We start from the raw sequence: 72,089 nt of genomic DNA on the forward strand, positions 1-72,089 counted from the left end.
TCAATGTTTGTTTGCAATGTTATCGTAAAACTTTTGATAGCCATAAAGTCCTGTATTGGTAACATGATTTGTGTACTAAATATTTTGTTTGACAAATCACTTAATGTCGCTTGTGTTCATTAAAATGTACCAGAAAAAGTCTTCAAAATGAACATTTTTATGTCTCCAACAGTTTTAAAGTACCAGAAAATACCTTACTTATCACTATACAGTATTAGTTCAATAAACATCTCTATGACAATGTGTAACAGTATTAAAGTTTTGAATACATTTTTATAGCTTAAAAACTGTACTTATTATGAGGTGGTTTTAGATCTGCGGATAATTCGTGACTGATATAGGAAACAGTGCTGCATAAATACGTACTTAAAATGGATAAATACCTAACAAAACGAAAACGTAGCTGTTACGTATGAACCATAGATACTCGAAGTTCTGTGACCAGTCCCCTGTCAGTCAATGCATCCCAACTTTTCTCCCCAACCAGCTAGTTAGTAACTAATCATAGATCTAAACCCATTTAAACAGTATAAAAATATTCCATTAGCACCTCCATAAAATATCTTACGCTATAAAATATACAAGATTTGAAGCAAACGCAATTCTTCTTAAACGGTGAGAGACAGACAGACTGAAAGACAGACAGACGACACATAGAGAGAGGGAGAGAAAGACGGAGAGAGAGAGAGAGAGGTCGCGGGTGGAGGGCCTTTGAACATCTGTGGTATGAAAAAATTCTTTAATCGTTATTTAATTATGTGCTTTGATATAAATTATTCTGAATAATATATTGAAATATTTTCGAGGGCTTTTCCAGATTTTTGCAAACAATGCTATCTGCATAATATTAATATAAAAAATTTGAAAAATATTTAACTGTAATGTAAATATAACCTTTGATAAATTAATGACAAAGTCTGAAGACGATTTCTAAATGAACTAAAAGCTAAAACATGCACGCTGTCACTGTCACAGATGAACAAGCAATGCAAATGGAATGAAAATAGACACATACATGTATATACTAGCAGAAGTGGTCGTTTATAATACATCATGTACATGTGAACTCATTCATTTCTGTAGAATATTAATGCTTAAAGAACAAAATACATAATGTGGTAGGGGCAACAAAAGCATATAAAGTACTTTTTAATATATTTTTTAAAATAATTTTCATTGTGAATATTTTGCCTTGTTCGTCAGTATTCTACCTGAAAACACAAGGGTAAATAGATTTAACATTATACATTTTGAAATAAATATACACTTGATCAATGGAGGCAGATAAAAAAAACTGAAACATACCTTTATAAACCGAAATTATACAGAAAACAAAGTTGTATCGGCTTTATATCCGCCATGTTGGCACTGAGTCAGGGTCGCTGAATAGAGTCAATACTATTCGGGTACACAGTATCCAAGATACTACTGAGAGAATGATTAAGGTCGTCATTGAGATGAAATAATTCCCATTTCAGCTCTAGGAAGTTTTAATTGAAAATGAGTAATTAATTAAAGATGAGCTGGTTTCTAAATGGCTTTTTAAACAGCTTTCTAAACAACTTAATTGCACGAAATAAAAGTAACCCTCTACATTGTTTTATAGTTAAAGACATTAGCCTAACGTGACATAAAGCATGCCCGTATCTGGATCATTACTCATCAAATCTGGATGAAGCGTCAAACATGCCTTCCCTACGATCATACCAGCTGAATGACATAAATACCTGAACTTTTACTATCACTTTTTCACTTTTTCAACAAATTGTAAGTTAGTACTTCAGTAACTGCACTTTGAAACTGGAACTTCGCATGTTTTCAGATGACTTCTGCTCTGAAACTACTGATCAGAATTGCACCAAACTTGGTCAGTAGAATCCTGTTGGCTAGGTGCCACAGTAACTAAATAGAAATACCTTCAAACAGGCTTGATTGATCTTCAACAAACTATGTCTGGAATATAACTCATAAACTATTTAAGGAATCTCGAATTTAGCCATTCAGAAAAAGTGTAATATACAATGAAAAATATCTGCTTTCCTTGCTTTTAATAAACTTACTTGAACGTTTTGATAGGAATTTATATAATCTTTTCCGGCTTGGTAAAGAACAGTTTGTTTTGATTTTTTAAAACGTACTGCAATGTGTATAAACCGTAATTGTTGCATACATATTGAATAAAGGTGTTCTTAATTCCTGATAACACTGTTTATACTTAAAAATATTAACTTATCGGGCCCGGATCCAGAAATATTTGAATGGAAGTTGAGTGGGGAGACCAAATTAGAACGAAAGTGTCACCAGCAAGGCGCATGCCTTGCTTATTTTGTAGCTCACAAAATGGAGTGTTCGGTCCGTGAGCTGTTGTGATCGCTCAATGTCCGTCCGTCCGTCCACATTTTTTAGATGACATCTACTCTGAAACTACTGATCAGAATTTTACCAAACTTGATCAGTAGGATGTCATGATCTTCTATCATGTTAATTCAAATCTTCATCAAACTTAATCTGTAGCGCCATTATCCTATTTTTATTCAAATATGGCCGCTTGGTCCTGTTGTATGGCCCAGAATAGCTAAAAACTAAAGCATTCTTCTCATGAATCGCTTGATGGATCCTCATCAAACATGGTCTTTAGTATCACTGTTAGGGCCTCTGCCAAGTTGATTGAAATGAAGGTGTTGGTCCCTTTTAGGGGCCACTAAAGCTTAAAATAGAAATACCTTTAATTAATGAAATAACTTCTCATGAACTGCATGATGGTTCTTTATTAATTTTGGTCTGTAGGATCATAGTAAAGCCGCTTTCAAATTTGTTCTAATGGTGGCACTTGGTCCCCTTTAAGAGTATCTAGAGCTAATAATACAAACAATTTTAAACAACTTTTTCTGTTAAACTATTTGATGGATCTTCACCATCATTATAAGGTCCTCTCCCAGTTTTGCTCAAAGGTGTACGCTTGGCTAGGTGCCACTACAGCTAAAACAGAAATACTTTTAAACAGGGTTGATGGATCTTCAACAAACAATGTCTGGAGCATAACTCGTAAACTACTGAAGGGATCTTGAAGTGCAATGTACAAGGAAAAAATATCTGCTTTCCTTGCTTTTAGTAAATTTACTTGAATGTTTTGACAGAAATTTATATAATCCTATCCGGCTTGGTAAAGAACAGTTTGTTTTGGGTGTTGTAAATGTACTGCAATGTGTATAAACCGTTACTGTTGCATACATATTAAATTAAGTCATTCTTAGTTCCTGATAACACTGTTTATACTTAACAACTAATCGGGCCCGGATCCAGAAATAATTCAATGGGAGGTGATTGTAGAGGTCAATTTAGAACAAAGGTGTCAGAAGCAAGGCGCATAGCGTCGAGTAGGATTAGGTACATTTTTGTGGGTAGGAGGGGGCCCTCCGCTCGTTTTAGGGGGTCAGGCGGTTTCCCCTGGAAATTTATTTCAAATAAAGGTATGAAATGGTTGCCTCTGGTGCATTTTTGGTATAAAATTCGGGGTACAGGAAGGTTACCTCTTCATTTTAACGGGCTCATGTGGCAGATTATTATGTCCAAAATGGCTATTGTCAATTTGGGCACTTTTTTCCATTTTTCATGAATATCGAAATATTTTAATACAAGTTGCAAAAATGAAATAATTGCCATATATGGATGGGGGGCTATCAAAGCCTATGAGTGTATATCAGCAACAAATAGTGTTTTGGTAATGGCTTTTATTCGTGTGCGACATCAATAATTGTTGGGGTTGTTTTTAATTCTGTAATCGTTTGTCCTACAGCCCGACATTGTATTTCATTTTCATCTTTCACAAAGTCGTGAACTTGTACATGGTTAATTATCTTTTATCTAGTTATTGGTAGATATCTTAATAAGCATATCACGCATTATTTTGTATTTAAATCCGTAAATTTTTGTATTTGGTTAAGAAACTGTATGGACAAACATCAATCTTGTTCATGAATATCATTAACTATCATCTACTTTTATTTGATTCTAGGAAATTATCCTTAAATAACAACAAGTAAGACAACCAGACATAGAACAAACTCCGTATACCGTCAATATTTTTCTTTTATTTGGTTGAGGCGATGTGGGGGTGGGGGTGTGTGTAACATTATTTGCTATATATACCTTAATACGCAACATACACAAACAAAATGAAATTGTTAGACACATAAATACATTTGCTATAAACTCATGAAAATACATGTGTTCCTGATCTTGCATTCACTTATCAACAATATAATCCTATGCTTTTTTCTAAATGTAGTTAAATTAAATTTTATGACAGTGGCTAGGTAACATTATTATTGATGCCTGCAGAGTACCAAAACAAACTTTAACGGAAAATAACCCAATATATAAGACCCAAGTTCAAGTTCGATCCTGGCTCAGCAAATCACATCAAAATCTCCATCGAGACCATGTGACTTTTTACGTCCAAAATTAAACATTTCATTAGTGGTAACTTACTAACTCTTATAACTGGTCATGTGAGCTACCCTTAATGTAACAAGACAAGGTTAAAACATTTAACATTTATTAGCATTTACAAAACAATTTGTGCAGCAAATAAAAAACACCAAATTAAATAGATCTATGATTTATAAACTTATTTTTTCAAAATAAAGTTAGTTAAGTTCTGGCATGTGACTGGCCACGGCTCCGTTCTCGTCGGGATACCGAGCCAAGACAAATAGCTGTATAATGGCAAAAGTTCAATTGTTCTAATGACGCTGGTAGTCAGTCATCATTATGAATTTGGTATTGGAGACTCGAATTCCGCCACAAGTTCGATGCGGTAAGCAGGAACTGCAAAACCGAAATCGAACACCGCCAAAAATACAAACAAAAATTTTGGCAAAAATTCGAGTTTCCAATATGAACGGAGCCTTTACACCAGTTTGTTTTCAACTAAAGCTATTTAATAGCAAGCAAAGCACGAAAAACAACTCCTTATGTAGAATCATTTTATTTTTAACTTTCTTTGTTATAAACGACGACATATATCTACCAAAATTTACATATTAACTTTCTTATTACTTAACTTAAGGCATAGCCCCCCGTATCCTTGCCACCATATAATTGCACTGTCATCCAAGCCTAGCCTCGCTCCGCCGGGTTGTTTCCGTGCGAACACAAAGGCATTTATCACAATAGACGACCCCACTATCCACACAACTGTCTTTCCTAATAAATGTAATAAAAACCCGAATGATTGTTTTCACGATTTATCAATAAGGGGAAACATATATAACTTGATTACCATTATGCCTTAAACTTGTTGACATAACTGGCCAGAATTTATCATAATTGGTCCGCTCAAATACGATTCGATCGCATCCGACTTCCAGCGACCAATCATTTTAATTGTGTCTACCGGAATTCCATTGCAAGCTGCTGAGCTTGCCGCCCCTATCCTGAATGAATGGGCTTTGAATTGTGCCTAATTTGGACCCATTAATGCCAAAGACTTTTTTAATACAGCTGAAAATTGATATCTAGTCAGAACTTTTCCATCAAAGTGACAAAAAAGTGGCCCCGAAATTCTAGGCCGAACCTCTATATTCTAACAGCGATTTAACTGGACATATATTCGAGCCAGTACTGCTTATTTTCAATGTTACACCTTTCTGCAATTGATCAGTCTTTGATTTCCGTATGCGAAGTATTAAAAAATTCTGAGATTCACAAATTTGAACATCTTCAAACGCCAAAATATCGCCTATCGAGTTACCACTGGATTTTGCCAGTTCACCCACGCGCAAAAAAGCAAAGAAAGCTAGACTATAAGCACTGGCGAACAGTTTACTCTCAAATTTGTTTGAACACACCACCTCTAAGCAAGATAATATTGCTTTAAGCACGTCCGGAGTAATAGGTAATCGTACGTCAGCTTTAGCGTTTTTGCGCTTTAACCCATTAAGCAATTTCCCGATTACAAAGTTATTTGAAACGTCCGGGATATTTTTAATCTTACACATGTAACTTATTCCCGTTACATAAAGTCTGACTGATGCATAAGCCAATTGTTGTAAAGATAAATAAGCAATAAAATGAACTAATTCGTGTAACAATGGTGGCCATGTGTTACTCAGACCATACTGCTGACGGAACTCTTCAAAACGCTTCAGACCAGTAGAATAGGCCGAATGAGTATTGTCAGCTAAAGCGTCATTTAATAACCTAGCAGCTTCGGACTCAATATCGTCGACAGAAATCGGTCGGGCAGTTTTTCTGGATTTAGACTGGCATTTGGTGCTACCTTTCGGAATCTGTCCCACTGTTTACGAGAAATAGCATCAACAATTACATTGTGTTCTGACCTTATATAACGAGCTCTAAAAACAATTTCATGTTTCAGTGATATTAATACCAGGTCCCTAACTAAAATCATCACTCTCCTTGATTTTGAACTTTGCTTGTTCAAAATTTCAACAAGGGCCTCATTGTCAATCCATAAAATTATATTCTTCCTAGCAAGATTTTCTGACCATAATATGAAAGCTAGGTAGACTGGAACTAATTCTAAAAATGTCATATCCCTCAAAATATCGCTATTAGTCCAGAATTCCGGCCATTGAAAAAATGACCATTTACCTTGAAAATAACAAGCGAACCCAAGGTTACAACTTCCCGCACTATCTGTGTAAAGTGCCAAAGTTTCATTATTGTACCATACTGGCTCAGGAATGTGGACTACTCCATTGAATTCATTGAGGAATTGAAGCCAAATTTGCATATCTTCGCGCATGTCCGTAGTTACGCGCTTTAAGAAGTGCGGCTTGTTCAACCCATGCATGGCCTGATAGAAACGCCATAAAAATGCTCTACTACCCCTAATAGCACGGCTGAAGAAATTGAGCTTCCCAACCAGAGATTGCAGTTGTAATAATGAAATTTTCTTCTTACATAACAGTTGACGCAACAAATTGGTTAGCTCCTGAACTTTTACGGCCGGGACCCTTATCGTCATAGCTACCGTATCAATATCAAGTCCTAAAAATGTTAACACTGTAGTAGGACCCACGTACTTCTCATGTGCAATGGGTACACCTAGCTCAGTGCAAACACGTTCAAAACAGTCTATAAGTACCATGCAACTGCCTGATGACTTTTCCGACCCAAAAATGAAATCATCAAGATAATGATCAAGTGAGTTGATACCTGTTAAATACTCTATTAGCCAGTGCAAGAAAGAAGAAAATGTTTCAAATAAACTACAAGACCGAGCACAACCCATGGGTAGCATCCTATCAAAATAATAGCTTTTCCCAACCTTCATACCGAGTAAATGGAAATCGTCGGGATGAATGGGCAAGAGGCGAAAAGCCGACTTGATATCACGTTTTGCTATCTGTGCCCCTCTACCTAATGTAAATATCATATTTGCAACTTTGTCAAAAGAGGTATATTTTACTGAACAATATTTATCATCAATACCATCATTTATACTATGGTCTTTCGGGTAAGATAAATGTTGTATTAAACGCCAACCTCCGTCAGATTTAGGGACTAGACCTATAGGTGAAACTTTGGGATTTGGAAAAGGTGGTGAACTGAAAGGACCAGCTATTCTTCCTAAATCTACTTCCTTGTCCAATTTTGTTTGTAATTCTTCTGGTAAAAGATAAGCCGATTTTAAGTTTTTTTGCACGGGAAGGTAATCTAGATCCCGTGTAATTGAGCCGAAAACCTTTAGAAAATCCATTTAATAATAAATTCGCGTCTGCCTTGTCAGGATATATCGAAACGTATTTGGCTGGAAGTTTAGTGTTTATAGGTGATGGCCCGAGGGCCGTTAAATCTCGGTTGTGCAGTCGGGTTTCTGATTGAAGGCCTTGACTGATGACGGTATGGACTTCTCTGTCCGCGGACTGTAACGCATGGCCTTGACCTATTGGTAAAACAGAAACGGCTTGGGTGATTCCCGCTACAATTTAAGCATGCATGAGTATACATACAAAAAGGTCTTACACATGTTTTCAAAATGAAATCGAAGCATTTTCTAAGTACACCTTGATTCTCGTTTGACACTACTGATGCTGAATGACCTACATACATCAATCACAATTCATAATCAATATTCGCCCAGGATTTATTAGGATCGAGAGCTATTCTAAACCTAAACTGTTCGTCATAACTTTTCCAACCCAAAGCTGTATTTCGTTTTGCAGCAATTCGTATTGTCTGCAAATATTTCAAAAGCTCCTGTGTTTTTTTCAGGATGCACAGCCAAGCAAATACTCATGAAAACAACAAAAGCATCTCTATTGACATTATCTTTTGATTGTTATTTGATTCCCTTTTGAAAATTAATTCCCCTGAATTATTTATAATAAATTTTCCATCCCTTTCAGATTCAAATTTATTGCTCAATAACGATCCTAAATCAACATAGGCTCCAGCAATAATCTTTTCCTTAATATTAGATGGTATAATTGCCCCTAGTTCGGTTTGAATACTAATAACTGGGTTAATTATACCTGTCTCGGGAATGCCACTCCACTGCGAATCTTCAGCAGGCACTGTACCAAACGCTGACCCCGACGACCCCGAAACCGCATATTCAGCAGACGCTGACGTTAATGACCCCGAAACCGCAGCTTCAGCAGACACTGTCCCTAATGCTGACCTTGATGACCCCGAAACCGCATCTACAGCAGGCACTGTCCCCAACACTGACCTTGATGACCCCGAAAGCGCATCCGGCGCCGTTATCGCTGGCACTTGTACAACTTCGGACCTCACTGGCGCGTCCGACGAAACTGAAACTGCTGGCACGTCCGACACCGACACCAGTGGCACTGATGAAGCTTCAGACTCATGATCCGCCTTCCTTTTCCGTCCTCTTGACCTACGAGACTCTATCATTTTGCTTAGTCTTAATTGCGAAGCCATCAGGACAAAACAACAATTTGTGCTGATGAAACAAAACCAAAGAATTTAGTTTCCTGACAACTGGTTGTCCCAACACACTCACACGGAAAAAGAATATCCCAACTTTGTGGTGATAAAACGAAAAAATTCACTTTTGTAACTTTTTTTTTTCTGACGGCTGTTTGAACCAAACTCCCTGACGAAAATGTGAAAAAGATGCTTGGCTCACCGAGTGAGTCGATTATACGTTATAGTCGCTGACATCATCAATTACAACTGAAGAAATTCATGACCAAATACGGAGATAAAATTGCCGCAGCCCCAAACATAACTGGAGCTATTATTTAAAAATAGCTCTGATTATTTAGATAATGTAGTATACTCACAGCGTATGCGTGTATTTCATACACCCAGTTTGGTAGTTAAACATATAGTTGGTCATTCTTTAAAATAAGACTTGTTGTCAGAAAGTAAACGATTTTAATACATTCACATATGTACCAACGCCAACATGTCCAAATTTATTGGAAACGAGGCCATTGATATTCCAGGGTCCGTTAAAGGGGAAAGAAGAACCAGTACAAATTACATATATGCTCATATGGATGGGACAAAAGGGAAGGGTTTATAAAACTTTAGAGATGACAGCTGATCAGAAAAAAACATCTGTTAAAGCTACCGCAGACGCATTTGAAAAACGCGTTCAACCGGAGCCAAACCCAGTATATGCGCAGTTCAAGTTTAAAAAAGGAGTACAAGGTGAAAAAACAATGGAACAATTCATCGCATGACTAAGATACTTGCTAATGACTGTTCTTATGGAGAAGCATACAGAGAAGATTTGATAAGAGATATAAAGTCGTCCAAATTAGAGAGAAGCTTTCGACAGTAGATGAGAGACTAACATTGGCGAAAGCTGTTGACGTACGTCAAACTGACAAATACGCAAAGGAGTAAATAGATAACATGACAGATTCGTCTTCCATACATAAACTTTATACATAAAACTCACAAGAAGGAGGAATCGAGAGAAACGTGATATGGAGTACAAAGGCGAGTCGCGGAAATTGAGGGAAACCAAGCACAAGTCGTGCCAAAACTGTGATCAATCTCATGGGGATAAACGATGTCTGGCGAAGGGAATGCAGTACAGAAACTGTAAAAATAATGGAACCACTACGCGATGATGCATAGGAGTAAATGTGTCAATGAAGTGAGGACTGATAATTCACCTGAGGATATTTACATTGATATTGTAATTACCACTATAGACAAGATGTACAATCAAGCATTTGTGGATATTAAAACTGGACCGCCTGGGAAAAACATTATTTCAAGAGAAATGCAGGCACACAAGTGATTATTGATATGTGAATGAATATTTACAGGTTTTTCAAGGGCATTGGCTCCATTCCAGGGCAATGATCTATATATCTGAAACTGTGGTTCACCCTCCACGTAGGATTCCTTAAACGGAAGAAGGAGCTAGGTACGATGGAGAAACTGGGGGTCATTACAAAAGTAAGTGAGCCTACAGAATGGGTCAGTTCAGAAAAAAGTCAGGTGACTTGGGAATAGTACTTGATTCGGGTGACTTGAATAAAAACATTCAACGTCCTTATCATTCCACGAAAACACTGGATGACATACTTCCCAAGCTAAACGATGCTAAATATTTCGCAAAAATTAGACGCTAGGTCAGGTTACTGGGCAATAAATTGGCAATAAATTGGCAATAAACACTTCCATGTTGACTACATTCAACACAATATCTGGGAAGTGCAGATATTTGAGGTTACCAATGGGTATTTCGTCTGCCATGGATATGTTCCAAAACAAATAGACGAGATACTAGTACTTCATAAAAATACCCATTGATTTCTTATCTTCTACAAGAGATCAGTGGGAATTTCTATGATTTGAAAAATGTGAATTGATTCTGATTTTTTTTTGTTATTTTGGGAGCTGTTATGATGTTGTTCAATGGACTTTGTTGCATCTGGCCAAATTGTAAACCAACGCAGTGTCGTAGCTGGTCCAAACCCCAAGTATCTGTGTTAGAAATAGGGGATTCGGCACGAATTCAGGAAGCAAATTAAGGTTGTAGTCTTGCAATGGTAATGCAAGAACATCATGATAGGCCATACTCTGTTAAAACATCTGACGGTTACACATATCGTCGTAATAGGCGGCATTTGCTACAGACCCAAGAAAAAAGGGCACCACTGAGGTTGACATGCACAATGTGGAAAACAGCAAACTTTCGGCGCCTCAATAAAATTCTGACTTGATTCCGCAATCTCCAGATAGTGGAAGACGTGAGTAAATCTGGCATGATAATTAAACCTCCGGCAATATTAAATGAAACAATATATAATGATATCATCAGAGAACGGAAGACGCGTGCTATGTAAACAGTGGTAATTAAGTATTGATAACAAAATATGCCATTCATGGAGAAACATGCTTTCTGACGTTATAGTAATTTTGGAGTATTTTGATATATATTTTTCTTTTAAACTTTCTGAAATACTGTTCCTTGTTCTTTGTCAAACGGGGAGATGTATCGTTATAATAATGTGGTATACTCACAGCGCATGCGTATTTTTCATACACCCAGTTTGTGATGTCTGTTACTATATTGTTAACGCACACTCGTACAATAAACATATAGTTAGAATACTGCGTTGGTCATTTTTTACAATGAGACAGGCTATATGTATTTCTATATAAGCATCACCGATGTCACACAAGCTGAGTACTTTTGACTGAGAAGCAAATGATCACGGCTAAAGGTTAGATATTATGAAAATGTATCATGAAATAATACAAAATGTTTGTCTTGACTATGTTAATAACTGCAATGGTGTGACTAAATGTTCTTTGCCATAAACGCGAGTCACATCATCAATAACATGAAATTCCATTATATCTACTTTTTGATAGACACGAGGATTAAAGCACAAAAGGAACACAGGGGAGGATTTAGAATATAAAACGGGCTCATCTGCAAACACACATATGGAAAAGCGTTCTATAACCAAACTCTCCTAATTCCGACCCAACATTATTTGGATCGGAAAAAGTTGAAGGGACAAAATCGCTTTATCCCGTTATGATAGAAGACACTGTAGCGCTCGCGCAACCCAAAATACTTCATATGATCAAATGCGATTGTGAAAATTATATGGTTCTTAAAACCTTATAAATGTTACTGTTTAACTGAATTGAGGTTTATTATATATATGTGCAAATGAAACTATACTGATTACAATTCACAAATTCTAGTTCAAATACATGTCTTACACTAATCATTAGTTAATATGTTGTATTGTATATGTTTTATTGCAAATGCTATTCACGTTTCTCATAGTAACATAGTGTAATGTAAATTATGATCGAGTTATTCTCAAAAAATGTCTATAACTATAAAAACGCTGTATTTGTTAACTTGTAAATAGTATTTTCAAATAAACAATATTGGCAAATAATTCTATGAATACTAAGTCTTTGCTTTTGTATCTATCAATACATAATGGTAACGTAACTTTCTGTTATAAATGGCGAACTCTCCTGATATACATTTTCTTTCAAAGTTGCTGTTCAGTATAATATAATTGTCGCAAACATTGACAATGCACATAATATCTGACTGAAGACTTACTGTAAGACTTTATTAAGTTTATTGGTAGCATATTGGTAACGTATTGTAACGTAGACTTCATTTTTATGAAAACATGTTTTGCATGTTGTCCACATCATTCTAGAGATATCTACTTATAAATGGAACTATCTGACGGCGATATTGTTTGATTAAATATATGTAATCTGTGGTATAAACTTATCATTTGCTTAAGACGCCATTTTGGTCGCCATATTTAATCCTCCATATTGCCTAATGATGACAGGGTGTCATCAAACGGATTCAACATCTTCACCATCAGGGCAACTGAAAGTAGTAAAAGCATTTTCTATCTACCCAAAAACAAGGTCCCAGTTGGTCTCGTCAGTACTATGATATCAAAATATCGTGATACTGAGTAAGAATATCTTATCTGTTACTTGGTAAATATCCAAAAAGTGTATCTAAGTGTAGGCATATAAACAGGATGTATCACACAAAAACTACCGCCGATACAACGCTATCACATATTATCTTACTCTGATTTTGTATACCTTTCTAAAAATCACTATGAGAATGTATTCCCCCAGATGGTACAAACTTATGAACCCTATGGCTCATCAACTATATGGTAGATAAAGAAAATATTTTATCAATAACTGAAAAGGAAATTTACATCCTTTTCACAAAGTTTTATTAATCATTTATAAAATATGTAATGTGGACTACGAATTATTATCATTTAATATATTTTGTAAGACATAATGCTTTTAAAGTCGTTTTACAAACGTCTTATATACATATCCTGACAACTTTCTGGTTCTTATATTTTCAAAAATGCAATGAACTTGATATCAAATTGGATTTACTAGAATTATAACTGAAACTTTCATTAATAATATGATTTAATTAACTTATTATACATCGCAAATTTCACATTTTCAACTAATAAAGTCATCGTAAGGTTATTAAGGTAACACTTAAGGTTTTCTCCACCACTAACACATGAGATTCAATGTCCATAAAATGTATTAAAAGAACGTTTTCCACACCAAGACAAATCAAGTCACTTCGAACCGTGACGGTTTCGGAAACAGTCTGCGAAAAAAATTATCTAATACTGGTTGAGCGCGAGCTTCTTCTTCCTTGTTGTCTAACGTCATGTGATCATTTATACAACCAAACTTTCTAAAAGTAATATAACAAATAACAAGTTGTAAGACTTTGTTGTTGTAAAGTTTATAAATTGTAAGCTGATTTCTGTAACTACAACATGTCATCACAATGTTTTTTGTTTACAAATGGAAAAGTTTGTGAAAGTAACTTAAACATAACGCTAAATTTGAATAATAATTACGAGAAATGCAAGAAGCCTTTTCAACAAGAAGACCACTTCCAATCGCAAATAATTTCAATTTATGTAAAATTGTTCGCAGAGTATATAACTTAAGGTAGAGAACCGTAATGAGACTCGCAAATTTCCGTGTTATAACGTATTTGGTGTTCCTTTGGCGTTAATGTAGGTCAACGCGCAAGTGACTTTTCGTAACATTTGTAGAATACTGAGAGAGTGGCATTAACCGTTAGCTTGCTAAATTTCTAAAATAAACTGGTTCATTATTCAATTTGGGCAGTACCATTTATTATTCGGGGGGGGGGGGGTTCAATGAAAATTTACTAACTGTACAGCAAACAGTAACACTGGTCTGCATTGGTCGCAAAGGCAGAATCATTTGCCGCAAGCAGACTAAAGGTTAAAGGCCCACTACTATATAGAAATCATTGCCAAAATGTATATTCGTTTGCCTTAACCTTAACTTCAGTTCTGTGGATCAATAACAAGACATATTCTATGAACAAATTAAAGCAAAAAGCGTCACTCTTAAATATAATCTTCAAAAATGAGCGAAATGTTAGTGTTTACATACCGGTCATATTGTATAGAGTAAGCAAAATAAGTCTTTGATAAAAGCATTAAAGCCTATGCTATTTGTAAACAAGGTCGGACCGTACTTGGACTGAAGAGTTATTATTAGTATCGTGACAAATATTCAATGTTTTAGCGGGCGTTAGTGATGTCGCACGTTCCTTTACCTTTTTTTAATTAACATAAATTTAGTCAATCAGAGTCTTCTACTGCTTTGTTAATGTTATGCTCTATGCATCCAATTGGTCTAATTATAAGTTTGACTGATTATGACAGGGATTCAATGATAATTATCAATTTAATCCCTTAAGGTATCGGATCCTTGTCGATGACAATCGACAAATTACCTAACCTCCTTAATATGCGATTTCAGTAGTTCACGAATTTTAAATTAGGCGAACGTTGAGCTTCATTTACGTCCAACGAATGCCGAATTTACCAAGAATTCCTAAACACACAGAGATTGCAGAGTGCTGATTCGGGTCCACTACCTTAAAATACTTACTTCTTTTTGTTACGTAAAAGGATGCGTAAAGCATTGTCCAGTCCTGTTGCATTACCTGTAGCGGAGTACGAGTAATCATCGTGATTCTCAATTGTCGTCGCGCTGTGATAAGAAAAATAGCAAAATAAATATTTGTCTGTAATAATTATAGATATGAATATCAGTTAAAAGCTTAATAACGTTGCTATGTTACTACAAGATATAAATATCAGAAACGTATAGTTTATGATTTTCCTTTACTGTATCACTTACATGTGCGTTCATACGTATTTGCTGCACAAGTCGTTGCCACCACTCTGGTGTATTTAAATAAGAATATCAGTTAAATAGATGAAAATGATTAAACAAGAGGGTCATGATGACCCTGGATTGATCGCCTGAGTAATGTGAGACACACTGACAAGTGTAAGATATCAGGTGAAAAAGTCAAAAGTAAGTAAGCATTGGAATCTTTCCCCGGTTGTATAAACATGTTTCAAATTTCAGACTGATGCTAAAATATAAAAAGTAGGTCAGTAGGTCACATTTAGTGTCACTGAAAGTCAGTTTTAAGATTGGTGTGCAAAATTGTACCCGTCATCCAAATTTCAGGGCTGTATCTTAAAAACAAGAAAGTAGGTCAACAGGTAATTATAATTAAACAGTCTAGGAAATATGATCTGATAATTTTTTAAGTATTGTATACATATAATAATCATAAAACATGTGACCGCCGGGGCGGGACCTCTTTTCACCCAAGAGGTATAATTTGAACAAGTTCTTTCCTATATAAGTCTATGCAAACCTTGGGACCCCCGGGTGGGACTTCTTTTCACCCCAAGGTAATAATTTGAACAATCTTGGTAGAGGACCACAAAGGCAATGCTACATACTAAATATGAAAGATCTATGTCTTGTGATTTCAGACAAGAAGATTTTCAAAGTTTTTTCATATTTAAGTCTATGTTAAACTTGGGACCCCCATGGCGGGGTCTCACTTCACTTCAGGGGCATAGTTTGAATAATTTTCATACAGGACCATTAGATGATGTCACAGGCCAAATATTAAGGCTCTACGCCTTGTCGTTCAGGAAAGGAAGATTTTTCCTTTCGTTTACCATGGCAACCAGAATTCTGTGTGGAACTCAATTCGTTGAACACTTTTGAAATAGGCCCACCCAAGGATCATTCCTGTGATGTTTGGTGTAAATCTGCCCGGTGGTTTAAAAGAAGAAGATTTTTTAGAAAATGTTGACGAACGGCCTACGCACGACGCACGACGGGCATTGAGCGGTCACAAAAACTCACCATGAGCCTTTGGCTCAGGTGAACTAAATGGTGTATTAGAATAACATTTACACATAAGTTAATGATTTGACATAACATTCAAATGGTCATTTCTAACAAAGGTTCCAAACAACACCATGACACTTCAATTGTCAGGTAATAAAAACCAAACCAAAGCGATCGATAAAAAATTTCTTTTGTGTTAATTTAATTCATGATGACTGTCAAGTGAACTGTAAAACAGAAACCAAAACAAATACTCAGCTTTCTGAATGATTTCGTATTAAAATGTGATATTTGTAAAATTTTATAAAACGTAAGTTGAGTTGAATGTCATTTCTTACTTGATTTTATAAAATACAAACTAAACAATAAAAGACGTTCCAAATATCTAGTTAGAACTTTCATGTAAAATTACGATAAGATCAACAAATTACGATAAAATGAACAAATAACGACAAGATGAACAAATTACGATAATAAATTACGATAAGATAAACAAATCACAAATTACGATAAGATAAACAAATTACAAATCACGATAAGATGAAAAAATTACAAATCACAATAAGATGAAAAAATTACAAAACATGATGAACAAATTACGACAAGATGAACAATCACGATAAGATGAACAAATTACGATAAGATGAACAACTCACGGTAAGATGAACTAATTACGATAATATTAACAAATTACGGTAAGATGAACAAGTAACAAATTACGGTAAGATTAACAAATTACGATAAGATTAACAAATTACGATTACATATACTGGATAAGGCAATTTAGAAAGCACATTACTTTGCAGTACCTATAACAACTTTATTCAAATTAACTAAAATGTGTACTTACATTGTTATGTCTCCTGGCTTTCGCCTTTGATGTCTCATCAAATAATGATAATACGCAAATGCATAAAGGAAGCAGTGTTGGGTACGAATTTTAGAGGCCGAAGTTCTGTCCCATTCCTCAGGAAGTCTATATGTTATAAATGAAATATTGAATCTTCTGACACAAATTTATTCCATACATATGTATTTCAAATATCTTGTAAACATAAAATGTAATGGAAAGAAATAACAAGGAACTCGATGTCTATATGATACTGTTGCCCCCACTCCTGTCACTGTATAAGTCAAGAGCCATAACTCTGGCATGACTGTGTGAAATTCGACTTGAAATACCAGGTACAATACTTCAGCTGATAGTCATGTGAGGTTTGGTGCTCTAAGTCAAATATTTATGTCTCCCCCTTCCACCCCCACTTGGGGAGACATATTGTTTTTGCCCTGTCCGTGGGTGCGTCCGTCCGTACTTCCTTCCGTCCGTCCGTCACACTTCATTTCTGATCAATACCTGGAGAACCGTTTAACCTAGAACCTTCAAACTTTATAGGATTGCAGGGCTTATAGAATAAACGACCCCTGTTGTTTTTGGGGTCATTCCATCAAAGGTCAAGGTCACGATTTCCGACCTGTAACTTGAGAAACATTTTACCCAGAATGTTAAAACTTCATAGGATGATTGGACATGCAGAGCAGATGAACCCTATTGATTTTGGTGTCACTTTGTTAAAGGTCAAGGTCACACGGCCAGAACATGGAAAACCATTTCCGATCAATAACTTAAGAACCACTTGACCCAGAATGTTCAAACTTCATAGGATGGTTGGACATGCATAGTAGACGACTCATGTTGATTTCGGGATCACTCTTTTACAGGTCAAGGTCACAGGGGCCTGAACATGGAAAACCATTTCGGGTCAGTAACTTGAGAACTACTTGACCCAGAATGTTTAAACTTCGTAAAATGATTGGACATGCAGATTAGATGACCCTTATTGATTTTGGGGTCACTCCATGAAAGGTCAAGGTAGCAGCGGACAGAACATGGAAATCCATTTCCGATCAATAACTTGAGAACCATTTGATCCAGAATGTTGAAACTTAATAGGATGATTAGACATGCAGAGTATATGATCCCCTACTGGGGTAACTCAATCAAAGGTCAAGGTCACAGGGACCTGAACATGGAAACCCGTTTCAAATTCATAACTTGAGAACCACTAGGCCCAGAATGTTCAAACTTAATGGATTGATTGGACATGCCAAGTAGATTATTCCTATTGCAACCAACTATCAGTGTCTCTTTGACTTTCGCTTCTGCCCCCTATTGACTTCTTGGCTATACGACTATGCATTTGGTGAGACATGCGCTTTTCTACAAAAGCATCTTTTAGTTTTTGGTGTGTTTTTTTTTTTTTGGGGGGGGGGGGAGTGAGTATTTGGCACAACACATATGAACAGAAGTATGGATAAGGGCAAATCCGAGTGCCACTAAATAAATGCTGGAGTGGGTGGGAGAGTGGGGCAGGAGAGGGGCACCTACAATGTAACTTAGATTTTTGTACGATATGCACTTCGGTTGACCTCAGCAGTATTCAAATGCATTTTACTGCAAGTTTTAACTTGCCGGAAGAATGCATTTTTATGATTCTAACTTTTATGAAAAATACTAGCAATTGTTGATACAAAATAAGGAAACACAAAATTGCATCATATGAATATGAACATCACGGAATGGCTGGCTGGCTTGCTGATTGACTTCCCTGAAACAGACTTAATATCCTTCTAAAGCAGTATCTTGATCCAGTTGTTCGAACTTTTAACAGGTGATTAAGCTAACAGTCGATTTATTTCTAGGATTATATTCAACATTTGATAAGAATTAGTTAAACAGATGACTGTATGATTACGAACACTAAAACACTAAAGCAATCATTATAGTTAAAACAGAACATCATACTAATTTTCCCACCAAGACGGACATTTTGAATCAAAATTTAACCAATGGAAAATTTAACAACCAGTTAAAGTCACACCCACCTGTTCTGTAGTTCATTCATTAGAGTTTTATCTATTATGTAGGGTACATGTGCTGGAATCTTTCCATACACAGAACCAAATTCCTTGTTATATATAAGCATCGTATATACAACAGCTCCAGAGAAAGGCGGCAATCGGTTTAGAATATTGTCAAAGGATTGCCTGGTGTTGCTGCCAGATATGTTACAATCGCCGCCGTCCCAGTCACACTTGCTTTTATTACATTCTGTGTCACATATGCCGTTGTTAAGGCTGGGGTATGTGCATTTCTTTGAACACTCGGATATTTTCATTTCATTAAACCTTAGCTGTTAAATGTAGAACAGAAATTTGCTTTTTTACTTTCTTTTAATTTTGTAGGCTACAGAGTTGAAAGAGGCTGAAGTGTAAAGGTTATTTAGAAAGATTTTTAAAATAAATAAAGTGTTATCAATTCAAAACATTATATATGCGTTTTCTACTATAAATGAAGAAATATAGAAATTACTAAATTCTTCTGCTTTGATTTGTTAAACATTGTGAAACATAATCTTACTGGTTTGTTTGACATATATGATAATAATGATAAAATACAAATACTGATAATATAATAATAATAACAATAATAATTTTATTTAAGGAGAATAACAAATTTGGATATAGTCAGTCTAACATATGGTCTTCTAACATAATAATTCCTAAAAAATATCCTACGTATGTATACTCAGTGAAATGAAATATCATGAATTAAAATTACATATTTTGAGTTATCTAATCACAACAAACAAGACGTTGTGACTAATTCTAAAATATCATGGTTAATTTACTGCCGAGTTGATTCGAAAACTGAAGCTAAAAGTACCTACTTTGAAGCCGGTTTCATTGGTGTAAAAGTCATCTAGTTCCACTTTGTTCAAAAAGAAAAAGTCATCATTCATGTACACAAAATGTTTTGATAAACCAGGAATGCGGTGAATGTGGGCTTCTATAGCCAAGGAATTAAACGTTGGAAGGTGGCTTTTGTTTTTGAAAATGTCCTGAAATAAAAAAAAAAAGTAGACACACATTGTTAGAACCATATTTTAAGTATTTTGTCAACCATTACATAAATAAAGAAATATAATAGAAATTATGTTTACCTAAACTAACTTTGAATATTCATACTGGTGATAAACACCTCCTCCTCCTCTCCCGCCCCCATCCCTATCCCACCCTACCCAAACACTTTCACTTTTACTATGGTAACCAGCAATTGTTTTAAGATTTCTTTTAAAAATGGATATTGCGTTTCATTCCTTTATGATAATTCAAGTAGTTGATGTTGCTTCCTGTTACACAAGTTTATTCAGCTGTACACAATAAAGTTGCTGGCCGCATTGCAGTTTACACAAGAAAATATTCGCTTGTAAATGAGTACATTGTGGAGAGTATGGGTTAAGACTGCTGAAATAAAACAGCCGAAGACAAAGACAATGGCTAGAAATTCTATAAAACACTAGATTAAAACTTAACAAGAAGTTACAGAAGATAGAACAAATAAGATTTTCCTTTTTAAGACATATAAGATAATTGCAAATTTGACATCAGTGCAGTTTTAACTACTTACCGAATGTTGCACTATCGAAACTCTGTGGTACTTAAGATTTAGCCAGCTTGGAACTTGGCCATTTGTTACTATGTACACGTGGCGAAACCAGTTGGCATATTTCTCCACAGATCGTAAAGCATAGCGTAGTATGCCCCAATCTCGGTACCGTTTTAGAGTGAAATGTTTGTGTCTGTTTAAACAGAAAATATCCGGAAGATTACAATTGTCTCCTTAGTGTTATATTGCCTTTAAAAGTCATTATTGAAATTCTTTTTAAAAAAAACAGTAACAATTGTCATTACAACATCAACAAATCTAAGCTTCTCCGCATGCTCTGCTCCTTCAAACACAACAATTAATTGATATAACGCGAGGTGGTATATTTTAGACCTTGTTATATATAAACATCCGAGTTTCGAGGGCCTCCGTCGAAGGAAAGTTAAGGTATCATGTTGGGTCAGAGCCGCGCTCAGCGCTTGATGACGAAGACTGATCGAAGGTCAGTGCCCTCTGGTGCACGTTCGTGCCTGAAATAATATTTTGAAATGCGCATGTACTTCAATTTGTGATTTCCCTCTATAGCCATAGAAACGCTTGGCCTGGCCTAAATGCGTATACCTAATTGCAAAAGCAACTGGAATCGACGGGGTTCAAGGAGACTTGGTGAAAAGACGATCTATTGTTTATAAACAAATAAAAATTTTAACACAGTATATAATAACTTTTATTATATACCTATATAAATTCTGTAAAAAATCTGCTTGTATTTCACAATTAAGTATGAACAGACAGACAAAAATTCCGTATTGTACCTTTTAAATTCCGTATTGTACCTTCCGTATTGTATGCTGTCGGACTATTTTCATTAATATGCATGACCCGACACATTTCTATAAAAAGCGCACATAAAAACTTCACTATGTTCCATTTAATATCGATAAACATTGAAGATTTTGTTCAAGAACAAAACAAGAATCAAAATGGTAAAGGTATATAATAAAAGGGTCATTATAACAGTAGCTAGATCTGGGACTTTGTATTCGGCTCTGAGACTCGTGGATTTTGCAAGGTCGGATCACACTCGGCGCTTGCGCGCCTCGTGAGATCCGATCTGGCAAAATCCACTCGAGCCGAATACTGCATCCCAGATCAAGCTACTGTTATAATAACCTATTATATATAGTACGTTTGGAAATGACTTTGCTGAAACATTTACGTACCTACTTATGTTCAGCCTTGACATTTCGTCGATAAATGATTGGTCAGACCCATTCACCCATGTCACAACAAGGTCAACTGGTCCAGAGACGCTGAAACACATACACATTTTTTAATAGTTTGTTCAAAAATAGATTTTTTTCAGAAACATCTACACAATTTTAGTTAAGAAATTCAACAGAAAGCTAATTGTGAGTTGAGGTAAGAAAAATCAAAACCAATGAATATTTTTTATCCGGAGTTTGATAATTTTCATGAAATAGAATAAGATATGCATTAATATTGACCTAGATGGTGTAACGACAGTGCAAAGTTATTTCCCTTAATTTAGTTACACCATTTGTAAACAGAAACGCTACACAAATCTCCATAAATGGTTATTTAAACATACGCTCCTGATGTAAGGATGAAAGTGCTCGCCCATATGGTTCTTAACCGGTGGCGAGGGTAAACAAACTCAACACACACAAAATAAGAATGAAAGAAGAATAGAACGTACGCAGTGGTCCAGCGGCAACACTAACCACGACACCAAGGATCATGAGTTCGAGCCCCCGCTCCTCCAAACTTAAAATTACTAATGGGCCGGCCATTTGAACTTCTTGGGGCCAGTTCGGATTTTACTTGAAGCCTTCTATGAAGTCAGAATTATTTTCAGAACTTGAAAGAAAGAATATTTTTTTCAGAGTAAACCAAAGATAATTCCTTTTTATTTTTCTCAAAATATTTTTCTTATACTTTATGTTAATCAAAACTAACAAGCCCGATAAAAACATACATTATGTATTGAGTAATTAACCAAAGTACACATGAAATAGCTAAATGCAAGCCTCTTTGATTAATTTTTTAATTAAGAAACAATTTGACCCAAATCACAGTTCATTTTGAGCTTCTCTATGAAAAAATGGTACAAAATACTTTTATTGCACATGTATACATGAATTATATAATTGACACCTAAGAGAAGAGATCCCACGGAAAAAATGCATATTTGGAGATATACTCTCCCCACTTTTGGAAAAAAAATTTGGGTATAATGATTAAACCTGCGAACACCATGAGCATGCCCTGGCCTCTGGACCTGTGTGGCTTATCTGATGCAAGCATGAAGTTCACCCATATATGTGAATAATAATTGGTGTCCTGGAATTCAGCTTAATATGATAATAGTACTTATACCTGATTTGCGAGCGTACCGAGCAGAAATTTTCTTTTAAAATGCTCTGAGATCTGAATTTTAGGCTTTAAAAAATGTATACTTGCAGTTTTTTAGGAACTGTGGTGCGTTGGGTACTCAGATAGTGTATACACAGTATTATATATGTGTGTATGTGTACCAGGGTGTAGAATAGGATAGATTACAGGATAGGTTATTGGAGCACTTGTAATAGTGACTGAATAAAAGAGAAACTATTAACAATAATAACTTACCCCTGAATGTCCGAGTATCCGTTCACGTCGGTAACTGATACGTCTTCTGGGCGAATATCAAAGCTTTTGCCAGTTTGATACATGCGCTTCCCAACAGAACACGTGCACTTTATAAGCAAAAATAAATGAAAGAAACATTACACCAAACTCATATTTGAAAATATGACAATTAAATAAAAAAAAACTTGTGTAAATATATAATTAACATGTTTGTGTGTATAAACACGAATGTGTGTGTTAAGTTTGAAAGTGTACACATCAAATACAGGCATGAAGGTAGTAATTCGCCGGATATGCCTCCGTGGTCCACTCGGATGTAATCCATATCAATATATAGTGCAATTTTCCCACCTAGTCAAGGCCATTTCCGTGACAGATATAAGCTTTATTGATGCTTGATTGCAAAGAGGAATGTCTGTGGATGATTTTGAGCTACGTTATATGCTTCAAAAGTTGAGTTGACGCTGTTTTGTATAATGAAAGTGAAAGTAAGAATTTCCTGATGTCTACCTACGCAATATTAGCGTTTTCATCACGTATCTTAGTCACGTGATCATGATTTCACTGCATTATGGTCAACTCCATATTTTTCTGGTATTTTTTGATTGCCTAAAGACAAACCTTCAAGACAAGTAGTCTGCAGGAAGTGAAAGGCTAGAAATGCTGATAAGAATATGTTATAAATTGTTACTTTACACAGAAAATAGTAGCGAGGGCATTTAACCCCTTCTAACGTACATATATAGGTCCGTACAGTGTAAATGTGTACTTCCACTAAAAACTGGAAGTTTTTTTTACAACATGACATTGGAAGTTTTTTAATAAACGAATGTTGTATATGACATTAAATTGTGAATGTAGTTCAACAAACTCAGTTAGCATTAAGTCAAGTTAAACTCATTTGAAGAGAATTTTGTACATTTTAAGTTAAGATCGAAAAATAAACTACTTTAGTGGAAGATGCGCATTGGATATCTTTAAAAATTAAGTAAATTTATATCATCGATATTCAAGACTTGTTTTACTTGGTATTTGAAAAGGATACATAAATGGTACATAAAACACGTTTGTTTTGAAGTACGAATAAAGTATTGAGATATCATTTATTCATTTTATGATTTCATTAATTCATGTATGGATATCGAAAATTCATTTCGTGATATTACAAAATCCATTTTTATGATAGATCCGTTGTTATTTTTGATATACGTAGTGCATTTGAAGATATCAAAAATGCTCTACAGTTATCTATAATTCCAGTTTCTGATATCTTAAAATCAGTGAAATTTTATGATACCATGAAGTCAATTTAATGATATCTCTAATTCTGTCTTATGATATACATAAATTATTTTTGTATCCCGAATTGAATCTTAGATATCATAAAATAGAATTAGAATATGAGACAACATATCGATTTAGTTTTTATTAAATTTTGACCTTTTCTGCCTTTAAAATCTCAACAGTATTATCTGGCAATACTGGGTCTCCCATTCGCGTTTTCGTTTTGTTTTTTGGAGGGGGAGGGGGCTGGTACTAGAAAAGAACCCATGTCTCATCACTTGTTACTTCAGAACTTTTTATCCGAAGCCGTGAGCACAAAAGCACTAAGCATGGTGGTGCCGAAGGTTTGATTGTTTTGTCAGAAGATTGTAAGTTAACTGCCACTATTACTTATTAATATAATACCTTTTTTTTAAGAAAAAAGGATTACATTATTTACATATTAATAAAATGTCCCTGCTCATCCTTTTATAAATTGAAATTGTGTTTTGTGAAGATCTGAGGACTGCCTGAACATATCAAAGGCTCATAATGCCTTTATTAGAAATGTGGCTGCCACATTTTCCTCCATGAATACAAAAACTATTAATATTTTGTTCAATCCTATTTTCGATAGCTATTTTCTCTTAAATTTGTCAAATGTTTGAATATTGATGAATATAGTAGAAAGTTTATTTGAATTTATTGGTTTTGGTTACTTCCCTTTATGGCTCTACCTGTAAATGTTCATGTACAGTAATAAAAATAGCATTTTTCTGACTATGTAATTGTTCATATCATCTATTTGGACAGCTGTTTCATTTGTATTTAACATAGCCTTATGAAACTTTAAAGTAAACTTAACATCTAAGTAAAATAATTTCCTATGCATTTTAAAAGAAACTGTTGTATGTTCTTTTAACAACAGCACTTTGATTTACTATATTTTTATAGAAAAAATAAGAAACGGGTGTTTTAATCCGAGAGGCGTTTGCTCAACAGATTCGTAAATTGATAAGATCAACAGTGTTCTGTGGTTAGAAGTATTTTCAAGATGTAAAATCTAATATTCAACATTTTAAACCTAACTTAGTCAAAAATAAAATACGTTTTGATTAAGTGATACTTGACTGTAATTCTGGGATACCCATAGTATGCTACCCGCATCGATGTCCATTTTTTGCTCAGGCTTACATGCATTTACAATTTTTTAACAGGCGTTCTCGAAGTATTGTAAACTGTACTACCTTTAAGAATTCATCGACTGGAAGCTGCATATATACCGGCGTAATATGTGTTGAATGTGTTTGAAAGCGCTGGTTTATTTCTTAAATCGAAATTCTGATCCGTGACAGGCTCGGATCCAGATTTGTTTATTGTGAAGGTTGGGGCATATGTTGACTGTGTAAGCCTTTCTGTAGTTGCGTATAGTGCCGATTGTGGATAGTTATGGGCAAAGGTATTCCCTGACGTACGGAGGGAATGTTCAGGGGGGTTCCACTTGACTGGAGATTTTAGAAATGTTGGTATAAAATGGTGGCCTTTTGGTGTATTTTTGGGTCTAAATTCTGTGTGTCCATATGCCATTAACCTGAACGCAGGAAGAGACTGAGGCTTATAATGATCTCGGTGCTGACATCTTTTTGGTAGACCCCAATGTTTTACCTCTGTGGGTAGGTATATGAGGGGTAGCCCCCTGCTAAAGGGGCATCAGCTGATATTTGGGGGCAGGGTCATGGACTTCGCCCACCATCCACACCCCAGATGCTGACGTTTGTGATTTCTTGCCAAAATGAAATGAAATAATTACATTTTGGATGAGAAATATGCAAGTACCAATAGAGAGCATTTTCATAAAAAAATCCTGCCGGTGAATCGAGTTTAAATAGAAAATGTGTCCAATGTGACGGATAACAGGTAAATTTCTTGCTGTTTTACTACAGGTGTTAGATGGTTCTTTCATCCTTGGTGATCGAGTAGTAGTAGTTGAAATGTTAAGAAAAGTCCATAACCCGAAACATCACAATGTGAGCCTAAGGTAAATGAGTTAGTTTTCTCTGACTGCGACTGGCCTAAATAAGTGTAAAGACGTATGTTAACCTTATATGTCAAACAAACAAATTGTCATACCTATTCAATTACTAGTATCTAGATATCATCTACTAGTCTTGGCATGCGCAACCGGTGAAAAGTATATTTAATATTTTTCACATAATGTTAATATACCTAGGTCATTATTCTATTGTTTTACCTGCTTGCCACTTGCATTTCCTTAAAAGAGCGACCACCATGATTAAAAAAAGTATGACAGTTATGCAAAACCTTCGCCGTTTAAAACTTGGCAATGTACAAATAAATAAATTTAAAAAAAAAGGAAATTCTGTCTTATTACCAACCTTGCTATAAATGTTCCATAGATAAAAGAGAATGACACATGTTGTCATAAGTTTAATGAAACATTTCAGCTGCTTGTTAGAAATTATTCCTCTATAAGAACCCATTTTAACAGAATATGCGCGTACCCAAACCGTTATTAATAAGCATAGTTGTTTAACAGTGCGGTACATTGTTTTGATTGGCACGGATAATTAATGAAATCGTTAAAACGATCTTTATGTGGTATATAGCTAAGGCATATCATATTATGAAATTGACACTCGTCCTAATTACTTTATTAAATTGAATGCGACAAATGTAAACAAGGGAGCTAAACTGTTACAGAATTATACCTCTGTCAGAAAGACGATCGATTAGTGACTTCAAACAATCAGTTTTACCTGCTTAATAGTTAATTGTCAATACATCAGTCTTTAGTTAACCGTTGATTTCATTCAGCATTTGCATTAGGTACATAAACAGCACCATACATTATGCTAGAAATAATTCACTACTGGAAGTCAAGTTATTTGAGCCGCACCATGAGAAAACCAACATAGTGCATTTGCGAACAGCAAGGATCCAGACCAGCCGCATCTGCGCAGTCTGGTCAGGATCCATGCTGTTCGCTTTCAACGCCAATTGCAATTAGAGAAACCGTTAGCGAACAGCATGGATCCTGACCAGACTGCACTATGCTGGTTTTCTCATGTCGCGGCTCATTTAAAGATCAAATGTAAATAATATGACGTGTAAGAGAAGTATCATTTTGAGCTACATGTGCAGGACGTGCCGCTGATTTATATATTTAAACAAGAGATACAATTTGGAGAATAGTCATCACTGTACTGTTGGTATCCCTTATAATTCATTCACTGACTGATATTATTTAATGTTAAATATCCATGCGTTTATGATTTAATATTTTAAACTAACTGCCATTTCTACTGCATGTTATGTGAATCTGTGTTGAAAATGACCCGCAAAAGTCCAATGAGGTCCGCTAAGTTGTATTTTTTAAAGTCATTTGATACAATAAAAAAGAGAGGAAATATGATTGAAACACGTTTTTATATAAGCAAAATATGGTTTATCTAGACCATCTAAAACATCGATAGTTGAGGGACCTATTGCCGCCAGCAATAGGATCATTTAATGTTCATCCTCGATACATACTGTATTGAGAGGCAATCAATCGCACTCCATCGATATTTGAGGGCACTAGCGACGATAGTTGTTAGATCTCATCGATACATACTGTATTGGGGCGCAAACAATCGCACTCCACCGATAGCTGAGGGAACTATCGACGATAATTGTTAGATCTCATCGATACATACTGTATTGGGGCGCAAACAATCGATAGCTGAGGTTACCACCGGCGACATTCACTGAAGCTTAACGTTCATCATTGATGTATACTATGTTGGGACGCTAACATTCGCACTCAATCAATTGTCCGATCTATAGGTACACCTCAAAATAACTTGATATTTATAAGAGATGCGGACGTCCGAAATGGGTACTAGTATTAACCGTTTGGACGTCTTGACGATGTTCAGTGTTGATGAATGAGATCACTCTGGTGTTTTTGTATATTGTATTTGTTTGTGACGTTGGTGTTTTGCAATGGGACGCTAGACGTCAAAACTGTTCAATATTGTCGAGAAATTTCATATCGGCTGTGTTACTTAAGAAATAATAAGTTCCCAAACGTGGTTTATCGTAGTATAACCCGAGTTTTGAGTTCTTATGCGTAAGAATTACGGTGTTCCGTTTGGACAATCGTGACATTTTATTTAATACTAAACCGTGATGCACGATGGTACGATGACGAAAACGCAATGACACGATAGCACGATGGCACGATGGTACGATGATGAAACAACGATGGTGAAAACGCTATGACACGATGATGAAATCGCGATGGTGCGATGGTACGATGGTGAAATGTCGATATAATATCGCGTTTTCATCATCCTGTCATCGCGTTTTCACCATCGTATCATCGTATCATCGCGTTTTTATCATCGTACCATCGCGTTTTCACCATCGTGTCATCGCGTTTTCATCATCGTACCATCGCATTTTCACCATCGTACCATGGCGCTATCACTATCGTACCATCGCATTTTCACCATCGTACCACCGCCTTCCGGTGGTCATGCGCAGTGGTACAGTATATGTGTCAGTAAAATACAGGCTTGATACAATCTCATTTTCACGTTGCATTTCTGTACCTTCTACATCCTAACAAGAATAAGCTGAGTTTAAATAATACCTTATGACTATTACACCTACCTTTTTACTTACTTTCATGCATACATAAAATACAAAGGACATGGCCTTGAAGATTTTACAGTTTTAATGAACTGAGCACTGAACATTTTGTAAAACATTTTGCAAAACAGCAGAATCTAAATGGTAAATTTCTTCTCACAAAATACATGGAGAAACATTCATCTGTTGTTGACAAAAATACAAGTGTATGGGACTACGTATTTCTAACCGGAAGGCGATGGTACGATGGTGAAAACGCGATGGTACGATGGTGAAACCACGATGGTGCGATGATGATAACGCGATGGTACGATGGTGAAAACGCGATGGTACGATGGTGAAAACGCGATGGTACGATGGTGAAATCACGATGGTACGATGATAATAACGCGGTGCACGATGGTGAAAACGCGATGGCACGATGGTACGATGATGAAAACGCGATGGCACGATGGTGCGATGGTGAAAACGCGATTGTACGATGACGAAAACGCGATATTACATCGACATTTCACCATCGTACCATTGCGATTTCATCATCGTGCCATCGCGTTTTCACCATCGTACCATCGTTGTTTCATCATCGCGCCATCGCGTTTTCGTCATCATACCAACGTGCATCGCGGTTTAGTATTAAATAAAAAGTCACGATTGTCCAAACGGAACACCGTATAAGAATATATCACGAAGGCCGTAGGCCTTCGTGATATATTGTTTCGCATAAGAACGAAAAACTCGGGTTATTCTATGATAAATCACACTTGGGAACGTATTATTTCGATTCTAACACGACATACAAGTATCAACAGTGTTAGAAAAAATGGTAACTACTTTTACGACCGTGCGACTCACCTGGATCGGATGACGTCATTGCGCGCGAGTGGTTTATAGACAGATTTTACTCTACATGTATAGGTTATTTGCTGGTCGAGTTAGAATTTAATGTTTATCGTCACGTTACAATGTTCATTAAGAGTTCTATTTTCAATGTCACTCCGGCTAAAGAGAAGTATATATGATTTATATCATAGGCGAAGGAGCCGGGGGTGGAGGGGGGGGGCAGCGGGGGTCAGCCCCCCCCCCCCCCCCCCCCAAGCTAGGATGTGGGGGGTGGCGAACTATAGTTTGGCCCCTCCAATATTTTGGAAAAGAGATATAACTTGCAGTCTATTATAACATTTACTTTGTGTCATATAATTGTTTTCCACCTGATTTCTGATTAGCATTTGGCCTTTCCTTGCATTCTGACTGACTTCTCTCTTTCCATAAGATGTGTATTGAAAACCTATACGAGCCGAGGATTGTTTGATTACATTTTATAAAAAGAATATAATATTGAGCGCAATCACTACAGTTCCGGTTTGAGCGTCTGCAAAAACGATGTAAGTATTTAACCTGTTTACGTATGTAAACGTTATGTATTTACGTTTTCCATTGTCCATTCAAGGGAAATGACACTTCCACAACATTATATCACAATTAGACAAATAAGAGCTATTTTATTGCATGTCCAGGGCTTCAACAGAAGAATGTAAAAATGTGGCACACTTGATAAGAACAATACATATTTTGCCCGATTAAGTTACAAGCTGCAGATCATCATAATAACTAAAACACAGAGGCTTGAGGGGGCCTATGGCCCATTTTTCCCCTGGAAAAGGCTTTATCGTGGATGCACCGGGGATCTCTTGCCCCCCCCCCCCCGCCCCGCAATGGTTTGCACCCCACCCCCACCCCCACCCCCCAAAGTTGAAGTCGCTCCTACGCCTATGTATATAATAAGAGTAGAAGGGTAGATCTATGTAAAAATGTTATAATCTTTGTATTGGGAAACTTGCACTTGTTCATTTGCGGAAAAAGATTGCGCATTTAAAGTTGCTGCTGAACTTGTGCATAGTTCCTGATACATAGCGAATTACCTTATAAATATTGATTGTCGCTCAAGATCGCCACCGGCCTGTTATATTTCCGGTCACTCTGAAAGTGTGGTGGTTGGTATGGTAGCATTGTATTATATGGATACACGAAGTACGAGGTATGCCTGCAGTATCAATCAATAATCGTTGTATATATGGGAAAGCTATGGAATTTTATTTGACTGGTTGAGATCGGCTATATTACGTTAAGACAGACAGAAACACGCATGCTAACACCAAATGAACTTGCATCCGCAGTTATGTTCATGCTCCATCCAAAATGCTACCAATTCATTTATTTCTATGGAATAATTCAAACCATTTTCAAGACTTCTAATCAAAGAAGATTTAAACTGTGTGATAGTATGCAACAAAATCACAGTTTGTATGTCACAATTATTACGTCATGACGCGCTGGAATAGAAACTACACAAAACATGTAAATCATAGTATTGTTAGAAGCAACCCGTCTGAAATATTTTTCCATTGCAGCTTCTTTTTGTTGTGGGCCTACTATGTAAATGCGTGGCTCTGGGGCTGTGTTTTGGTGCTCTGTGCTTCCGAGAAATCTACCCTTACCTATTATCTTTGGTAGATGTCGTCAAGGATGTATATGATAATCCTTGGTAATGTGTTAGTCTTCTAATGAATAAAATCATTGTTGTTCGGATGCGTTTTATTATACCTTATCTAATTCCTTCGCAAATGAACTCCAAACAATGATTTTATTCAACGACAAATCAGAGTCTGATATACTATTTCTTTAATAAACAATACCTGTTTGTAAAGATCATTTCCAGACCCGAGATCACTATGACCTTCTACGTTGATTTACTGACCTCCTGACACAATTTAAGGGTTATCAACTGATCACATGCACTCATCCTACGACGTTTGAAGGCAGTAGGCTATAGGATTCTTATGTTACTGGGTGGAAACCATTTTCAGTCTCGGGTCCCTTTGGCCTACTGACCTCAAAAACAGAAGAGGTCATTACTTACCACAGGCAATCATTCTATGAAGTTTGACGACTGTATGCCAAGGCAATCTTTAGTAATTGAGTGGAAACTGTTTTAAATCTCGTAGTCATTAAGACCTTGACCTTATGACTTACTTTCCAACAAAACAATGAGTGCCATCCATGACTACAAGTATGCTCGATTGAGGAATACACTGTAGGAATATTCAGTCATTTCACAATATTTCAATAAATTACTGCTATATAACCTAAATCTATTCAAATTTTATATAACTGTGTCCCTTTACGCTTGACTGTAGGCCAAAGCTTTTTTTAGTTATTGAACGAAAACTGTTTTCAGTAACAAGCTTACTGTGACCTTGTCATTTGACCTACAAAAATGGGACTATCTACTGACCACTAGACTGGCTCCCGTCCCTACGTTTGTTCTACATATATATGTTTTTTCATTAAGAGGGAAGTAACTCCAGCAGGTTGTTTCTTCATTGACCTTTTTTATTGCCCCTGCCTCCGAACATGTATGGTTCAGCCATCAGATAAAATGTGCTATTTTAGAGGCTAAAGATTTTCTTATTTTCTTGCAGTATTTATATAAAAAAATAACCATGCAGCCAGGGAGCCAGGCTAACTGACCACATGCAATCATCGGATTCAATTTATTCCTACGAAGTTTGATGACGACTGTATGCCAAACTGAGCGGAAACCGTTTCCAGTATCAAGGTCACCGTGACGTTGACGGTTGATCTACTGAACCCTAAAACAATAGGGGTCATCTCTGTCCACAGGCGATCAACCTATGAAGTTTGATGACTGTATGCCTTTGACGACTGTAGGCCAAGTCATTCTTTAGTTATTGTGCGAAAACAGTTTTCAGTCTCAAGGCCATTTGACTTACTGACCCCCAAAAACAAGATTCATCATTTTCTTATTGAAATACTCCAAAACACGTCTAAAACACGTCTGTAGACAGACAGCGCCAAAACTATACCACTCTGCCTTCGACAGCGGATAAATAGATAGATAATTGGAAACTATTCGAGATATGATTATTGTGCCCTATTCTACTGTATGTATGTATCAATTCGTATTTCATGGTTCATTGGAATGCCTTCAGTTCTTGACCAGTTATGATCAGGATAAGAGCTGTATTAGGACAGCAAACTCGACTATTCGAGTGAGTGAGTTGGGTTTTACGGCGAATCGACAAAAAAAATGTCATATATCACCGATCGACTATTCGAAGGCTCGACAGTAAAAACTGGGTTTTCAGTTACACCAAACATCTGTGTGAAGTTTCAAGAAAGTATCTGCATTAATTTTGGAGATAGTAATTTCAACGCAAAGCCTTAATCTCGCATTTTCCCCAAAGTCCAAAAAGGGGAATAATTTTGCCAAAATACAACTCAGCGTTATGGGACATGCGCTTTTCACCATGTTTTATCCACCTCAGAAACTTGTAAAGTTTCAGTTTAATATCAGCATTGCTTTTGGAGAGAGCAATTCGTATGCAAAATTTCAAACCTAGATTTTTTAAATCCAAGAAGTGGGGTGGGGAGCGTAATTTGGTTAAAATGCATGTAAGAGTTATGGGACTTGATGTTGTTACCTTGTGTTATTACCTGAAAACTCTTAAAGGGGCTTACTTCTCTAAATATTGCAGGCTACACAACTTGTCAAGGTGGCGAATGAACTTTGTCATTATGAGCAAGTACACGATGTTTCAAATGAGTATCTTCAGTAATGGAGCAAAACCGCTTTACCAAACGCAGACGCCGACACCATTACAATAGCCCATATTCTTCATACAGTAGAACAATCTGATTGACCTTGAACCTGACCATACAATCCCAGCCTTGTTTTTTCTAGAAGCTACTTATATGCCAAGTTTAATTTCAATCCATTAATCTAAACTAAAGTTATTGAGCAACTGTTTTTCTATTACTAGTATTCAATGTGCCATTTACCTCAACTCCACTGACAGGTCACCTTAGGGATACTAGTGAATTTATTTTTAATTTATTTAGAAGTTTCAGAGATTTTCAAAGTTTTCCACATAGCCATATTAAGAAACCTAGCATACCCATCCCTTTGTGGCCATATCTGGACAAATCACAATAACTTGAAGGAATTTTGTAGCAGGTGGCCTAAGGCACATTGCTGTAAAGTTATTTTTCAAAATCGGGCTAACTGTTTCAGATGACAATTTTCAGTTTTCCCTGTAGTAAAATTAGCCAAGCCCCTTGCCAACCATATTCTTAAAATAGAACAGAATGAAGAAGGAACTTGCTAGAGGGTCATCTAAGAAATATTTCAGATAACTTTTGAAATTTAGAATGCAGTTTGGGTTGCCAGGGCATCATGAATTCTACATGAAAAGGATTGATCTGAAGGGGGACCATCCATGAAACATCCTTGACTGTGAAGTATTTTAGGAATCTGTTTAGGGGTTTCCTCTAGAGATGTATTGTAGACAGACATCCATAAATCGCAAAGTCAGGGGGAGCTAAATATCTCTTGTATATTCAACAGTCTTGTCAACTGAATGAATAGAACTGGGAATTAAAATGGGAACAATTTTGTAAAATGCAAAACAGAGGTATGGAACCTAAGCAATGCATGAAAGATCATCAAAGTGAAAAAGTGTGTGAAGTTTCAATCCGTTCCAATTAGTCGGTACTGAGATTACCACCTTACATACAAATATTTAAGCAAAAATTGCCAAGTTGAAAAAGGGGCATAATTTTGTTAAAAAGTCAAACAGAGTTATGGAACATGTGCGATGCATGTCAGTTTATCACAGTGAGTATGTGTTTGAAGTGGTTACTGAGATACTAGCTTACATACAAGAGGGTCATTGATCCTAAAGCGCTCACCTGTGTACAAGGCCTCAAGTGTGTTTCACTCAATACGTGCGTACATCAAATAGGGGCGATTTAATGTTGGCGTTTGAACCTAGGGCAATAATCTGAACAATTACAGTGGACTGTACAACTCTTACATCACATGCCAAATATCAAGGCTCCAGTTATAGGTTTTCAGTTTCTTATATATAAGCCTATACGAAGTACATGTCACACACAGGGGCGTGGCCATTTTTGACCTTTAATGCAATAATTTGGACTTAGTAGAGAGTCAAAACCCTTACATCACATGCCAAATATCAAAGCTCTACAGAAAAATATTTTTTAAAGTCGATAGCTGAAAACCTGTTTTTAACCAAAAAGATCCACATGTTCAAGAACTGAAACCATTTGAACAACTTTGAAAGACTGCTACCCAGAGATCATTTGTTTAAAATTTCATCAAAATCCATTCAGCGGTTGTTCAAAAACAATGTTGATGATTGTGCCCTCTGGTAGCCATGTTTTTTTGACGAATCATAAAAATTTAAACACTATTTGTAGAAGGTCACACAAGGACAATGTGTGTGAAATTATCTTACAGAAGATTTTCTACTATTATACTATATACATATAGGGAAAATGACCGGCTCCCTGGCAGCCATGTTTTTTGACGAATCGGAATAATTTGAACAATCTTCGCAGGTCACACAAAGACCATTTGCGTAAAATTATTTCAAAATCAGGCTAGCAGGTTCACAAAAGATTTCTTTTGACGAATCAGTATAATCTGAACAATCTTGGTAGAGGGTGACATAAGGACCATTTGTGTGAAATTATTTCAAAATTGACAATCGCTTTAGATGTCATTTGAAGATTTTTCAATTTTTAGCTCTAGCGGCCCCGATGTGCAACCAAGCGAAACCGTTTGAACAACTTGGTAAAGGACCATCCAAGGAACAACCACGCCAAGATTCATCCAAATCCATTCATAGGTTTTTGAGATGTCTATTAAACACAATTGTTGACGGAGGACGACTTGACGCACAGACTCGGCGTAATCACAATAGCTTACCACAAGCACTTTGTGCTCAGGTATGCTAAAAACACTATAATTGAGACGCCGACGCACAGGCGAGTCCAACTGCTCTACCTATTCTTTTAACAGTAGAGTTAAAAACACCATCTCGTATGTTTTAAGAATTAGGCGCAACCATATTTACAGGGTAGAAATTAAAAGAGCATGCATTAACTCTTCACATGCACCTCTATCACTTTACAAAGTTTTGTTAAAAGTAGAAGATGCTTTTGTAGAAAAGCGCATGTCTCCCCCAATGCACAGTCGTATAAGCAAGAAGTCAACAGGGGACAGGAGTGGAAGTTAGAATCACTGCTTGTTGGCTACAATAGGGATCACCTACTTGGCATGTCCAATCATCCCACTAAGTTTCAACATTCTGGGCCTAATGGTTCTCAAGTTACGAATTGGAAACCGTCTTCATTCCAAAATCAGTAGGGATCATCTACTCTGCATGTCCACTCATCCTCCTAAGTTTCAACATTCTGGGTGATGGTTCTCAAATTACAGATTGGAAAGCATTTTCGATGTTCAGCCCCCTGTGACCTTGACCTTTCATGGAGTGGCCCTGTGAAGTTTGAAGGTTCTAAGTCAAATGGTTCTAAAGTTATTGACTGGAAATGGATTTCCATGTTCTGTCCGCTGCGACCTTGACCTTAATAGTGATAACAAAATCAATAGAGGTATTATCTACTCTGCGTGTCCAATCATCCTATGAAGTTTCAACATTCTTAGTCAGGTGGTTCTCAAGTTACTGACCGGAACTGGTTTTCCATGTTGAGCAATTGGTACCTTGACCTTAAACAGAGTGACCCCAAAATCAATAGGGGTCATCTGCTCTGCATGTCCAATCATCCTATGAAAATTCAACATTCTGGGTCAAGCGGTTATCAAGGTAATGGTTGGAAATGGTTCTCCATGTTCAAGCCCGTGACCTTGACCTAAAATCAATAGGGGTCATTTACTCTGCATGACCAATCATCCTATGAGGTTTTAACATTCTTGGTCAGGTAGTTCTCAAGTTACTAACCGGACATGGTTCTCCATGTTCGGGCCCCCGTGACCTTGACCTTTGATCGAGTGGCCCCAAAAACGATAGGGTCATCTACTCTGCATGTCCAATCATCCTATGGAGTTTCAACATTGTTGGTCAAGTAGTACTTGTTACTGATCGGAAATGGTTTTCCATGTTCAGGCCCCTGTGACGTGATGCTGACGACGGAGGACGACTTGACGCACGGACTCGGTGTAATCACAATAGCTTACCACAAGCACTTTGTGCTCAGGTATGCTAAAAACAACATAATTGAGACGCCGACGCACAGGCGAGTCCAATAGCTCTACCTATTCTTTTAATAGTAGTTAAAAACACTATCTCGTATGTTAGGTGCAACTACATTTACAGGGTAGAAATTAAAGAGCATGCATTAACTCTTCACATGCACCTCTATCACTTTACAGTTTTGTTAAAACTAGAAGATGCTTTTGTAGAAAAACGCACGTCTCCCCAAATGCACTGTTTGTTGGCTACAATAGGGATCATCTACTTGGTATGTCCAATCATCCCACTAAGTTTCAACGTTCTGGGCCTAATGGTTCTCAAGTTACGAATTGGAAACCGTTTTCATTCCAAAATCAGTAGGGATCATCTACTCTGCATGTCCAATCATCCTATGAAGTTTCAACATCCTGGGTCAAGTGGTTCTCAAGTTATTGATCATAAGTAGTTTTCCATGTTCAGGCCCCTGTGACCTTGACCTTTAACAGTGACCTCAAAAACATTAGGGATCATCTACTCTGCATGACCAATTATCCTATGAAGTTTCAACATCCTGGGTCAAGTGGTTCTAGTTATTGGTCAGAAGTAGTTTTCCATGTTTAGGGCCCCGTGACCTTGACCTTTAACTGACCCAAAAATCAATAGGGGTCATCTACTCTGCATGACCAATCATCCTATAAGTTTCAACATTCTTGGTCAAGTGGTTCTAAAGTTATTGATTGGAAATGATTTTCCATGTTCAGGTCCCCCGTGACCTTGACCTTTGACGGAGTGGCCCAAAACTTTTAGGGTCGTCTACTCCATAAGCCCTGCCACCCTATGAAGTTTGAAAGTTCTAGGTCAAATGGTTCTAGTTATTGATCGGAAATGAAGTGCGACGTACGGACGGACGGGGAAAAAACAATCCAATCCGTCACATAATCCAAGACCTAAATTCAATTCCCACTAAGGGAACATTTTGAATTTTTGATATACATCAACAGGTTTGTATATGAAGACGAAAAATGTACTTGCTGGGTGGTAAACATTAAACTGAAGTGTGCAATATTATGCACTTCATCCAACAAAGTAAACAAACAAAAATAATTCCACTGTTACGTTTAATTTGGAAATCACAGTTTATGATGCACGATCTGAAGTTTGAAACACAAAATGACATGAGAAATGAAACGTTCATGTGATAAACATGAGTAGACATGATTTTAATATATACAAATATTTAAATAAAGCTTTCTTTTTACAATAAAAACAAAAGTAAAATAAAAACTATGCCAGTCATCCTTTCTGGCCAAAACGAAATCAAGATAATGCACGTTTTTAGGTCAATATGAAAATAATGTTGCTGTTTGAAATCTTTAAACAAGAATACTAAATTCAGAATACTTCAACTCGTCTTACAAATTATTAAGTAATTTACACATGCTGTTTTACAAGTCAATTGCAATACTGTTGTCAAGACATGATTTTTCTTAAAAGGTCTATGAAAAGAATATCAACAAATGTCAATATATAAAACTCTATACAAAATGTTCTGGATTCACACTGAACGTTTTATGAATACATTTAACACATATTGAAAGAATCTGTATCAGATGTATGTAAACTGTCTGTTCTTGGCCCGTGTTGAATCTATGTATTAAAGTTAACGGAATAGAGATCACACTTCCATGCACATCCTCTTCATCGTCCTTCAACTGAAAATGTAAGAATTATCAACTGGTCAGAAATCATAAAATTATTGCAAAATTGCCCTCAAATGGTAATTTATTTCTGTGATATTTACATTCTTACTTTAGTTCTCATTCCCACTTAGCATTAAGTATGTTTCCAACAAAACCATAGGAATCTTTATTTCTTAAACCTAATGCTTCCTCCTTGACGAAACTGAGGAAACTAGAATGTGTCGGTAGGCTATTTCAAGGGCCATAACTCTGTAATAAGAGTGAAGATTTTCAAGTAGAATGCCAGGCGTGCAAGATCACATCTTGATAAAGACTCAAGCAAGGTTTCATGAATTTACATCAAATACTTTTTCAACTAAGAAGACTGAATTACACTTACTGTAAGACGAGATGTCAATTTCGTCTGGCAATTCAGAGATGTTCACTTCAAATCTTTCCTGCACATCGTTCAAGACCTTGGCATCTGTCTCGTCTGACACAAATGTTATTGCCAATCCTTTGGTACCAAATCTACCAGCTCTGGCAACCTGTATGATATAAGAACGTTTTTTCAGTTATGCAACAATGAAAGTCATTTAACCTAACCAGTGTTCCTGCTAAACCAAGCCTTTATTTGTAACAGCTAACTTTGCCACAACAAATAGATAGGAGTCAGATGACCAGACATGCTGTCTTCTGCCATCTTATCTCGCACTTTCACCTCTTGTGGGTCAAATTCCCAGACAAAAGACTGGTAGTCTTACATTCTCCCGACATACATGGCCAGGCCATCTAAAGACAAGTTACATATTTAAATAATGCCCTTCACGTTTTCCGTTTTAAAATTGCTACCAAAAATTAATTATTACAGGACTTTTACATAATGTACACTGCCCTTTAGGGGTGGGTATTGCCACGAAAAGTGGTATTGCGATATATTGCAATATTGTATGTGGATATTGCAATATACTGGGATATATTGTACCAGTCATTTAATGAACAAAAACATGATGAATCATACTGTTTTTTTTTTTTTAATTTATTCAATTAAAAATGAGTAAAATGACTAATATCAACAACACAAGTGTTTGCTCCACCTTCTCAATAAATAAAAATACCAGTAAACAAAAAAATAAAAAGTTTTGACTAGATTACGGGGAGTATTGTCAATTTGTCATACACAAATACTATTAACTGTTGATGATTTTGCCTTTATTTTCAACAATCTCGAAGTCCGACATGTTGCTATCATGCTAGGACGCCGATTACCGAATATTCAAAAGCGAAAGTAGACTGCGTCAAAATATTATTTAGTTTATTGTGCGGCACTACATTCGGTTTACGGATACAGTCATATAACACAGGTTGCTCAATTCACCGATTATAAACGAGGAAAGTGGTATAGCTGTTGTATGAATAATAAATTCTAGTTGATAGAAAAATTACTAATGAGTCACTGACAAATACGAAATTATATTTATCTAAATTTTCTTATTGGTTTTATTATGTGGAATTGGGTCCGTAAAATAGCTGTAAACCAGTCTGCTACTTGCACCGGAAATGAAAGGAGAAAAATGAAAACAAAGTTGAATCGTGCTGGCAAGAAAAGGATTTTTTTTTTGTGAATCTTCTTGGTTTACATTAGTGTTACTTAATGTTATAAAATAACCGGTATTCGAAAATCATATCGCAATATCGTATCGTCGGAAAAAACTTCGCAATAACCGGTCTACCGCGGTATATCGCCCACCCCTACTGCCCTTATCCATCGTTTTGTGCTTAACAACTGGCCCATATTCAACATTTACTGGGCTGTACATCAAAAATCTTAAAATAGGACTTTGAACATTAATTTCTAAAATCATGTAATAAAACACATATTAAATGGCTTGCCGGTCAATAGTTTAAAATACCAGCCTTTGGTTCTTTGAATCTCTGGCACCAATTTTGGCTACTGACCCATGGGTGAAAGTTGTCAAACTTCAAAATACTGAAATCAAGACTTTCAATACTGACAACACTAATTTTACTATCACTTTTATATAAGAAGAAATCTTCAAAATACTGAATTCACTATTAATACTGAAAACTTTCACCCATGTATTGACCTGCAAGTCATTCAGCAAGACATTTTTTGTGGTAGATTTTTTACATTTCTACTGATTCTATCCTGCACTTTTGAGAAAATGACAGACATGCAAGAATCGTCATTTATCACGGCTTTACTTTTTAATTAACAACGGCTGAATCTGTCCCCATGACCAATTTACCATAATGCTTACTTTGTACCTAAGAAAATTTATAAAGTGCACAAATAAGAGAATCAACAAAATTTCACATCAGTAACATTTACACCAAAGCAAAAACTTGAGTACTAACCCTGTGTAAGTATGTATCGGAATCGTCAGGCATGTCATAGTTGAAGACAATGTTCACTCGTTCAATATCCATACCACGTCCAAACAGATTTGTGGCTACCAGAATACGCTTCTGGAAATCCTTGAACTGTTGGTAACGGGACAACCTTAAAAACACAGAAAACAGATAAAGTATTTCATGGACTATTCACTTTATTTTTGATGAAACTGGCAGTCTCAAACTTAGACACGAGCTGTGCTAATACAGAAAATGTTCAAAAGGCCAGAGAACTGGAATTCAATGCTTCACTTGCAACACACGGAACCATCAATGCTGGCCAAAGTGTTGACAATTATGCTGCTCATTCAAACTTGCTTTACAATGACATGCACCTAACTTTTTCAAGATTTTGCATAGAATTTAGAAGCATAATGTAGACTTTACTTGTCACAATGTGTGCTGGCAATTGAAGTACACAGCAAATAAAAAACACTGCTATGCGTGGAGTTCACCAACACTGAGCGGGATTTTGTTATATGCCTCCATCTGACACCACCTGTATCAAATAGATACAGAGACAACACAAGGGGCAAGATAAGTTTCCTAGCTGAATTTGTATTTAAATATTTCTCATTTCTAATCAGATCATCAAAATCCAGTAGAACTGGTACTATGCAGATCTTAAAAACTTCAGAAGTTATGAAGCACAGATTTTACGGTGGTTATAAAAACAAAGATACAACTCAAGACAAGCTGTGTTACCCAACATTCAACAAAGACATCTTGTACCAAACTCCTATGAAAATTTAAAGCAGACACAGACAAGATGGGTGTGGCACTACCCCATTCACTTTTTCATTTCCATCACCTTTCACACATACCTTTCTTCTTGTGTCATAGCTCTGTGTATAGCTATGGCTGGAAAGTTCTGTTCATGCAACAGTTGGGCCAAGGCCATGCATCGCTGTACACTCTTCACAAAGATGATTACCTGTGAAATAAAGCATATTTAAAGATACTTGCTCACATTTTTCACTCCTTTATAGTGAACACTCACTAGTCTTATCTTGTTGTCCTATTGTTAGAAGACTGAACATTTTGATTGGGTGTAAAAGAAAATTATTTTGTTTCCGGTATCCGGACCTGCCCTAAATTTTTGGCCCGACCCTAAATGTTTTTATGGCCTTGGAGAATACGTTTTTCAACTTTTTAACAGAAAGCTGCAAAACTGCACTTTTTATGCTTTAAACCTGGCTAGTGGTTAGAAATCAACTTACTGATGCTCTAAAGGCATAACCCCCTTATTTGGAATCATTTTTTGACACAAAAATAATTTCCAAAAAGTCTCCCTTAAATTTCCAAAAAAAAAATTATCCGACCTACCTACCCTAATTTTTCTTGAGCATGTTACCAGAAACAAAGAATTTTTTTTTAGGCCTTGCCAAACTTTCTACTTGAAAAATTTAGCTAGTTTAAACAACTTTTGAACAGAACCAAACAAAATTTTGTAACTAGCAGAGGAATTCCCAATTTTCTTTGCACAATTTTGTGTGATTTCTCAGGGATGTGACTGCCCATTGACCAAAAACGGGGAAATAAGATGATACCGCATACACATTCTAACAGTATTACAATTCTGCACATCTTGCCAAATCTGACCTTTTTTCAAACTTCTCTGTTCAAAAAGAGGACATAAGCTTAAGTGGAAGAATCATATCCCTGTTTTAACACCAGTGCAGATACGCATTAGTAAATACAGTGTTCGAAATTCACGGTAGTCCGACAGCCCGTGGCTACCAAATTTCAGCTCGGGCTACCGATTTTCCACAGGTACAAGCCCAACTGGGCTACCGAATTTTCCTCATTTGTTTAAAAAAAACATGCTAATTAAACGATTTTCCAGACTAAGAAACGCTTATGGAATTATTGGTTTTTGCACTCTAACGTGTTGACAATCAAACACAGTGTCAAAGACGTAACCGCAGCGCTAATTGGCTGAATACAATCACCTCTAGCGTAACGGATAATTTGATTAGCTTTCACACTTCTCGCGAAAATCTCACAAGTACCTGCAGTAGGCGGAGCTTAAATTATGCTATCAGCGTGTGTGTAAACGTGTATTCAGCACTCGGTATTACATCTTACAAATTGTCAACAGTCCGAGTTGCAGTAATTGGCGAGTGCGGATCCTAAAAAATCGGGCATAACAGTTTAGATTTCGTTTTGGCAAGGAGTGTCATGTCCGATGCTTTTGGACTCTGACGATGCTGATCTAGACTGGAGTATTTCGAGTTAAAATTTTTCAAAAACATGGCAAACATGTACTGTATGTCTTTTTTATTACTTCAAACATGCATAGAGATGTTTGTAAAACAAGATGTTATATGGTGCAAAAATTATGTATTTTAAGGTGTTAAAAGTTCGGGCTAGTGAAACTGGTGTCGGGCTTGGAAAATTTTTAATCTGGTAGCCCGAACGGGCTATTGGATTCAAATCTGAATTTCGTACACTGTAAATATTTTGCTTTTGACATGGAAAGCCATTTCCTAGTAATATTTCTGTTGTCTGACTACCAGTTAATCTACACAATGTTCCTGGACTCTTAAACAGATATTTAATTTTAAAATGCTGTATGTGAACTGTAAATTAAAGAGATCCATGGATTTGTCCAGCCAAACATCACAAGAACATTCACCTTGCCTAGGAATAAAACTTTCTACCTCAAAAATCTGGTGCTCGGCCTAATGAGCTAACCTAGCCGCCTCATGAATGCAGCACTGTTAATCTAGTTCAATTTCGTACTAGTATTTACTTCTTGTGTAGTTCCACAAGGAGCTCTACCTCTAAACCACACTGCGATTACCATCTTCATTTCGAACTACTTCACTCATGTATGCCTCATATTACCTGATTGAATTCCAATACATCCAGCAGCTCGAACAATTTTCTGTTCTTCTCATTGTCCTTCAGTTTAACGTAATGCTGCTGCAGACCGTGCAGTGTCAGTTTCGAGTCGTCATCAACAAATACTTCCATAGGCTGTAAAAGTCAGAACCCTCAAAACACATTCCAACAAGCTATCAACAGGTTTTTAAGCTTTTTAAAGTCTAGTTATAAATCATTATTTAAAATGTTAACAAAAAAAGCATTCGTAGTCTGTTAAAACTTGAATGTGGTAGAACGATTCTAAAATTAATTTTAAGATAATACAATGCAACTTAATGCCATGCAAGAATATTATGAAACTTAAAGCATTCAACTCGAGATAAAATACATGATGAAAACTGAACCAGTGCTACACTTTAATTTTTGTATCAAAATAGACCCCGTTTGAAGACTTATATCCCAAATTTTGACTGAAAATTTGAGCACTTCTCTCTCTGCAAAGTACAAGCTTGGTTCAATTTTCAAATAAAAACAATGGCCTGTTCAAACCAATCCTGTTCAACGTCAAGATGTGAAGGCACTGCTCAATTTCAGACTGGCCTACAACTCTTGCTCAAGCAGGTAAGGCAATGGCACATGTCACAACTTGTGGAGACTTTTTGACACCTTAGGCTTGGCTTGGATGTCCTTCCATCTAATGGCCGCCAACACTTCACCCACAGCATGTAAGAGCACAATGACCGATACATCGCAATACTGGTCAGGAATAGCCGTTTTGGTAGTCCTATATTAAGCTTATCAATTGGAAACGTCCTTTCTGCACACAAAGTGTAGCATCCTTGCTTTCACGTTTAACATAATTGCTTTTCTGCGCAGCAAGTCTCTTAAAAGTCTGACAAAAAACTCGAGATGATGAAACCGCGGAACCAGCGATTTTACTGCATTATCTATTCACGAAGTGTAACGACTGACTACTAAACCGCGTTATCTTTTTAAGATCTAAAAAAAGGAACCACCCTCACAAGCACTTTGAGAGTACCTGCTTGATGAATTCCTCAAAATTCTAACATCTTGAAATCTGCTTTAGACCGGTAACTAGTTACGATGAAACTCTGGTTGATGTGTTAAAATGCTTATATTCATAACGCGATGTTTGATGAACTTGCCAATTTACGCGTTAACTTTGCAATTATCTGATTTTTCTTAATTCAGCGCGTTCTTCACTTTAAATATTAGGATATAACAACACGATATTTAATAAGCTAACTGGAAATGCCCTCTCACAAACACTTTGAGAGTATCTGCTTAGTGCATTCCCCTCTAACAAATTTTGCTCCCCAAATTAATACTTAATATCTGATGCTAAAACTCGATTTATATACCTAACTCGCAACATTTTTCGCGGCACAATTTTGAACTACAATATGCAACACGTGAATCTATATCGCGCTATAAAACTGACAGCTTCTCTACATTTCTGATTTACTGTTTATATTTGACATCTTAAAACTTAAATAGAGACTATCGCTTTCCACTGCGGAACTTTGCAACACAACAAAAACTCCTCCACTTGCCGTCATGTCGAGCATGACTCGACCCAATGCTTAGACCGATTTTCCCCCATTCATGAGAACCATCACGGGACTGGCTCTGACAAATACAGTGGCTACGCAACACCACAGACCAGACGAGAAAGTAGAATATTGGTGGTAATTACGTCTTGCATGAACTTCTTGCACACAGGGCGGATATCCTTGCTGAGTGTGGCGCTGAACATCATCACCTGCTTCTCGTGAGGAGTCATCCGGAATATCTCTTGTACATCAGATCTCATGTCTGTCAATTTAAAAATACAAGTCTTGTTAAATATCAACTGCTACACATTCTTCTATTGGCAAAATGGTTCCAATTTGGTTCTATCATTTAAAAACTTCAAAATTCATTAACACGTATATTTATAAATAAAAAGAAACAAGAGCTCGTCAAACACGAAATGCCCCCCTTGATGCATTCAGTAATTGCACAAGGAACAGAAATTATCTGCTCACTGTAAACACAAATTCCATTTCGGAACACAAAACTATGCAAGTGGTCCAAATTTGAAGCCTGTACCTTCAGAAATGTGAAAGTAGGTCACTAGGTCAATCTCAAGATCAAAGTTCATTTCAGTACACAAAACTATGCTTGTGGTTCAAATTTGAAGGCTGTAGCTTGAGAAATGTGAAAGTAGGTCACTAGGTCAAAATCAAGGTCAAATTTTATTTTGGAACAAAAAACTATGCATGTGGTCCAAATTTGAAGCCTGTACCTTCAAAAATGTGAAAGTAGGTCACTAGGTCAATAAGAAGGTCAAAGTTTTTTTCAGTACACAATCCTATGCATGTGATCCAAATTTGAAGGCTGTAGGTACAGAAATATGAAAGTAGGTCACTAGGTCAAGATCAAAGTCAACTCGTGTCAAGGTTCATCTTGCCACTCAAAACTATACATGTGGTCCAAATTTGAATGATGTAAGTTATGGACATGAAGATTCTAAGTTTTTCCCTGTATAAGTCTATATGAACCATATGACCTCTGGGGCGGGGCCATATTTGACCTGAGAGGGATAACTTGAACAAACTTGGTAGAGAACCACTAAATGATGCTACATTACAAATTACCAAAGCCATAGTCTTTGTGGTTTGGACAAGAAGATTTTCAAAGTTTTTCCCTATATAAGTATATGAAAACCATGTGACCCCCACGGCGGAGCCATATTTGACCCTAGGGGAATAATTTGAATAATCTTAGTAGAGGACCACTAGATGATGTCATATACAAAATATCAAAGCCCTAGGCCATGTGGTTTTGGACAAGAGGTTTTTCAAAGTTTTTTCCTATATAAGTCTATATAAACCATGTGACCCTAGGCCTGGGGCCATATTTGACCCTATGGAAATAATCTGAACAATCTTGGTAGAGGACCACTAGATTTTGCTACATACCAAATATCAAAGCCCTAGGCCCTATGGCTTTGGACAAGAAGATCAGAAACCATTTAACTGTTCCTGGCCAATGTAACCTTGACCTTTGACCTAATGACCTCAAAATCAATAGGGGTCATCTGCTGGTCATGGCCAACCTAACTATCAATTTTCCTGATACTAGGCCCAAGCGTTCTTGAGTTATTGCCTGAAAACCATTTTACTGTTCCTGGTCACTGTGACCTTGACCTGTGATATACTGACCTCAAAATCAATAGGGGTCATCTGCTGGTCATTACCAACCTCCCTATCAACTTTCGTGACCCTAGGCCTAAGCGTTCTTGAGTTATCATCCGGAAACCGTTTTACTGTTCAGGGTCACTGTGACCTTGACCTTTAACATACTGACCTTAAAATCAATAGGGGTCATCTGCTAGTCATTACCAACCTCCCTATCAACTTTCATGATCCTAGGCCCAAGTGTTCTTGAGTTATCATCCGGAAACCGTTTTACTGTTCAGGGTCACTGTGACCTTGACCTTTAACATACTGACCTCAAAATCAATAGGGGTCATCTGCTGGTCATTACCAACCTCCCTATCAACTTTCATGATCCTAGGCCCAAGTGTTCTTGAGTTATCATCCGGAAATCGTTCTACTCTTCAGGGTCACTGTGACCTTGACCTTTGACATACAGACCTCAAAATCAATAGGGGTCATCTGCTGGTGATGACCAACCTCCCTTTCAACTTTCATGATCCTAGGCCCAAGCGTTCTTGAGTTATCATCCGGAAACGGATTGGTCTACATTCCGACCGACAGACCGACCGACCGACATCTGCAAAACAATATACCCCTCCTTTTTCAAAGGGGGGCATAATTAAAAGAGTACTGCATCAAGTAAGAACATATAACTATTGTTTTATTTAACTTACCAAGCTCACAGAGCATCTTATCACATTCGTCCAAAATGAAATGTTTTACATGTTTCAGACTCAGCGCCTTTGATTTGATCAGAGCCAGTAATCGACCTGGTGTACCAACGACAATGTGTGGGCAGTTCTTTTTGAGCACTTCCTCGTCCTTCTTGATTGGCATGCCACCAAAGAAGACCGCAATCTTGATGCTGTTCATGTACTTGCTGAAACGCTCATAATCCTGGCTGATCTGGAACGCCAACTCTCTTGTATGAGCCAGAACTAGGACAGATACCTGAAACATTAGGACATACTGTAAGAATTTTGTTCTGTATAAAGAAAATTTCTTTAAGAAATTTAAGACTTTCATTTGGCAGAACCATATACATCATTGCCTTAGGTGCCAATCAACTAAATTTACAAGGGTGCTTACCGCAACTTCAGATAAAGCTGCGGACAAAAAAATAGTGACTGTGTTCCAAAAACGAAAACCACAGTGTGCGACATTAACGGTAGCCCGATCGCCAATGGCTACGAAAATTCGGCTCGGGCGACAGAAAATCGGCAGACCGTAGCCCGTCGGGCTATAAAAAATTCTGAGGAATAAATTTACCAAAAAGATCAATGCAAACGTGGGAGCAAAATAGTTGCTTTGAAGCTTCAAACTTCGCTCTAATCCAATCTCAAAGTGAATTCAAGTCGTCCGAATTTTTTTTTGGATGCGCACCCGCTAATCTTTTGACAATTTGCACCATGTCAAAATGTGCGTTGAATACACATACACACTCGCCGATAGCATAATTTAAGCTCCACCTACTTCAGGTACTTGTGAGATTTTCGCGAGAAGTGTGAAAGCAAATCAAATTATCGGTTTCACCAGAGACAATTGTAATAGGCCAATCAGCGCTGTGGTTACGTCTCTGACACTTAGCATTTAATTGTCAACACGTGCGAGTCATTTTCTAAAGAATTGTCAATTACATATGCGATTAATTGGAATTATCGACACAATTATTTGGTATCCATGGTAAAAGAACGACATGTAAAGTATTCACTTCGTAAAACTAACTTTGATGGATGAACTGATTTGAATACCGGTATGTATTTCTAGATTTGACACAGTTTACTTTCAGTTTTATTTGAATGAGAAACTGTTCACACAAGTGGTGACTGGGTATAAATGTGTATGGTAAAATGATGTAACTAAGACAAGAGATCACAGAGTGATCTTGGCACCCACCAATGTGCCATTTTTGAGTGTTCCAAATTTCAAGACTAACTGACTACCTCAAGGTCAAATTTCATTTCCGTACACAACACTGTGCATGTGGTCCAAATTCGAAAACTGTAGCTTGAGAAATGTGAAAGTAGGTCACTAGGTCAATGTGAAGGTCAAAGTTTGTTTCGGTACACAATCCTCTGCATGTGGTCTAAATTTGAAGCCTGTAGCTACAGAAATGTGAAAGTAGGTCACTAGGTCAATCTTAAGGTCAAAGTTCATTTCGGTACACAAAACTATGCAAGTGGTCCAAATTTGAAGGCTGTAGCTTGAGAAATGTAAAAGTAGGTCACTAGGTCAAAATCAAGGTCAAATTCTATTTCGGAATACAAAACTATGCATGTGGTCCAAATTTGAAGCCTGTACCTTAAAAATGTGAAAGTAGGTCACTAGGTCAATGTAAAGGTCAAAGTTCATTTCGGTACACAAAACTATGCAAGTGGTCCAAATTTGAAGGCTGTAGCTTGAGAAATGTAAAAGTAGGTCACTAGGTCAAAATCATGGTCAAATTTTATTTCGGAATACAAATCTATGCATGTGGTCCAAAGTTGAAGCCTGTACCTTAAAAATGTGAAAGTAGGTCACTAGGTCAATGTGAAGGTCAAAGTTTTTTTTGGTACACAAAACTATGCATGTGGTCCAAATTTGAAGGCTGTAGCTTGAGAAATGTGCAAGTAGGTCACTAGGTCAAAATCAATGTCAAATTTCATTTTGAAACAAGAAACTATGCATATGGTCCAAATTTGACGCCTGTACCTTCAAAAATGTGAAAGTAAGTCACTAGGTCAAAATCAAGGTCAAAGGTTTTCCAGTGCACAAAACTATGCAAATGGTCCAAATTTGAAGGCTGTAGCTACAGAAATGTGAAAGTAGGTCACTAGGTCAAAATCAAGGTCAACTCATGTCAAGGTTCATCTTGCCACTCAAAAATATACATGTGGTCCAAATTTGAATGTTGTAGTTATTGACAAGAACATTTTAAAAGCTTTTCCCTATATAAGTCTATATTAACCATGTGACCCCCGGGGCGGGGCCATTTTTGACCCTAGGGCGATAATTTGAACAAACTTGGTAGAGAACCACTAGATGATACTACATTACAAGTATCAAAGCCTTAGGCTTTGTGGTTTGGACAAGAAGATTTTCAAAGTTTTTCCTTATGTAAATCTATGTAAACCATATGACCCCCAGGGCGGGGCCATATTTGACCCTAGGGGTATAATATGAACAATCTTAGTTGAAGACCACTAGATGATGTCACATACAAAATATCAAAGCTCTAGGCCCTGTGGTTTTGGACAAGGGATTATTCAAAGTTTTTCCCTATATAAGTCATTATAAACTATTTGACCCCCAGGGCGGGGCCATATTTGACCCCAGAGAAATAATTTGAATCATCTTGGTAGAGGACCACTAGATGATGCTTCAAACCAAATATCAAAGCCCTAGGCTCTGTGGTTTTGGATAAGAAGGTTTTCAAAGTTTTTCCCTATATAAATCTATGTAAAATATAGAAATAAACAAAGGGCCATAACTCACTCATAAATTGTTGAACCAGTCTGATTTTCAGAGGGACACAACTAGGGTACCAATACATCATTCTGACAAAGTTTGGTCAAAATCCCCCCAGTAGTTTCTGAGGAGATGCGATAACGAGAAATTGTTAACGGACGGACAGACGGACGGAATGACGGACGGACGGACCACGGACGCAGAGTGATTTTAATAGCCCACCATCTGATGATGGTGGGCTAAAAATGAATGGTCATTGAAACAATTCACAGCGTCGAGGTAGAAATATAAAAATTAATGGAGTCTTCCAACTTCTCCCTAAAGTCTCCCCACTTCTCCTTAAATCAGTTTGAGGGATAATTGACTTCTCCCAAAAAAATAATGGGCCTAGCGAGACCCCTGGTCAGTCTACTGCCAAGCTATTTCTTGTCTACCCTGTCTATAAAGCTGTTTAGATCTCTTTTCATGACTCTGTGTCTTTGACTTTCTGCACAATTTTGTGGACACTGTTTCAGATTTTGAAATCAATTCTGAAAAACTCATACAAATTTCTGAAATATATCAATATTTACCAACCTACAGCAGTATATTGAAAGAAATTAAATATTACTAGAATGAAAGTCTTGTTCATTCTTGAGCGAAAAATTAGTGGGGCTACGAAAAATTCTGTCGGGCTACAAAAAATTGGAAGTCCGTAGCCCCATTGGCTACGGTGTTAAAAAGTTAATGTCACACACTGAAACCAGCCATCAACCAAATGCTGTATCTTTATACTTATATTGAAATAGTAGTAGTTTTAATAATCTGACATTAGAATATTCGCAAGGACCTGTTAATAAGTACCTTGATCAGAAACTTGTGTTGCTTACCTGACCATCTACTGGTTCCAGCTGTTGTAATGTTGCTAGAACAAACACTGCTGTTTTACCCATACCAGACTTTGCTTGGCACAAGACATCCATGGACAGAATGGCCTGGGGAATACACTCATGTTGCACTGCGACAGAAAAAAATCTGGTAAATATGATGCATGTAATAAATAAATTTTGTCATAATTTCATTCTTTTGCCTTGTTTCAAAAAAAAGAAAACATAGCTAGTTTGCTTTAAAAGGTCCAAAAAAATGTCACAAAGTAGCAATATAGCTAAAGCTAGCTATAAACAGCTATCAAACCATCAAAAGTACTGATAGGGGACAATACCAGGATTATGCCCAATTGTTTTGTATTTGATATGGACTTATCTTGTACAACTGTTATTGGTTTTAAAGCTATTGACCAGATTTCATTACATAGCTAATTTGCGAGGGACACCTGCAGCTTTACTGGTACGCGCATAAAATAAATACTCCCCATTTATACTTATGGGGGCTACTACCCCCACACCCCCCGTTCTTCTTTTTTCTTTAATGAATAGATTATTGTTACAATTTATTTAAATGATTGTACAGGGGTCCTGAAATAAGCTGTCCGAGTTGTCCGATTCGTGGATTCCTCGGTCCGGACAAGCAGTTTTTAGAAGCTGGCTTGTCCGGGGACAAGGCCTAAAAAAAAAATATGTTTGTTTCCTGTAACCCGACCGACCGTAAGTTTTTACCGCCGACCACAATTTTTTTATGGGCCGAAATTCGAGATTCTGATCATATCTTTACTGATTATAGGGATAATTTAGTTGTACCCGACCTCGTCGCGCATAGTAACGAACGTTCCTGGTTCCGTCGACATGAAACAACATGGCGAAAAGCCTGTTTGTCGGTAGACTCGAGGTTCCGGGTTTTCACCCGCAAAAATCGAGAAGTTTTCTTTGATGCATATCGAGTTCAAAGTTCTGCCCCTTGTCAATCAAAATTTCTGTGAATTTCAATACTGTTCGCCGCCACAAGCGGAAGTATGGCAGTAGGCGGAGCGTCATATACTAATTAGCTACTGACAGATGTCAATCACGCCACGCGCCGACTGACACGTTGTCATCTCGCGGTTTGTATTTAGTACAATAATGTCCTTCATTATGAAAGTTGTTTATTGATCAATGTGTAAACGTTAATTGATAAACAATTCGTAGAAGAGCAGCCTATTATTGTCCGTAAGTGTTGACCTGGCACTCATGAATATTCCGTATGTAGCCGTAAATTAATGTTCGGTGTCCGAACCTAAACAACGATATATCTGTTGAAAACCCAATTATATACCATCATGTATCATGTGCGGACATAGCTGTGCGGGCAAAGCGTTTTGCTTTGCAACCTCAGGGGTTTGTGTGTTCGAGTCCACTATCTGACCAAATTGTTTTTTGTTGTTTTTTTTCGTTTTATTTTATCTGCAAAAGACGGAAAACTTGTCACACTTATCATGATATATCAACGAAACACTCTACTATCAATTACCATTCTTCTGCGTACATAAAACCGTTCTAAAATGTCGTTTAAATCTTCAGGACTGGACACGCATCCATTCATTTAACGGACAATTCAAAGAACTATTGTTAGCGAGACAAAATGAAATGTTTCATAAAATAATATAATCATAGTTACAAATACAAACACAAGGAATTGTATTTTTTAAAAAAAGGTCAGAAAAGAATTCGAACCCATGGAAATAGGTTTCTAAGTCTGAGAGCTTACCCCTACACCATTGTGCCATTGCTTATTTACCTTGATTATTTTGATAAATCTAGATATTTTCAGGACACAAATATCGCGAAAAATAACGAAAATGCCCGAAAATATTGCCGAAGATTAATGAGTGCCAGGTCAATACTTACGGACAATATCATGTTTGTACCACTTGTTCAGGGGTCACGCTGTCGGTTGCACTTGAGCCATTTGCGACAAAAGATTAATTGTAGCCCCGAAAATCTCTAATTGGCAAAAACGGCCCGAAGCTATGTCTGCCTGCAAAACTATGAACTTTGCCTGTTACACAATGTTTACTGAACAAAAGGAATCAGTGTAGAAAAAAACTTGTATGAACAACATCTGTTATTGAAAGGCGGGAGCAAATTTTCAACAATTTTATTTACTAAATAGCGGTGGACCGTTGGACCGACGCAACCAAAATATCGGCAGGTCCACTATCAAAAGTTGGGTAGACCAACGGTCAACCAAATTTCAGTCACGGTCTGCAAATAAAATAAAAACCTTAAAAGTGAAAAATAGGGGGGAAAATCGTACCCATATCGGCGAATTCACAAAACGAAAGTTGATTTTGCCTTAGTACGGCATTCTACAGTTATAAGCATTGGCGAGTTAAAGTCAGGATAGCACGAATGGACTACTCCACCAATCGGGCGAGTGGTTTTTACGTGGTAACTTTACCAAATTGAGTAATTACATCAGGCAAAATTACCTGGATTGACTGGAATTTACCCGCGAATCGTAAAAATATCAAAAGGACATGCTGGTAATTTTCCATTCCACAAGCACGTGCGCCCTATTGTAATACTTAACATTGCAGTTACTTTTGACACAAAAAACGCGCGTAGTGCATTCATTTTTTAATATAATCGCTTCAGATTTTCAACACCGCTTGAGAACTAATACAGTTCGAATTCTATAACAATTTTAATAAGATATCGACAGGAATGTAGGCAAAATTCTTTAAAAACGATCAAATTTTCATATAATGTTTTGTAAAATTTCAAACAGCGCGATCTTGATTATTTATTTCCTTTTTAAAGTAAATAAACGGTACATACTATGGTAATAAAATTCAGACTTTTGACCAGAAAGTACAAAAAACACAATTAAAAAATCTTAAATAATGAAAAAGCGGCAGCAATTTAAATACATGGAGTAAAACGATTTATTGGCAAACAGATTTCTGTTAGCACGGCAGAATAGGTTACGTGACCTCATGAACGTAAATAGAAATGTGGTTTTAAAATGAAGCAGTATGATGTCGTTGCGATTTTTAATAAGTTTTAAATGATTCTTCGTACATATATTTTTTGACACAACACTTTGTTAGATATTCTTCTCAAACAATAATGTAAATTTCTTGAGGGCAAATAGGTCATCATCGTTCACGGTCTGACACATTTACATGTCAGTTTATTTTGGATATTGCACATTCGCTTTTAAAAAATTAAAGAAAAAACTTTTTTACTGATTTCTTCTCAACAATTAAAGGAATCGAGAAAGTACGATCAGACAGTGATGTGTCACATGGCGCGAAAACATGACGTAATGCAATGACAATCTCGGGGAAACTATACCGCTTTGATCTCCACTGCAGATGCCACAATAACCGACACACTTCTTTTAGCTCTTTGAAGGCGTGTTAATTGATGATGAAAACGAGGCCAATTACTCAGTTTATCATCAGAATGATTACCGATAATTGTTGATGTTTTTTTTTCACTTTCAACACTGGTCGGGAGGATGATTGTGTCCATATTTTGGGACACTTTTCAAGATAATTATTTTTCGGGATAACAGATTGCTACAGTCTTCCATTTTTAATTATTTTAGAAATAAGTCCTGTTTCTTTGAGTCATATGAAGTTATGACGTCTACAGCATCACAATTTATGAGATAGAATTGGAGGTCCACTAAAGTCTGAGCAGGTCTACTAGATTTTAGCAGTTGGTCAACCTGCTGGCAACTGCTGAAAAAAGTTAAGGTCGAGGCCTGATTAGGCAGTTAATTGGCGATAATAAGGTTACTAAACACTGAAATGTTCTGACACCTACTAAAAAAAAAAAAAAAAAAAATTTCCTACCTACCGACCCCCATTTTTTTCAGCATGTTACAGGAAACAAACCTATTTTTTTTTTAGGCCAGTAAAATTTCCGTGGTAAACATTTTATGAAAACGAAACTAATCGGCATCATCTGTGATTTCCGCATGCCTAAAGGCAATATCTAATCTGTTTGTGATCATTTATGACCCTTAAATTATCAAAACAAAAATGTATGCAGCCATTTATAGACACGTGGACTGGTTTACTACATTTAATGATCATTATTGGAAAATTATACCATGAAGTTGAAAATGAGTGCCAGTCTGGGGATTCCCGTTATCTACTTTCATTTTTGATTTTCAGAAAATCGATTAGCTAGGTTGGTGCTATGTAAAAAAGTTTAGTAGCCAAAATTTGTGGCTTAATTTTTCGAGTCGATTGTTCTGACATTTAACAACTCGGACTGCTTATTTCAGGACCCCTGAAAGACCAGTGCAGTATTCAGTGTATGTTATGCGACCAGGGTAGAAATTCTAGGCATACTGAGATTATTTTTGTCAATGGCATGTGTTCAAGTGTTCATAATTATTCTCTACTCACTAAACTTGCTAGTCATAACATATTTTCAAGTGGATGTTCTAGTCACTTAGCTTGCTAGTCATAACACATTTTCAAGTGGATGTTCTAGTCACTTAGCTTGCTAGTCATAACATATTTTCGAACAGATGGTTCTAGTCATAACATAAAAACTTTATATAAGTCAAAATAGAAGTCAGCAGAAGTGTATGTTTGTATTATTTGTTTATTTAGTAATGATAATGCGGATCCTTTCCTTTTTAAACTAAAAAGTACGGACAAGTTCTTCTTAGGTACGGACAAGTGGATTTGTGGGTCCAACTTGTCCGTGGACAAGTAGACTCTGAAAATATTTCAGGACCCCTGTTGTACCGAGCACACCCTGCCTTTTAAAATACATCACAGGAGCCTGAAATTCTATCTATAATGCTCCAAATGGCTAAATATAAAAATTACCCCTCCTATATATATATAAAAAGAACAGGAATGAAACAAAACCGTACCCCGCCCACTTTTTGTAAACAAGAAACTTCGAAAAACAGAAAAGCATCTTTATACGAGCGGTCTTATTTTGAAGAGGACAAAAAAATATACTAGAAACACTGCTTACTGTAAACTGTCTTCCTTTTAACTAACATAAAATCATCATTTTCAATACCTTTTCGTTCATCGCCGAAACCATTGCGTGACGTCACATACATGTACCTGTTTCACAGCCTCGCAGTTAATTCGATATACTTTCACTTCGATGTGTCATAACTAATTAAGGGTCAAATGCAACATTTTTATAAAAAACACAGGATTTCCATACCATATCGCAGCGCTCAGGTTATCTGCCATAATAAAAAATAGTCACTATGGAAGTTTCCAATTTTTAAATTTCCCTCCAGTGAATAATGGAGTTACTTCCCCTTTTGTTTACGTTTTTGTTTTGAAAATATTAGTTGAATACATTGACAAACAAATGCAAACATATAATTTTTATTCATGGAAAAATGAACAATAAAATATAGAACATAAACAATATCTTACCTTTATTTCTTATCGAAGTGAAAGTACATCGAATTAACTGCGAGGCTGTAAAACAGGTACATGTATATGTGACGTCACGCAATGGTTTCGGCGATGAACGAAAAGGTATTGAAAATGATGATTTTGTGTTAGTTAAAAGGAAGACAGTTTACAGTAAGCAGTGTTTCTAGTATATTTTTTTGTCCTCTTCAAAATAAGACCGCTCGTATAGAGATGCTTTTCTGTTTTTCGAAGTTTCTTGTTTACAAAAAGTGGGCGGGGTACGGTTTTGTTTCATTCCTGTTCTTTTTTTATATATATAGGAGGGGTAATTTTTATATTTAGCCATTTTGGAGCATTATAGATAGAATTTCAGGCTCCTGTGAATACATTAAGGTCATTTGTGGGTTTCAGCCATTTTCGTTGACTGTTTTTGGCATTTTAAGAAAAATCAAAGTCAACAGAAATGACAAAGTTACAACTGACCTTTATTTATACATGATACCATAAGTAAATCAATTAATTTCAAGCTGCGATTTTGTGTCAGTAAATATATTTTTAGCAGTTTTCAATCAAAAAATCTGTAAATTTATAGATTATCTGAAATCAATGTAATATACCTTCTGATGGATGTTCAAAACCTCTGTCTACGATTGCTCTGAGGAGTTCTGGTTTGAGAAGGAAATCTCTGAAACCTGAACTGTGTATAGAGACGTATGTTCCCTTCACATCTTTCTTGGTCTGCTGGGCATCACCAGCCCCCTCCGCGGTGGTTTCGTTTTCTTCCTCATCGTAGTCCAAAAGTTCATCGGCATTTTCTGTATCAGCCATGTTGTTACTGTGATTTGCTTATAGCTGAAAAGTTTTTTTAAAACTACTTATTTCGCAACAAAAAGCAGAAAACTGAAAAACAAAGGATTTCACAACAGCAGGAAATTCAGTGTAAAGGAAAGTATTTTCTCAAAATCGTGGTAAATTATGTTGCATTTCATCTTACACGTACAAAATCAATTACTACCGTAGGAAAAGGAGGGATATTATTGTCGATGTTTGTGGATTTTTATTCGCCTTTTTCCAACTTACCAGTTTTACGTGTTTCAAGATGGTCGTCGCGTCAGGCTGCTGTAATCTGATTGGTTAATTATTATTTGGCAGTGATAAAATCCGTCTTAAATTAGGTTGAACACCACTAAATTTCAAAATAGTCACAATCGTCCTTAACTCTTCCACGCGTTAGATACTACATAATATGAAAAAGGCAAAGCCTCTGAGCGAGCGTAGGCTTAAACGGCAAAGAAACTATTCACTTCTTAAAACAATTCCGAGAACCTATTCACTTGAAAAGAAACAAAAATTTAGTGTCATTATACCTGTAACAGTGAATATCATGCATTGCAAAATTTATGGAAAGCCGGTGTCACGGTGACGTCATTACCTGTTTGTGGCGTTCTTATGGCTTTATGCTTATTTATGACATTTTGTTCCATTTTCTGGCCAATGCTTGATCTTTTAAAAGAAAATCATATTTTTTTCTACCAACTGGAAATCTTTCTTGCATTATTTTTGAGTGATGGATAATATTCAGCAATCAAATGAAGTTCTGTATTCACTGCCAACAAAGCATTTCCTGTGAGCACCTGCCCTCTAGGGACACGCACTTTGTAAAATAAAAGCAAAATTGAAATTATTTCCGTAACATAACGTTTTTAAAAAATAAAGACACCTTATGAACATAGAGATTGTAACTCAAATATAAAATTAAAAAAAAAAAAAACAAACAATTTTCCCGACTTTGACGGAAGTAGAACAAAATGGCGGCACCCAAAATGGCGGCGCCCAGACGAGAGGAAAATTTTTCAGCTACATCACTTTGCCCCATTCGGCACACCTTTGTTATATTCGCCTACACATTGCCGTAAGGCGAGCTACGCGCTCGCAATTGCGCTTCGCGCAATTGCTCGCGAGCTACGCTCGCTATTAACGACTATTACAACCCAAAAACTATAACGCGCCAGGTATAAAATTAGTGAAAGATAGCAATCGCTGATTGGCTAAGTGTATATGTAAACGTCACGCATAGCTCCCTTTTATTTTAGATCTTTCTTTTTTGTCGGCTGCTAGATGGAATTTACAAAAATATTAGATATTTCTGTAAAAAAATAAATAAATAAAAATAAAGAAAGCAACACACCATTCAGTATCCTTAAACCCAAAAAATTAAATGTGTTAGAAAAAATAAAATAAAATAAATAACTAGAGAACCACCTGACCCAGAATGTTGAAACTTGATAGGATGATTGGTCATAAAGAGTAGATGACCCTTATTGATTATGGGATCACTCCATCAAATGTCAAGGTCACAGGGGCCTGAACATTGAAAACCATTTCTGATCAATAACTAGAGAACCACTTGACCCAGAATGTTGAAACTTAATAGGATGATTGGTCACAAACAGTAGATGACCCCTAACGATTTTGGGGTCACTCTGTGAAAGGTCAAGGTCACAGGGGCCCGCACATTGAAAACCATTTCCGGTCAGTAACTTGAGAACCACTTGACCCAGAATGATGAAACTTCGTAGGATGATTGGTCATGCAGAGTAGATGAACCCTAACGATTTTAGGGTCACTCTGTTAAAGGTCAAGGCCACAGGGGCCTGAACATGGAAAACCATTTCCAATCAATAACTTGAGAATTTCTCAACCCAGAATGTTGAAACTTCATAGGATGATTGTTCATGCAGAGCAAATGACCCTTATTGTTTTTGGGGTCACTCCGTTAAAGGTCAAGGTCACAGGGGCCTGAACATTGATAACCAGTTCCGATCAATAACTTGAGAACCACTTGACCCAGAATGTTGAAACTTCATAGGATGATTGAACATGCAGAGTAGATGACCCCTATTGATTTTGGGGTCAGTCTATTAAAGGTCAAGGTCACAGTGGCCTGTTCATGTAAAATCATTTTTTGGAAATAACTTGAGAACCACTTGACCTACAATGTTGAAACTTAATAGGATGATTGGACATGCGGAGTACATGACCCCTATTTATTTTGAGGTCACTTGATCAAAGGTCAGGGTCACAGGAGCCTGAACAGTGACTTGAGAACCACTAGGCCACGAGTGTTGAAATTTAGCGGGATGACTGGACATGCCAAGTAGATGATCCCTATTGCAGCCAACCATCAGTGTCTCTTTGACTTTCGCTCCTGACCTCTATTGACTTCTTGCCTATAGGACTTTGCACTGGGGGAGACATACGCTTTTATACAAAAGCATTTTCTAGTTTCCTCTGTTACCAGATAAATTTCATGTAAATAAAGTTTCTAATAAAGCTAATCAGAGCTTAGGTTTCTTAAAACGTAACATACATTATCCTAAAAGTTCTACCAAGGCATCTGCTTATAATACTTTTAAAAGACCAACATTAGAATACTGTTTTAGTGTATGGGATCCTTTCCGTCAGAAGATATAGATAAAATTATAAACATTTAAAGACAAGCTGCAAGACTTGTAACAAATAAATACAGCAAGACCCCGAGCTTTCTTGGTCGCAACAAAACATTAACATCACCGCACGTTAACGTGATGTCATTATGGCGTAAGAGTGTTTTAACAGAGAGAAGCATATTAGAATGCAAATTAGAATACAATATAATAGACTAATTTTATTTCACAAAATGGTTTATTATCATGTAGATGTTGATCCAAAGCAATATGTTGCACCTTACACAAGATAGTCCAGACACTACAATCATCTGGTATTTCAGATTCCATCTACTACAGCTAATTATTACAAAAATTCATTCTTCCTTAGAACAGTTGTTCAGTGGAACACGTTACCATCTCATGTAGTCAGTGTTAAAACAGACTCCGGATTAAAATCAGCACTGGCTACATTGATGATTACACCATAATTCCATTACAAATCTTATTGCATTTATCCCGTTTTTAACCCTACTAGCTTCTTCTTTTCGGCACAACAGTTTCTGTGTATTAATTCGCAGTTAAGTCAAGTAAGGTTTAAGGTGTTAGGTTTTTGCACCTTTTTATCACAACTGTTGGGAAGCAGTAGGTGGATTGTGAAGCCTAGGAAACCTGACAGTCTTTTACTTTCACTAACCTCCCACACATTGCCATGATGTATCAGTATTGAACGTTTGCCATTACTATAAAAGAAGAAAAAGAAGAAAAAAATGCATTTCTTAAATTAAATCAACATCGTTCAAAACGAACATTTTTAACATGGAAGTGTTTATTATTTCGGGTTAGAAAAGATATATCTTCACTTCTGTCAACAAGGATCCATTTTCTGGAACCTCTTTTTGTTGCGTGAATATTCAATAAACAAAACGATTCGACTATTATCATGTTTCATATATGCAATTGTTTTATTTTTATTCAATTAATGGCAGAGTCCTCTTTTTTTGCGAAACTTAGAAATGTTTGCTAAAAGTAAGGCTTTCGGACAGATAACCCAGTAAAATTGTGAACCGTATTTGAAGACTGGAACCCGTATTACATGGAAATATATTCATCCGTCATATGCTTCATGTTATCCATTTCATTTTTTGAAAAAGTTGGCTGGACGTTTGAAAAATCATTATCATGTTCATATTATTTTCTTTGTATGTGAGTTACAATATATAGATTTTTTGCACTTTAAAAATTCTGAACAAACATGATTCTGTTTTAATTTCATTGTGGATGTATTTTTGACTTTTTGTTATGAAAAAGGGAGAGGATGTTGTATTTGGCGAAGTGAAACTCAATTTTAGTATGAGTAGTTCTTCCAGGTCACAGCAGTGAGATTTTGATGTGATTTTGCAGTAAGCAAATGTGACTTAGAAGATACATGACCCCTACTTTTCTCTTCATTTTATGCCAGCTTTATTATAACTCTAAACTAAAGGTAAGGATTTGTTCTCTGAAATGGGTCTAGTTATGTTTGGCAGCTCTTTAAAGAGTGTCAGTTTTATATAGAATATATCGGGAATACTATCTAGATGTGTGTGACAAAGATAAGATAAGATTTATTTTGAATCAGCAAGACAATTACAAGTAACATAAGCTCTGATGAGCTTTTTCAACCGACTGTAAACCTATAATGTCTCGAAAAGTGACATGGAAAGAAGCGAAAAGGGGTAAAATCAGCAGTTGTATTTAACGATTTGTAAAAATTCTTATTTGAATATATATTATATTCTTATATAAAAGTTGACAACCCTTTTTCTTTTTCTATAGTAATGATATAATTCTTTCTTGGAAAATAGGTCTCTTAAAATCTGATATGCTGGAAAATGTCTAAAAATATAAAGTAAGTGGATTTTATATGAAATTAAGAAGAGCCTGATTTAGTGGTGTTCAGCCTCGATATTGCCGGAAGTAACATCAGGTTCGATCACATGATTAAAACATGGCGGAAGGGCAAGAAAGCCGAGAAAATGGAGAAAGTGAGCAAACATCTAATTCAGCCAATATTGCTGCACCAAATGGACACGTATCTTTTGATTCCATGGTTGACGCATATGCACAAGGTATGGTAAACATAGCTGGTACAAGTGGTAGCATGACACTCTTGGGAACACTGGCCTGAGTACAGTATATAACTTGAACAGTAACTTAGTAAGGCAGATTTTTTCCCAACCCTTGGGACAGCATGGATAAAAATTCTTGCTTGTGCTTTTTTTTTCCTTTCCACGCTGCCTCTCAGGTTTGGGTTAATCCTGTCTTACACAGACAGTCATATTAACCCTTACCCTGCTAAATTTCTATAATGAACTTGTCCATCTTTCAATTTGGACATTACCATTAACTGTTAAAAGGGATGCTTACCCAAAAAATACTGACTGAATGGCAAAAAGTGCAGATCTTGATCAGACTGCAAGGATATGCAGGCTGATCACAATGTACACTGGTCGCAAAGGCAGAATGAACTGTTTAGCATGATAACGGGTAAGATCCTTATAGTCCAGCTGTTCATATTAGGACACCTAGCCTGCATTTTAGACACTGGGTAACCAAACTCAGTCTGTCCTCTAGGCTTTTTCAAGGCATTCTATAATCCACGTATTTATGACTATCGTAATGAGATTTTTAAAAACTTATTATTTAGGAAGTGGCTATTCTTACGGTCCCGTAGGAATAGCCTCACAGGCTATTCTTACGGCTCTCCCGTAAGAATAGTGAAAAGTCCGTAGGTGTCTATTCCTACGGCTCTCCCGTACGATTACTGAAAAGCCTGCAGGTGGTTATTCCTACGGCAGTTTTGTGTTTTTGGTATTAAAATATCTTTTTTAAAATGAATAACCGTTTTAAATGACATATAATTTTAACAGCGGCATAGTGATGTTTTTTTAGAAAAAACAGTGTAAGTTAAGCGTTCATAATTAATCCATCTCATTTTGAAACAATAATTAATAAAAACAATAAATAAATTGCTTGTTTTATAACCTTTCCATTGATCAAAAAATATTGATATAATTTGTGTTTGAAGAAAGTTAAGGACTTAGAAAAACATCAATGTTTACTAAAAACATGTACGTGAAATGGTTTCTGCCCATCCGATCAGTAGACTTTTCACTATTCTTACGGGAGAGCCGTAAGAATAGCCTCCGAGGCTATTCCTACGGGACCGTAAGAATAGCCACTTCCTATTATTTAAAGAATTTATCTTTACCTTTTTGGTACATGCTATATGCATATTATAATAGATAGTAGGCGTAAAAAAAAATTTGTTTGTTTCTGGTATCCCGACCTCCCCTAAATTTTGTGAATAAACAATTGATCAGTGATGTTAGAAATCAACTTACTGAAGCTCTAAAGGCATAACACTCTTATTTGTATTCATTTTTTGACATAAAAATAATTTCCGAAAAGTTTCACTTAATTAAAAAAAAATAAAAAAAAAAAGTTTTTCTGACTTACCTACCCTAATTTTTTTGAGCATGTTACTGGAAACAGAAGGTTTTTTTAGGCCTTAGCTGTATTCGGGAAAGACTTTCTAAACCGTTTCCACAGACTTGAAGGAGTTGCCTTGAAGGAGTAATAAATTATGCCGCTTCTATATTTCATTTGGGCTTAAAATAATGCTTTTGTTAAATTATTCCACAGGCATATTCCACTGTATTGTTTCGATATGTTAAAATATGGTTCTATATAATATTTCTTAAATTCACCATAATCTACATTTTAAGAAACTTAGTGTCTCTAGCATTTTTTTTACAACATAGTATATGCTATATAAGCCTATATTTTTCGGGGTTTTTTTTTCCAGAGTATCAAAATCTTGACCAAACACTGGATGAAATAGATTCCTGGATGACGAAGCTTGAACAACAAAATGACAGCTTAAATGCCGAGCTGGACGATCTGTTAGAGTCCAGTCGTCAAGCACGCAAAGAACTACAAGAGCAGAACAGTAATCAAGCAGAAAATGACACTGAAACAGAAAGTTCCAATAGTGATCCACAAAAAAATATAGAAAATAGCAGTGCGATGGAAATTTCTAATAATGATCCAGAAAAAGATATAGAAATCAACACTGCAAAAATGGAAAGTTCTGATAGTGATCCACAAAAGGATAAAGATAATGATTGATGACAGCTTATATCTAATATACAAGATACTTATTTTATTAATCAGGTATAGCTTAGGAATAGTAAATGTGGAGGTGGGATCAATTCCGATTCGTGCTAGTCAAAGAAGTCGCCCACAATACCTGTAATTGGAGGAGATTTTTTTTCACAGTGATAATGTTAAATACAAATGCTGAATATCCATGACTTTGTCTAGAATTAAAAAAACTAACTGCCAAAATTACACAGAGGGACTTGTAGGTACATGCACAGTTTATATGAGACTTCAGTGTGCACACTTAGTCTAAATAGTAGTGTTACAGAAAAGTATTATATCACTAAATTGTAATATTCTGTTCATTCTAATGTGAAGTCAAACTTTTATGTTTTTATTTTCATGTAGCATGCTGTTTTTGATCAGGCTGGAGTCATTTACAATTTAACAGTAAATAGTACCAAATATGTCTAAATTTCACAAGAATGAGCTATGTTTTTATATTGCAACAAGGTCTAAAATGGCATTGAAAATTGTCAAGATTCTGACAATGATGCATTTTAAGTTGCACCCATTGTTATGATGTTGTAAGAGTAAGACACAAGATTTATTACATTATTAACTTTAGAGTGCTCAGAGTGGAAACATTTAGAAAATAATTATTAGCAAAATTGAATTATCTGTTTTCTGTTTTAGCGATTAAAATTGTTATTAAAAGAAATTTTCACTCTGATTCAAATTTTCAAAATGTGTTTTGACTGAAGTAAGAGACCATTTGACTTCAGAAATTTTCTTAGCAAATTTGATTATAAATTGGTATTTTATAGCTTGGTTCAAATGAGACATTCCATTATTTCTGTAAACATTCCGCAGTTATTTCCAATTTAAGGTAGGTGGTTGCTTAAGGCAATTTGAAATGAAAACAAAATATGTTTGGGAAGTTAGCTATTTGGCTGTTCAGGGAAAGAGGCCATTTGGTACAGGTGGCCGCTACGGCAGGTTTATTCATATAAAAACAGGGGCGTGGCCATATGACTGTAGTCTAACTAAGTAACTTAGACTAGAAAAGGGTTATTATGTCTCCTGCCACTTTGTGAGACATATTGTTTTTGCCCTGTCTGTCTGTCTGTACGTCACACTTCATTTCCTATCAATAACTGGAAAACCATTTGACCTAGAACCTTCAAATTTCATAGGATGGTAGGGCTTATAGAGTAGATGGCACCTATTGTTTTTGGGGTCACTCCATCAAAGGTCAAAGTCACAGTGGCCTATACATGGAAAACCATTTTCGATCAATAACTTGAGAACCAGTACTTGACCAAGAATGTTGAAACTTCATAGGATGATTGGTCATGCAGAGTAGATGACCTCTATTGTTTTTGGGGTCACTCTATTAAAGGTCAAGGTCACAGCAGACAGAACATGGAAATCCATTTCCAATCAATAACATGAGAACCACTTGATCCAGAATACTGAAACTTCACAGGATGATTGAACATGCGGAGTAGATGACCCCTATAGATTTTGGGGTCACTATTAAAGGTCAAGGTCACAGCAGACAGAACATGGAAATCCATTTCCGGTCAATGATTTGAGAACTATTTGACCTAGAACCTTCAGACTTCATAGGGTGATAGGACTTACGAAGGAGATGACCCTTAATGTTTTCGGGGTCACTCCATCAAAGGTCAAGGCCACAGAAGGCTGAACGTAGAAAACTCTTTCCAATCAATAACTTGAAAACCACTTGACCCAGAATTTTGAAACTTTTTGGGCCACTCTATGAATGGTCAAGGTCACAGGGGCCTGAAAATGGAAAACCGTTTCCAATTCATAACTTGAGAACCACCAGGCCCAAAATGTTGAAAATTAATGGTATGATTGGACATGCCAAGTAGATGATCCCTATTGCAGCCAACCATCAGTGTCTCTTCGACTTTTGCTCTTGTCTCCTATTGACTTCTTTCCTAAACGACTATGCACTGGGGGAGACATATGCTTTTTTTTTTTTTACACATCCATCTTTTAGTTGAAAGATGTTTTCTGTTAAATGCTCTTTACAATTGAGCTGTTGTACTGAGTTTCTTTGTTTAACCAGAATTACACTAGAGAACATACTGGTAACATTGTGAGTTATAGATTATCAAAAGACCAAATGTAAACTTGGATATTTAACTCCCAGCTTATTCTATATATTGTTGTCTGTACCTGTTTTTATATCTATTAGATAGAATGTCAATAAAGTAATAAAACAGACTTGATGTTTATTTCACTTTGTAGTGTTTTGATTTCATACATAGATAAATATACTTCCATTTAAGATGCCCAAACCCCTAAAAGAAAAGGGTGTGTATAGTATACTAAATCAGAAGATAGCCTTAGTATTTTGTTTCCAGTCGATAACTGGAGAGCTTCTAGGCCTAGGACTGTCAAATTTCATATGGTGTGTGCCTGTAGATTTTGAAGATGACTTCTATTGTTTTTTAGCTGGACTATTCAAAGAATAGTAGAGCTATTGGACTCGCCCGTGTGTCCACGTCAGCGTCACGATTTGGTTAAGTTTTTGTATGTAAGCTGGTATCTCAGTAACCACTTGTGGCAATGGATTGAAACTTAACACACTTGTTCAATCTGATAAACTGACTTACATTGTACAGGTTCCATAACTCTGTTTTGCTTTTTTACAAAATTATGTCCCTTTTTCGACTTAGAAATTTTTGGTTAAGGTTTTGTATGTAAGCTGTCCACTGTCATGAGCTGATATAAAAAATTATACAGGTTCCATAACCTGGTTTCCATTTGTACAAAATTATGCCACTGATCGGAATGGATTGAAACTTCACACACTTGTTCACTGTCATCATCTGACATGCACTAAGCAGGTCCCATAACTCTACTTTGCATTTTTTCAAAATATTCCCCCTTTTTTCTTTTAGAAGTTTTTAATTAAGTTTTTGTACGTAAGCTGGAATCTTAGTATCCACTAATGAGAATGGATTGAAACTTCACACACTTGTTCATTGTCATTAGCTGATATGCATTGTGCAGGTCCCATAACTCTGCTTTGGATTTTTTTCAAAATTATGCCCCTTTTTCGACTTAGCAGTTTTTGGTTAAAGTTTTGTATGTAAGCTGGTATCTCAGTATCCACTTATGGGAATGAATTGAAACTTTCCATACTGGTCCACTGTCATGAGCTGATATAAAAAATTATGCAGGTTCCATAACCCTGTTTCCCATTTGTACAAAATTATGCCCCTTTTTTCAACTTTTGTATTCATTCAATTGACAAGGCTGTTAATTGTCGAGCGTTGCTGTCCTCTGACAGCTCGTTGGGGTAGTACTTCAATTGAGACTAAATACTGTGAAATCATTAATATTCGTGGGGGACTAATTTTTGTGGATTTCGTGGTTGAGTCAGTCTATGAAATTTAATCCTAATTAATGAATAAGTAAAATATCTATTCATTTTATGTTCAAAAGTTGAAATCCACGAATTTATTTCAGCACACGACGCATGCACATACACGGAACAGCCATTTGGATGACTGTCTTCACTTCCGCAAACAGAGTGGAAACTTTTTCAATTTTTAGTAACAGTGACCTTGACTCCACTGACCCCAAATTCACTTACCATAAGCTACCTTAAGGCCAAGTTTTATTTCAATATCTCAACCCAAACTAAAGTTATAAGCCAAATCTTGACACCATCCAGCCATCCATCTGCCCAATGGCATCACCAATCTAATAACCAGGTTTTCAACTTTGAAAAGCCTGCTTAAAAATAGAAAGGAAAGTGTGGGATCACATGAACTTCAAAACTCGATGTCCAAGTCATAGATATTTCACGGTTGAAGCCTGGCTTGATAAAAGTCTAACAAAACTCTTGTTTTTCAAATTTATTTAAACTAGCAAATATAAATGTGTGTAAAAAGTGTTTGCACACAATAAAAATTCAGTCAACGAATACATACAATGTACATTGTACAATACAAATGTATAAATCTATTTTCTTGCTTCTTGGTTCTCAAAAATAAATTATATTTGGCAAAGTTTCCAAGAAATGTTACAGTGAATAACCAGTTACACTAGCATTTATTCACAGGGATATACCAAGAGGGTGGGGTCAACAGTCTCTCCAGCTGATGTCCACAGAGGCGTTGGAGAGTAAATTGTCGAGGTCGAAGGCGAACAGACATGCAAGAAAACTTTGTTATTGCATAGTTCAAATAAAGTAACTTGCATAGTCGTATAACAAACAATTTAATTTACATATACAATAATCAAAAAAAAGTTTTGGTGGCAGTATTTAGGAAGAAAACTCATTTTATTAAAGATTTTCTAAATCTCAACAGCTCAACCCACTGTGCAAGTCTACTCCACACTATCCAAAGCAACAATATGAACCAGTACAATTTAGTGTAAATTTAAAAAAAAATATTTTGACCATTTTTAGCAAAGTTCCAACAGGAAAAAAAAATCTAATAAAAAGGTCTTGAAAGAAATGATCAATTTTAGGGATGAGGTCTGGACCCCATCCCACAACTGATCCACCTTATACACGAGTAAACACTGCAACTTTAGGTGATTATTGATACTACTATATTTAATATATATAATTATGGTACACTTGTACTTATCCTACCAGTAATGCATCTTACAACACTTGTTCATATACGAGATATTTCATTACAAACAAAAATGTGGCATCTTTACTATAAAATACTGAGGGATGCTTCAGTTTATTACCGATCTGCTAAAACCTTTTTTTACTCAATAAATAAGCTGACAAAAAACATCTGAAGCAGTGATGCAATGTTAAATCATAAATAGATGAATATATCTTATTGATTCGTTGTGAAAAAATATATATTTTGTCTAAATAGTTTTGATTTTCCGCTGAGTTGTGATAGTGTGAGGTAAGTAAACTGCTAGACACCTTTGCCTGTGAGTACTTGATAAATACCTTCACCTGAAGCTTGCAGCAGGCAAAAAAGGTATAACAAAAATCTCAAAAATTAAATTATCTATAAAATCAAAACTTTCATAAAATTTACATTAATTTGTGAACGAATTTTCAGAATATAGTAATCAATTCCTAGACTTTATTTGAGCCGCGCCATGAGAAAACCAACATAGTGCATTTGCGTCTCGCTAATAGTTTCTCTATTAAATTGCAATAGGTTTTGAAAGCGAACAGCATGGATCCTGGCCAGACTGCGCAGGCTGGTCTGGATCCATGCTGGTCGCCAACACACTACGTTGGTTTTCTCATGGTACGGCTCATTTAATGTGTCAATCTTTGCAAATTTCATGTTCTATCTATATCACACTGAAAAAGCAAGCAATATAACACGGTGAAGAATAAAAATCAAGTAAAACAACACAAAAAGCAAACAAATACTACTAGCTATTAATTATTACTGTCGGTGAGTTCATGAAACTTAAAGATTTTTCGCGAATTTCTACCATTTTCTGCCGGATCCAGATAATATACTGTATGTCATTCTACAGGTCTAAATGGATGGTAGAAAAGATTTTAAAATTTCTAAATGGTGATAACCTGTCATGAACAGACTTAATCAAACCGGATCTGCAATTATTTTCCTTGGTTGCACTCTATGCTTCTACTGATGTTACAGATTTTATTGAATCAGTTATATTTAATGGTGAAAATTATCGCAGGAACATCCCTGTATAAAATCATGGCCTGTGAAAAAAAAATTGTTTTGATGATTTCAATATGTGTACATTCTGAAAGTATCATATTTAATTTATATGGATCAAACAATACCTTTTTTTATGTTCTGGTCAAAAATGGCTACTTCAAAAATCTAAAATTTTATTCCAAAATTATCATAATATCTTAAGAAAGATCCATATAATTATCAAAGTCATTTCCACTAGTCTAAAGACAGTCACTTGAATGGTGCTAAAATGTTATATTGACTCGAGGACGAAGCCAAAATACACACACTGACCTTTGCAGTGATGTCATAATGTTGTGACGTGATACACATGTTGGCAACAGTTTCTAAAATTAACTTAAAGTTAAAAAGTTATTGGATTTACTAATAAAACAATTGTTGCCTTAAAGTGTTGGTCATAAGCAACAACTTTTCAACCTGGAAAAAGTGCTATCAACTGCAGTTTTGCCACTGGTCAATATCCTTTTACCAGGTTTAAAAATTCTCATAATGACCAAATCTTAAGAGTAATAACTGCATGTTATCAATGGCTTTGCTTTACATTTTAAGTGAAATTAAGCAAAAAGCTTGCAACAGAATAGAAGAATTCACATACAACAAGAATACATATACAATAATAAAAACATATTTTTAGTACTAGAATAGATTAGTGTGAATAACTAAAACACATAGAAATCAGATCTTTAACAAACTCAGATCTATTTGGGTATAAAAGCATCCTGGAGTATAATGTCATATCTTAAGACTACATAATACTTTGGTTAATATCTGATTTCCAAATACTGATAAATCTGCATACATATTTATATGCTGCATAAAATACGTGTGAACACTAAAATGGTATGTAATCTCCAAGAAATTCATTACATGTATAATTTCACTGAAAAAAAAAAGTGTTGTAATAGTTTTAGGGCAATAAAGTTTCCAGAAAAATATACACTGATATTAGATCGAAATTACATGACTGTATCTTTTAAAATCCATCCGCAATTTTGTTATTTTCAAGTCACCTTTTACTCAATGTCTTAGTGAAGAAATACAGGAGGCTTCATGGTGATCTTTGATCAATGTATTTTCCAGATGACATCAACTTAAATCAAAACTGCTTGACAAGAAAAGGTCATACAGTGATCTTTCTTTAATTTACTTAAAATACCAAAACAAAAGTGTGTAACATGACATGAACACGCTATACAAATAGCAAATGACTATTTAAGCAAATGCAATAAATGCAAAAATTAATGTGATAAATTATCTGCACATATCTGCTCTCTAGGTATAATGACTTCCAATACATAAAATATAATCATGTTTAAAGGTCATCTATCAACATTATTTTAATTCTTTAAAGATAAACTATCAATATGTAAATTTAAAAAAAAAACAAATGCAAATAGATATACAAATTTATGTAAATGCAAGACAGTATATGGAATGCATATATATCAAACATCACAAGCTGCAGGATTCATCCCTATACATTTTTCAGATTTTCTCTTGATTATATAAAGTATGTACATTATTGCTGCACAAAAGATAGGAATTCTCCTAGCCAGTAAAAACAATACTTCAGTATGATAGCATGACAATTTGTCAATTTACCTCATCAAAACCGAACTACAAGTACT

The 72,089-nt window shown here is 36.1% G+C and overlaps 4 protein-coding genes across 4 annotated transcripts in view; 1 reads left to right on the forward strand and 3 right to left on the reverse strand.

Annotated features, from left to right (window-relative positions):
- Positions 1–13,239: 13,239 nt before the first annotated feature.
- LOC123562156 (N-acetylglucosamine-1-phosphotransferase subunits alpha/beta-like) lies at positions 13,240–27,128 on the reverse strand. Its single transcript, XM_045354809.2, has 9 exons — positions 26,983–27,128; positions 23,324–23,430; positions 21,895–21,984; positions 20,693–20,864; positions 19,953–20,123; positions 19,108–19,415; positions 17,075–17,200; positions 14,953–15,054; positions 13,240–13,708 (listed from the first exon to the last, which is right to left on the reverse strand). Exons 1-9 carry the CDS (start codon positions 27,085–27,087, stop codon positions 13,582–13,584), a joined length of 1,308 nt encoding a protein of 435 aa, XP_045210744.2. The 5' UTR covers positions 27,088–27,128; the 3' UTR covers positions 13,240–13,581.
- An 11,293-nt stretch (positions 27,129–38,421) lies between these two features.
- On the reverse strand, positions 38,422–58,374 carry LOC123555802 (spliceosome RNA helicase DDX39B). Its single transcript, XM_045346390.2, has 10 exons — positions 58,260–58,374; positions 57,797–58,031; positions 51,781–51,908; positions 48,139–48,415; positions 45,958–46,076; positions 44,262–44,393; positions 42,236–42,345; positions 41,376–41,520; positions 39,397–39,544; positions 38,422–39,029 (listed from the first exon to the last, which is right to left on the reverse strand). The coding sequence occupies exons 2-10, from the start codon at positions 58,005–58,007 to the stop codon at positions 39,016–39,018; spliced, it is 1,284 nt and encodes a 427-aa protein (XP_045202325.1). The 5' UTR covers positions 58,008–58,031; positions 58,260–58,374; the 3' UTR covers positions 38,422–39,015.
- A 4,191-nt stretch (positions 58,375–62,565) lies between these two features.
- Positions 62,566–67,009, forward strand: LOC123562167 (UPF0184 protein-like). The gene is made up of 2 exons (XM_045354820.2): positions 62,566–62,715; positions 64,455–67,009. The coding sequence occupies exons 1-2, from the start codon at positions 62,595–62,597 to the stop codon at positions 64,775–64,777; spliced, it is 444 nt and encodes a 147-aa protein (XP_045210755.2). The 5' UTR covers positions 62,566–62,594; the 3' UTR covers positions 64,778–67,009.
- Positions 67,010–68,637: 1,628 nt separating this feature from the next.
- LOC123555818 (uncharacterized) overlaps positions 68,638–72,089 on the reverse strand; it is a 20,108-nt gene continuing 16,656 nt past the window's right edge. Inside the window, exon 6 of the mRNA XM_053525343.1 lies at positions 68,638–72,089. This exon is cut by the window's right edge and continues 1,152 nt beyond it. The gene's annotated coding sequence lies outside the window, so the exon portion shown is untranslated.

The sequence above is a fragment of the Mercenaria mercenaria genome, chromosome 15 (genome assembly GCF_021730395.1).
Source record: "Mercenaria mercenaria strain notata chromosome 15, MADL_Memer_1, whole genome shotgun sequence".
Lineage (NCBI taxonomy): Eukaryota > Metazoa > Mollusca > Bivalvia > Venerida > Veneridae > Mercenaria > Mercenaria mercenaria.

What these genes read in the sequence shown, in the direction of transcription:
- LOC123555802 (XM_045346390.2), bottom strand. Translation starts at nt 58,007, where the DNA reads ATGGCTGATACAGAAAATGCCGATGAACTTTTGGACTACGATGAGGAA. An exon ending in TTTTGAACATCCATCAGAAG is followed by an intron (nt 51,909 to 57,796) that starts GTATATTACATT and finishes TTTCTGTCGCAG; the next exon opens with TGCAACATGAGTGTATTCCC. An exon ending in ATGTATTGGAATTCAATCAG is followed by an intron (nt 42,346 to 44,261) that starts GTAATATGAGGC and finishes TTTATTTCACAG; the next exon opens with GTAATCATCTTTGTGAAGAG.
- LOC123562156 (XM_045354809.2), bottom strand. Translation starts at nt 27,087, where the DNA reads ATGGGTTCTTATAGAGGAATAATTTCTAACAAGCAGCTGAAATGTTTC. An exon ending in TATGGAACATTTATAGCAAG is followed by an intron (nt 23,431 to 26,982) that starts GTTGGTAATAAG and finishes TTGCTTATAAAG; the next exon opens with TGCACGTGTTCTGTTGGGAA. An exon ending in CTTTTACGTAACAAAAAGAA is followed by an intron (nt 13,709 to 14,952) that starts GTAAGTATTTTA and finishes TATTACTTTTAG; the next exon opens with AAAGTTTGGTTGTATAAATG.
- LOC123562167 (XM_045354820.2), top strand. Translation starts at nt 62,595, where the DNA reads ATGGCGGAAGGGCAAGAAAGCCGAGAAAATGGAGAAAGTGAGCAAACA. An exon ending in GGTTGACGCATATGCACAAG is followed by an intron (nt 62,716 to 64,454) that starts GTATGGTAAACA and finishes TTTTTTTTCCAG; the next exon opens with AGTATCAAAATCTTGACCAA.